Below are 72,089 nucleotides of genomic sequence, written 5' to 3' on the forward strand. Positions count from 1 at the left end.
GCTGAAAAAAAAAGTACTTGAAATCTTTTGGAAGCTATTTCTCTTTTTTTATCTTTTTCTATGTTTCTTAACTAAAGTTGGGTATTATTTAGATGGATATTGATGCAAATAAAACTCTTTGTTCTATATAAAGCGTTCTGAAATTCGTTTTATTTTCTGGAAATCTGATTAAATTTTATAAATGTATCAATGCAGAAAAATGGCGTAACTGAGGATCTAAGATAAGATACGGTTTTTTTTTTTACTAAAACAAAGTTTCAAAAAGAAGTATTTCACTTTGTTAAAGTTTTTTTACGCATCCGATGTAACTTTTTTTTATCTTTAGTAAAGACTCTCTAAAACAATCTTCTGATTTAATAATCAGCATTTCCTTCCACTTTGCTAGCTTTTAAAATGTAAACAAATACCATGGAGATTGTTGCTTCAAGAAAAGCCATTACCTTTTGCAAAAAAAAAAAAAAAAGAAAAAAAGAAACTGCTGCAAATAAAACAATGTTTTGATCGTAAACATTTTAAAATATTGTGTTTCTTTAAACTTAATTTGACTGAAATTGTTCATTCGTAACATCAAAGATAACAGTATTTTTTATCAGTTGTTAGTTAAATATTAAGTAGTGGCGGAACCCCATGTGGACAGATATTCCTTTAACCTTCCTACGGTGTTCGGGTATTTTTTGACCAATTTCAAATTTGTTTCTTCTGTACCTAATGTATTTCTCGGAATTTTTCAAAAATATTTTGTGACTTTGTTTCTAAAGTCATTGTAAATATTCAGTTTTGTGCAGTTTTTTTTTAAATATATAATATTTTTTCTCAGCAAAAATTGTAGCACATAAGTTGTTCGGATAGTTTTTCCCCATGTCAAATTTAATGAGTATGAAAATAAAGTAGCATAATTTTCAATATATTTCTCAATTATTATTCCTCTGGCAACACATTTTTATTTGTGTTTTAGTTTTTTGTGCAGTTTTAGTAACCCTAAAACCACACTAAATGGCGCTAAAGGTACATTGCTGTTCTGGTCTCTTTCATTTATGTAACTGAATTGAACTGACTTCTTGGTATTTTTACGTGTTCAGTTAGAAACTCTTCAAAGTTTACAATATGATCTTCGTAGTCGCGGACTTACTAAAGATGAAATCGAAGAATTGTTGCTTACAGTGTCGGACGAAGAATTAGTGTCAAAAATCGAGGATTTCTTATTAGCAGCGAACTATTATCCGATGACGACCCAGATGACGGATGTGACTAATTAACGAGTCAGGCGGTAAGTCTTATTAGCAAATATGATACAATTGAGTGGAATTCAGAACCACCGGTGTCACGTGGAAGGCGTGAAGTAGAAAAGATTGTGAACATGACTCCAACGCCAACAAGGTTCGCCACATCAAAAATTGACGACGACTATTCAGCGTTTATGTAGTTTTTCCTCCAACTGCTGTAAATATTATACTTCGAAATAGCAACAAAGAATGAAATAAAATTTTTTGTGATAGTTGGAAAAATTTGAATCGCACTGACTTGGACGCATTTCTTGGCTTCTTTCTGGTGTAAAACCAGCTAAAAAAATAAATGTATGCAAAAAATGAACTTCATATTGTATTGACTGAACTTTTATTGTAAGTTTCAAGACTGAATGTTTTTAACAAGAGCATTTTTATTTCATAAATACAGTAGGGATAATTAAATTCATACTCCGTTATGGTTATGAAAACTTATCTGTGAAGCAAATTTTTAACGATATAAATGCATTGAAATGTTTTGAAAATATAAATATATTATTATGTCCCAAATATAGATAAAATGTGATTATAAGTTGATAATACAAGAAATTACAACATGGGTCTTTTTTGACCCGAGCATCTTAGGTGTATGCAACATTTTAACACCCTAAGAAGGTTAATAATTCAAGTATTTAAATATTATCTCCAGTTATCCACAGGCAATTTAAATTCAAATTCATTGATTATGTATGTGTAATTAGTCTGTTTGACGATTAAAAAAAAAGCCTCTACACGGATTAAGATGCGTTATCACATAAATGTTATTTGTAAACGGTAGTTGATCCAAGAAAAGTTAGTTACCCAAAAGTGGTTATAAAGTGAAAAGATTACATTAAAATATTACAGATTTAATGCGAAGTCACCAGTAAACCCGTTGCTCCTTCAGTTACTTGAAAAGTAGAAATTGCTTTATTTAAAATTTACGAATTAGTAACAACGACAACAAAAACCAAAATGGAGCATTTCCCGAATAAAACTGTTGCACTTGTATGCTAAATTTTTATCTTGACGGAATAATAGATGCTTTTCAAGAAATTGATTATCCCTGCAGTCTATAGGCACAACCTAAATCAAGTTACTTAATAAGAGGCAGCAATAAAAACGTTTAGTTTATACTGAGAAAAATCATCAATTTATCAGTATTTTTGCTGAAATCTCATTCAACGCTGAAAAGAGATTTTCACAAAGGAAATAAAGCATAGATTAATTTCGCTCAAGTGGATAAAGGCTACGTTGTAAATTATAAGAAGGACAACTATATTGAATTGTTTTAGACCGATTACAAAATGCAGTAAAATAAGCAGCAGGATGTCTTTCATAGTATTCAAGATAATTTGTCTTTTATATCCACATGTCTAGTTTAAGGAGTAAAGAATAACTTTAATCAGGACATGCAACACCTTTAGGCGGTATTACCGAATACCATACAATGAGTATATAATGGTGAAATATATTAGGCTCTTTGGTAAGTGATATGAAATTCACTCTCGAATATTTCCAAACCTGCATGATTATAAATTTCTTGGCATACTTTTTTCGAATTTGAGTTTAACTATGCTAACTCTGTGAAATATAATGCTTTGCTTTGTTGTTTGAATGAAGGGAGCCCCGATTTTTTCCCGTTATTTTCTCTAAAAAAATATTATGTTGCATCTATATGACGTTTATTAATACGGCAAGTACTTTGCAAGTTTATATTGATTAATCCGATAAAAAAAATGAGTGTTACACTGCTATTCATCAAACTTTTTTCTCTTCTGTTGAAGTATGCTTTTTAAAACTAAGTGCATTCATGTGTTCAGTTCCGGGCCAAATCGCTCACAGAGAGTGCAAAAAAAAAAAAAAAAAAACGACTCCAAACATCACACATTAAATTTAACATAGAAGCTGTTTAAAACATAATTATTTCAATGTTTACAGCAGGGGTTCTTAAACTTTCTCAACCCGCGGACCTTTCAAGATTTAATATTTTCTCACGGCACCCTAGTCCATCTTTTTTATTTAAAAACTAATAAGTGGTTATTTTCAGGGGGGGGGGCATTCACCACACCTGCTCACTGTTCGTGTGCATATGTGTAACGTATGCAGCACAGGATCATATTCTCCTCCCGAATACTCCGTTGTTATATTATAAGGACGGCGGAGTGTTAATAAGACGAACGAACCTTAGCCCTTTTACTACAATCTACTTTTCTAGGTTATCAAATCTGAGGAATAAATGACGGCACACACAATTTTTCATTTTAAATTAGTCAACAACAAAATCTAGGTTTCAAAAACAGTATACAACATTTTTACTTCCTTTCACAAAATCGAAAGTATTGTATTCGGGAAAAAATTTTCACTCAAAAACGGCCTTAATTTCCATTTTGCTCACCCCCGAATGAATGTTGAGATTTTTTTTCGACCCGACCACACGTGGATATATGCCTAAGAACGCACAGACACCCGAAATATAAATTTTGACGATCCCCGAGTTAATTACGAGTTTTCTCGTGACGTCCGCATGTACGTATGTATATGCGTATGTATCTCGCATAACTCAAAAACGGTATGTCCTAGAAAGAAATTTGGTGCGTAGACTCCTAGTGGGGTCTAGTTGTGCACCTTCTCTTTTGGTTGCATTCAGATGTTCCAAAGAGGGTCATTTATACCTTTTTGGGGCAAAAATATTGCTAATTTCAATGCAAACTCAAGTGCTGATATCATTTGGCAAACACTTGGCAACATATTGCCAAGCTTTTGGTCGCCAAGTTTAGATGCCAACTTGGCGACACATTGGGCGTTTTTTTTTTTTTTAAATCAGGTTTCAATTTTGAAAGTTAACCATTGAATCACATTAAAACTGCCAACATTGGGAAAAATTATCTGCATAAAACGTTTACTTTGCTTCGATTCGCAACAAACTTGGTATGAAAACATTTAAAGTGTTTCTTTGTTTACTCCGAGGATCAGCTCGTTTATTCTAGTTGCACTTCAGGGAACGATGTAGAAACAAGATATGCCGTCAAATAAGATCAGTTGGTTTTGACATCACTCTTCTGCAACAATTTTCGCTACAATGTTGAACTGTTTCCTGGTAGTTAACGAGCTGCATCACATGACTTCCTTTTACTCCAATTTAATGTTATTTCCTCATTATTGGCAATTTTAATGTGATTCAATTGTTTACTCTCTAAATATCACCAACAGTGGCCATATTGAAAAAAAAAAAAAAAAATATTTTAAAAAAAACATCGCACATTTTGTCGCTAAGTTGGCGACAAAATTTGCCGGGCAAAAGACAAAGTGTCCGACAAATTATAACACCACTTGAGTTTAAATCGAAATTAATAATGATTTCCCCCCAAAAAGGGACAAAAGACCCCCTTAAGAGCATCCGAATTCAACCAAAATTGAAGGTGCACAACTACACCTCACTAGGAATCTACGTACCAAATTTCAACGTTCTAGGGTATACCGTTTTTGAGTTATGCGAGATACATACACACATACACACATACGCACATACATACGTACATACAGACGTCACGAGAAAATTCGTTGTAATTAACTCGGGGGTCATCAAAATGGATATTTTGGGTGTCTGTAGGTTCCTAGGCATATATCCACGTGTGGTCGGGTCGAAAAAAAAAACTCAACATTCATTCGGGGGTGAGAAAAATGGAAATGAAGGCCGATTTTTGAGTGAAAATTTTTTCGCGAATACAATACTTCCTTTTTTGTAAAAGGAAGTAAAAATGGCTTGTTGATAATTCTTTATCATCACTTAGACATTTTGATGACAATGCGAGAGGATCTAGTGATTTTTTTCCGATACTGTATCAAACGAGCTGATGTGTGTATCACATGACTTCAATTTACTGCAATTTAATGTCATTTCCCCATTATTGGCATTTTTAATGTGATTCAATAGTTTACTCTCTAAATATCACCAACAGTGGCTAAAATAAAACCAGATTTAAAAAAAATAAACAAAATTTCCTCTAAGTTGGCGACTAAACTTGGCGACCAAAATACTGGCGATACATCGCCAAGTGTCCGCCAAATTATAACACCAAGTTTGCATCGACATTAACAATGATTTCTCCATAGAAAGGGGCAAAAGACCATTTTAAAAACACTCGAATGCAACCAAAAAGGAAGGTGCATAACTAGACCCCACTAGGAGTCTACGTACAAAAGTTCAACTTCCTAGGACAAACCGTTCTTTATTGATGCGACATACATACGCATATACGCACATACATACATACGTACATACAGACGTCACGAGAAACCTCGTTGTAATTAACTCGGGAATCGTCAAAATGGATTTTTCGCGTGTCTATACGTTTTTAGGCACTTATCCCCGTGTGGTCGAGTCGAAAAAAAAAAAAAAAAAAAAACTCAGTCTTCCTGCGGGAGTGTGCAAAATGGAAATTAAGGTCGAATTTGAGTGAAAATTTTTTCGCGAATACAATACTTCCTTTTTTGTAAAAGGAAGTAAAAATGGAGGATTTCCTTACTGGTCAACCGGGCCTTATTTAACGCACTCACCTTACATATATATCGATACCCCGGTGACTTCGCGGCACCCCTCACCTCTTCCTACGGCACCCCAAGGTGCCGCGGAACCCAGTTCTAGATCCCCTGGTTTACGGGGTTTTCTCGCATACTTGCCAAAATATCAAAACTTATTACATGCATTTTGCATTAGAATTTAAAAAAAAAATACATATTATACACAGCAGCTTTGTATGAAGGAACGTTACTTGTGATTTTTCTCTATGAGGCACACTTTGCAACTGATGAAATCGCATTGGGCGCTTTTGCACTGACGACAACGTTCACTTAAACCTTGATTTTTTAAAATTTAGTGTTTGAACTATTTGTTGTACTTACGACGAATATTCCTTTTTATGTTACATCTTTTAAAACAACAATGTCCTATAAACTTATTCTATTCCCAGAAAACAGGAGTAAGAGATCTCAAGATTTAAAAACACGTATTTATTTTTTACTCAAAAGCTGAATTCAACAGAACATAATCAATAAAGACACATCCATTAATAAGTTTAGAAAGAACAGTTTCACTTTGAATTGAAACTTTAAATACTAACCAATACACACAGCATCATAAATAATTTGCATGTAATGTAGTATTTCAGAATAAATTTGTTAAAAGTAGTATTGAGTAAAGCCCCCTTTTTTTTAACCGCACTTATGTTGCTAAACTGTTTAAGTTGTGTTATTTCTGCTGCCAGCTTCGATGAAACTGTTCTAAAAGGGATTGGGCAAAAAATGTACGGCATATTTTTCTCAGCTGCGACTATAGCACTTTTGCAAGATTTCTTTTGTATGTGCTAAATTAGTAGTTATTATACTTCTATATGCGCAAATACGCTATTATTGAAGATTTAAGCAAAGTTAGCTCAATCTGTAAGTTTTTGAAAGTTTTAAATTTTCTTTTTTCCATAATTAACTCGCAAGAACGCGCGCTACTCGGACGAACACAAGAACGCGCAACGGGTGTCCTGCACCCCAGGGAAGAATTTCTATAATTTTCTAAGCAGAAGTTTATTTTTCACGGTGTTTCTTAAAACTTCCTTATGTCAAACATAATTATTAATTTAAACTTTGCAAATCAACCTATTTCATGAGTGATTTTCGCCAAATTAAGACCAAAATTTAAAATTTATTTCATATAAATGCACATTTTAAATTAGTTGATGCATTCGGTACACATGACATCAGAATAATTTTTGCAAAAAATATTTAAGCACTTTAAACAACAAGACTCGTTCTTACTACCACAGATATAACAGCACTTGTATGACACCTTTTTTGTTTTTGGAGTTGGCTCCGTTGAAAAATTACCTCTCAAATTTCAGTTTTGTTTGATGCTTGACATCGCTCTCTGATCCGCATGGTTTTTGACAAGTTGAACTGCCAAATCCAAGCTTTTTTGCCAAAAAAGGCCAAATTGGCTTTTTGTTTTTTTGGTAATCCATGCCGTAGAATAAGCAGCTAACCAATAAATGTCTTCAGTTCATCTTTTCTGACAGCATTGGCATTTCTTTATCAAGAAAAATTATATCCAACTCTTTCAATAGTTATTAGTATACTTCATTATAAAAACCAGAATGCTTTCGAAATAAAAGTGAAAATGTTTCTGAAGGTGTTGAAATATTACTCGAATGCTTCCTATTTCCCAGAAGTTAATAAATAATGATCTTTTCTGGTGTTTTTACGTTGGAACGGTATTTTTCTTTCAGCCCTTTTGTTCGACAACCATTTCCAATGGAAAAAGTTTCTCTTTTACGACCAATTATTTCATCACCTTCAGATAAATCCTCACGTTCACTATCAGAATTATAGCGACTATAATTTAACACTATTATATCAGGCTCCTCATCAGATTCATATATCTATTGATCATCAGTGGAAACTTCATCCAACAGCTTTCGCAAATGTCTCATACCCTCATCATACGTCACGTAGCGTGACATTTTCGACGACGAATCACAAGGACGCGCAAGGGGTGTTTGACACCCCATAAAAGGAATTCAAGGAAAACTGCTGCAGGAATGCACAAAGCAAACATATCCTCCGTTACCAAGTGACCTTCAAACCAGCTACACCGAGTTTGATCCATTTTCAATTAAGGGGTCTAAGGACCCTTAACCTTCAAAATTTTCGACTTTCTGGAAAAAATATATGTTATGCATATTTTAATTTTGAACAATTTGATACCTTATTTATTACCATACGCCAAAAACTTTTCTAGTTATTGTAAAAATGCTTAAACTTTCCCCGTAGAGATTTATGTTAAAAGCAGCTGTTTAAGCCTCTTTTTCTCAGGTGCCGGTTTCTTCGGTTTTCTCGTTTTGCGCGCATAATATCTCACAAAGTTTCTTATATATTTCCGTAAAACTTTTCATACTTGTTTGTCTGGTTTATATTTATGACCTAAACCTAAATTTGTTTAATTTTTTTAAAATTATTTATTTATTTTTTTTTTTGAAATTTTATGAGTCATAATCAAAATTTTCCAAAATTTTGGACAAAAATATATATATTTTTTAATATTACCTTTCATTTTTAGTTAAAATTTAGGTTCAGATCAATAATATATACCAGACAAACATGTATAAAAAGTTTTACGGAAATATATAAGAAACTTTCTGAGATATCATGCGCGCAAAACGAGAAAACCGAAGATACCGGTACCTGAGAAAAAGAGGCTTAAACAGCTACTATTAACATAAATCTCTATGGGGAAAGTTTACGCATTTTTACGATAACTTGAAAAGTTTTTGGCGTATGGTAAAAAATAAGGTATCAAATTGTTCAGAATCAAATTATGCATAACATATATTTTTTACAGAAAGTCGAAAATTTTGAAGGTTAAGGGTCCTTAGACCCCTTAAGGGAACTTAAAAATTTCGGATAATAAAGTTTTGTGGGGTGTCAAAGAAGTCCTTGCGCGTCTTCGCGGGTTAAATCTTCTAGTATGTTAAGGCATTAAGGTACTTGGAATAAAATTCTTCTGAACCTTGATTTACTTTAGATCCGAGCTCCATTTTTACTTCTTTTTACAAAACAGGAAGTATTGTATTCGCGAAAAAAATTTCACTCAAAAATCGACCTTAATTTCCATTTTGCTCACCCCCGAATGAATGTTGAGTTTTTTTTTTTTTTTTTCGACTCGACCACACGTGGATAAGTGCTTAAGAACGTATAGACACGCGAAATATCCAGTTTGACGATTCCCGAGTTAGTTACAACGAGTTTTCTCGCTCCATCTGTATGTAGGTATGTGCGTATGTATGTCGCATAACTCAAGAACGGTATGTCTTAGAAAGTTGAAATTTGGTACGTAGACTCCTAGTGGTGTCTAGTTGTGCACCTTCCCTTTTGGTTGCATTCGGGTGTTTCTAAGGAGGTATTTCGCCCATGTTTGGGTGGAAATCACTGCTAATTTCGGTGTAAACTCAGGTGGTGTTACAATTTGGCGGCACTTGGCGATATATCACCAGTCTTTTGGTCACCAAGTTGTTGCAAACTTGGCGACAAATTTGGTGATTTTTTTTTTTTTAATCTGGTTTTAATTTGGCCGCTGTTGGTGATATTTGAAAAGCGAACTATTGAATCGCATTAAAATTACCAATAATGGGAAAATGAGATTAAATTGGGGGTAAAAGGAAGTCACGTGAGGCACACATCCGCTCGTTGCTTTTACTATACCGGGCACTGTAAAAACTTTCGGTTAACAAATCAACGTCACCTAAATAAGCAGTTTAATAAGCTCGTTATTTCGATTTTACATGTTAGTGCATGACATAATATTCAGATATTAATTGAATTAAACTGAAATTTTGGAAGGAGAATGAACAAAAAACAAAGCGCTGTTTTATTTGAAAACAAGCTCAAATCTACTAATTTAAAAAATAAATAAAATAAAGTCGCACACCAATGGCTGTTTTGGCAAAAACAAAATGGAAAAAAAAAGTAGGTAAAGTGTGAAATGTTATTATTATTACTTCCTTATACGAAGCAAAGGAAGTATTGTATTCGAAAAAAAATTTTCACTCAAAAATCGGCCATAATCTCCATTTTTCTCACCCCCGAATGAATGTTGAGTTTTTTTTTTTCGAACCGACCACACATGCACATAATCTAGGAACCTACAGACACCCGAAATATCCATTTTGATGACCCCCGAGTTAATTACAGCGAATTTTCTCGTGACTTCCGTATGTGCGTATGTATGTGTGTATATATCTCGCATAACTCAAAAACGGTATGTCCTAGAAAGTTGAAATTAGGTACGTAGACTGCTAGTGGGGACTTTTCTCCGCACGCACCCCACCTCTTAGCCGTAGGCCTTAGGTTCCACCGCCCGGGGGGTCCGCGTAGCGGGCCCCCCGCACGGCTGAGTGCGGCGACTGCTAGTGGGGACTAGTTTTGCATCTTTCCTTCTGGTTGCATTCAGATGCTCCGAATGAGGGCTTTTGCCCCTTTTTTGGGGGAAATCATTGTTAATTTCGATGTAAACTCAAGTGGTGGTATAATTTGGCGGATACAGCGATATATCGCCATTTTGGTCGCCAACTTGGTGACAAATTTGGCGATTTTTTTAAAAATTTTATTTTAAATTTGGTTTCAATTTGGACACTGCTGGTGAAATTTAGAGAGTAAACAGTTAAATCGCATTAAAATTGCCAATAATGGGGAAATGACATTAAATTGGAGTAAAAGGAAGTCATGTGATGCACACATCAGCTCGTTTTTTTAAAGAAAAAGTATTTCTCTTTACGATGAATAAATAATTCTGAAATGCTGCGGCTCGCCTCAAAATAATTCTCACTATACAAATCCCCCTTTTCTAACATTAATTTCCATACATTCTTAATCGCTTTGCTGTTAACTTCTCATCCCGTTTAATAAAATAGCAACTATGCTAACTTAAAGTTTAAATCATGGTAAATAAAGCTTATACCCTCAACGACTTACCCTCTAAATTGCACACGAGGAGGACGGAATTTTTGAAAGGGGCCGCCATAGATGCTTAGTCCTCATGAATATTTCATAAAGCAGACAAAGCAGCGTTTTATACGGATATCAGACCAATCAATAACGTTCTATAAACCCTGGAGATATCATTAAGAGTATTGGAAGCGCACGGTTTTCCCTATTCTCAACTCGCATTAAAGTAGAAGTGAAGGATTGCTTTTATCGAAATATTGCAGCGGAACGTGGAAAAAGTATGTTATCCCTGAATGGATTTTGACTTGTGAAGAAATGATGTTCGAACAGTATCTTTGAGTTATTCTAATGAAATATGTTTGGTTCTGTGATTTGTCGAATTGTACTGCGTTTTTGTTCCAGCTGTGACTAGTGGTTTTGAGTTTATTTCTTTTGTAAGTGAAAATATCTCATAGATATGATCTTGTGTGCGGAATTATGTTATAATAATAGCTTAAATAATGTCTGCATACATGGATGCCTCTTTTTTTTTCTTTGAGCAATCACGATTGCTTATTGTTCTCATTTGACGCTTTTGAATTCCTATAATTTTCTTTTCCCACCGCCTCCCTATGCAGCACCACCATCGGCCGGCCTCACGATGCTGCTCCTCTAGCGAAAACCGTCTCCAGGTTACGTCCATATCCTACACTTACATGCATACATGCACGCACCTACACACATACACCTACACACACACAAATACACACGCATACATACAGACACCTACACATACACACAAACACATACACACAATTACCCAAACACTCATGCCTGCACACAGACACAAACATACATGCCAACAGACACATATCCCCCCCACACACACATACACACAACTACCCACACACAAACACACATGCCTACATGCACATACCCCCCCCCACACACACAAACAAACAAACACACACGCCTACACACACTCGTGATTGAGAAAAACATAATTTGAATTCGAGAAAAGTCAAATTCAAACTTTTTTTTTTTGAGTTAATCGATATGGCAAGTGAAGCATCCATATATAAAGAAGAAAATCACAGATCGAGTAACGCTCTCACGTCACCAACTATAAAACTCGCTCCATAGCATGCGTGATTACATTATTTCATTGTTGAAGCATGAAAAATCAGTAGCTATTTATAATTTGATAATATTTTTGTCACAGTTTGACATGCATTAAAATGCTTTATTTCAAAAAGGCTGAACTGGATGGGGTAACTTAACTGTTTTAAGAGTAAGACTAATTTTTAGAGAATAAAGAAACGAAAAAGTGGTAAAAACTAACGTTATCTACTGGAAACTATAAATAATAGCCGATGATCGAGTAACCGGCGTGTTTCAACAATGAAACTCGCGCCACGGCATGATAATTTGATAATATGTATCAGTAATATTTAACATGCAGGGAAAGGCTTTATTGTGACAAGGCTGAACTCGATCTGGTAACATTACTGTTTTACTGGTAAGACTGTGTCGTTTCAGGGGAATGAAGACACGAAAAAACGGTTATTAATGAACGATACCTTACTGGAGTTTAGGATTAATCCACTTTAGTTAAGGTTAAAATTAAAACTATCAAAATATCACTATACAGGCAATGGCTTCGTTCAATTATAGAAGCAATTTTCACCCGTCATACCTTGACGAGCGTTTTTTTTTTTTTTTTTTTGTTCTCCACGAAAAACCGTTCTTTCTTTTTTGCAAAAGTTCATTGTTGCACTAGATATTAGTGATGATATTAGTATTGCGTATCATTTTAATACTGGAAAAGGAAGTAAACGTTGCTTAATGTGATCACTATAGAAAACAATGATTTTGATTAAAAAATTAAAAAAAATAATTTGAACTTTGACATCTTGAATTCAAATTATGTTTTTCGCAATCACGAGTGTGTGTGTATGTAGGCGTGCGTGTTTGTGTGTTGGGGGGGGGGTTGTTTCTGTGTGGGGTGTATATGTGTGTAGGCATGAGTGTTTTTTTGTGGGGTGTATGTGCGTGTAGGCATGTGTGTTTGTGTGTCTGTGTGGATAGTTGTGTGTGTAGGCATGTGAGTTTGTGTGTGTGGGTAGTTGTGTGTATGTGTAGGTGTTTTTGTTTTTTGTGCGTATGTGTGTCTAGGTGTGTGTGCGTATATATGTGTGTGTAGGTGTGTGTATGTATGCGTGTGTGTGTAGGATATGGACGCAACCTGGAGACTTTGCTCACTAGAGGAGCAGTATCGGGAGGGGACGGTGGACGGTGGTGCTGCAGAGGGAGGCGGGGGGGGGATAAAATCATAGGACATCAAAACAGTCAAGTGAGAACAATAAGCAATCCTGATTGTACGAAAAAAAACAGTGATAATAATAAGCAATGCAAGAAATTAGATAAACTTGCCAATTAATGTTAAACTATAGTTTCAAAAAGAACAATTTAAAAAATCCCTTTTTTAAAGACTATGCATGTCCTAAATAAACCTCCAACAAATGTCTCTCAAAGGGTCGATTGAATGACTGCAGGACCAGTGTAACTGCACAAATTCCGAATTATTGTTTTTTTTTATTATTATTGTTAGTACATTCCATTACGTTCCTCATTTTCCTAATAAGAATATGGAAAATTCTTTGATTTTCAAACAATAGCGTAGCTGCCATATAAAATGTTCCTTCTGACAAACCAAAAGTGTTAATAATTCAGACGAGAGCTTTAATATTGTTTGAAAAACTATCCGGTTACTGCACTATATGACCAAAAGTATTGGGACACTTTCAAAAATTCACATTTTTAAGGATTTTTCAAGAAATAAAAGACCAATTACCTTTGTAACTCTTGTCATGTAAAAGGTATGCTCCACCTGTCATTTTCCACAAAAAAGTACATTCTTCTCTTATTTAGGGGATCAGTAATACATTGAGGAAAACAAAAGTGAATTTTGATCATCATTCATCGTAAAGAGCGGAGAATAAGCTGTAAATCACAGAAATTAGTTAACTGACTATGAACAATAATTTTACGTATTTTTCAGTAAGTATCACTGATATTCAAGAAGATATGATCATTTCTTTCAAAACTACGAATTTGTTTTGAAGGTTTTTGGCTCATAAAACGCAAAGTTTTTCATTAAAGCTTACCAAACCTTCAGTAAACTTGACAGCGTACAAGAGAAGCATAATACTAAAATTTGAAGTTGAAATGTTCAAAATTTGATGAAATATGGACATTTAAAGCAATTATTTTTTCACTGCTCATGCGCGAAAGGTAACAATTTACAACCTCCACAATCTAAAACTGAACTAGATTCTTCTACTCATAATAAATTTTCAGTCGAATATTTGAAAAAATTCAGAAAGTTATCAGCGATCTAATGAGTCGAATTTCAACAATTCTTGGATCGGCGACGAGTCGTAAGGGCTCGTTTGCAAATAATCTGTTTTTATCATGAACTACACAAAACAAGCAAATGTTGCATACTTGTGAACGAGTCCTTAAGATACCTCGCCTATCCGAGAATTATTGAAATTCTTGCAAATAATCTGTTTTTATCATGAACTACACAGAACAATTGCAAGCAAATGTTGCATACTTGTGAACGAGCCCTTACGATACCTCGCCTATCCGAGAATTATTGAAATTCTTGCAAATAATCTGTTTTTATCATGAACTACACAGAACGATTGCAAGCAAATGTTGCATACTTACGAACGAGACCTTTCGATACCTCGCCTATCCGAGAGTTATTGAAATTCTGCTCATTAGATCGCTGTTAACTTTTCTGAATTTTTAAAATATTGAACTGAAATTTTATTATGATTTGAGGAATCTAGTTGGGTTTTAGATTGTGAAAGTTGTAATTTGCTATCTTTCGCGTATGCGCAGTGGAAAATTTAATTGCTTTAAATGTCCATATTTCATCAAATTTTCAATATTTCAACTTCAAATTTACGTATTATGCTTCTCTTGTATGCTGTCAAGTTTACTGGAAGTTTGGTAAACTTTGATGAAAAACTTTGCGTATTAGGAGCCAAAAACCTTTTAAAAAAAATCGTAGTTTTGAAACAACTGCTCATATCTTTATCGTGAATATCCGTGATACTTGTTCAAAAATATGTAAAATAATTCTACATGCTCAGCTAACTAATTTCTGTAATTTACAGCTTATTCTCAGCTCTTTACGGTGAATGATGATCAAAAACCATTTTTGCTTTCTTCAATTTGTTACTGATCCCCAAAACGCGCATGTGATGTAATTTTTATTGGAAAATGACAGTGGGGAGCATTTTTGTGACAAAAGCTACAAAGCAATTGGTCTTTTATATTTCTTGAGAAATCCTTAAAAAGGTGAAGTTTTAAAAGTGGCCCAATATTTTTGATCAAATAATGTATCAATTGACCCTATGGGGAAACTATAACATCACAGAACCTAAAAGACTGAAATCACAGGAAGTTTTTTTTGAGCAATCACGATTGCTTATTGCTTTCATTTGACTGTTTTTGGCGTCCTATCATTTTATTTTCCCACCGCCACCCTCCGCACCATCACCGTCGACCGGCTCCTCACGATGCTGCTCTTCTAGCGAAAGCCGTCTCCAGGTTGCGTATATGTCCTTACACACACAACTACACACACACACACACACACACACACACATATACACACACGCATACATACAGACACCTACACATACACACACAAAAAAACATACACACACATACACAGAACTACCCACACATTCATGCCTGCACATAGATACAAACACATATGCCTACACACACATACACATACCCCCTACACACAAACACACATACCCCCCACAGAGAAACACATACGTCTACATACACACACTCGTGATCGCGAAAAACATAATTTGAATTCAAGGTGTCAAAATTCATTTTTTTTTAAAGAAGGCCTATAAAGTGAAATTAGACCCCTTCTTCTGAATATATCTAAAGAAACTGTATTAAAACCTTCTAACCATATTTAACTTGCATCTATCAGAATTGAACAAAATTTGATGCATAACATTACTAAGTCATCATCAGTAGATGATGAACTTAAAGCAGTTGCATTGGAGAGTAAGTGTAGATATCCCGAAAAAAAATAATGGCTCTATTTTTTACACAGATGAATCGCAGTCGATTGATGGGGTTGGCGCTAGTCAGGGGTGCCCACAAAGGGAGGGGGGATGTTATGGCGCAAATTGCGACATCAGAATTTTTGGGGGGATTTTTAAAATTTATATATTGATTCATAAAATTAATTTAAATTATTTATTTTATTTTTTATAATGTTTATGCTTCATTTAATTTATTTATTTTGTGTGTGTGTCTGTCTGTCATTGGCGTACCACAGAAATTTTCAAATAAAACATTAATAATAGTAATAATAATAAAAAAACTAAATTAAAAAATATATTTAAAAAAGGTAAATAAAATAAAAAAGAGAGCTAAAAAATAATATTATTAAATAACTAACATTTGCAAAAAGTAAAAAATATAAAAAATGAGTTAAAAATAAAAAAAAAAAATAAAAAAATAGGGAAAAGTATTTTTTTGGGGGGGGGGGGAGAATTTCGCGCCACTGAACGTGCGGAGGGGGGATAGGCACCCCTGGTGCTAGTATGCATTTAGAGTTATTCTCACTCCATACCTAACTCTGCAAATTAAAAAGCCATTTAGATTGAGAAACAGATGCAACTATAATTGCAACTGAAGAAATGCTGAATAGAGAGCTTCGACTCAGAGATAGCTATATTCTCTGACTCATTTTCAGCGTTTCAAGGTATTGCAGCCAACAATATAGCAGATTCAGAAAGTATTTAACAAGTCAAAAGCAAAATCTTTAACTCTGAGCTTTAAAAAAGGGATGAATGTCATCTAACAATGGATTTCATTCCATGCTGGAATCTCTGGAAATGAAGGCACATATAAATTTTCAAGAAATGAAAAAATAAACAAAATTGTCACAGTCAAGCAACTGCAAGATACTAGTGTAATTTGCATGTACTGTCTGACCACGGATTGTATGGAAAGACAAACATCCGTTTTACAGCCGGAAATGGATGAATCTATTATTTTTTAGCGATGTCAGCTTTTGCAGAAGCAGAGTCTCATTCAAATGAGCGGAATACGCGCATCAAATTTTTACTTTTCCCCCTTATTCACATAGATTTGTCTTATCTGGACGTTTGAAAATTCCATGCAATCCGTGGTTGGACAGTAGTTGTCAATTTAGTGAAAGTTTCTGCAAGTACCACTTAATTTCACAGGAAATAAATACAGGAAAAAAAAATGGAAATATTTCTGCGTGTAAAAAAAACTATTAGGATCAACGATTGCTTGTCAATGTTTGTGTTTTAGTTACTATTTTTCAAATTGTTTTCAATAGTAGTTAAAGAGGGGGGCCTGTAAACAACCACTCACCTCCAGTAGTTGACAACTTTTTAAAACACAATAAAAACTAAAATAGTTTCCTAAAGAAAACCCGACTGTATGTATGTCTATATCTAATGTTAACCTAAAGGTTACCTCTGATTGTTTGTGTGAATGACGTCATCACAAATGTCACCTGACCTTCATCATCGCCAAATTTGGCGAAATTTAACAATTTCTCCCCAAATTTGTCCCTAAAATAAGTCACCTACAAGGATGCCAACTTAGCAATACCTCTTTAATTTCTCGCCAAACCCATCGACTACGAACAGATATGACATAATTACTACGTGAGCCACCGAAAGACACGAGACTATACATGTTACAATATTAACTAAATACTAGTCGACCCGTGCGGGACTCCGCACTGTACTTCAAATCGTTTCATAAGGCATTTCGCTCTTTAAAAATTTCAAAGAAAAAAATATTATGAAGAAAAACCGAAAAAAGTAAACGGAAAAATGTAAGCGCACACGAGAAGGCATGTAATTTGAAGACATCAGTAACAAAACCTCGTTAAATACAACGTTGTGATAATTTGATCATCGCTCCCCTTTTGGTTGTACGTATTTTCAATGCAAATATAAATATCATTAAAAGTGAGGCTGAGTGACACGTGAAAAATCAGTAATTTTGCATGTGAAAAAACAGGTTGTGGCAAATACAGTCCTGCCCATGTGAGCACCTGACGGAAAAAAAAGAAACATTAAAGAGATATTTAATGGCACCGATTCGAACTGGCGCCATTCTGATTAACAGTACGACGCTCCAACAAACCTAGCAACTGTGCCTTCCTTTTCGAATGCTATTCATTGAAGGAATGCGTAATAAAAAACAGTAAAAAAGTTTTTCGCCGAAAAAAATATAATAAGATCATGCGTCTATGTTTTGTCATTAGCCAGCATGATACGATTTAAAATTATTCGTAAAACATGGAATTTGATTAAAGAATGAGGAAGATCTCACGTAGCAATTGAAACAAACATTCTAGAGAAGTAATAAATTCGGTTGAAAAAATAAGTGTTTTTATTTTTGAATATTCAACAATTTCCCATAGCAGGCTTCTTTGACCTGTACGGCTTAAAAGCCCGCACTTGTTTTTCTTTTAATCGAACACTTAAAATTCAAAACCAAAACCAGTTGAACTGAGTCCGTTTTTTAAGTGTTAATTTTTCGAACGTAGACAAAATGTTTTTTTTTTTTTTTCAGCCGAAAGCAGAGGAGCAGAAAATGATTTCTTACTAATGAAGTTGATAATAATTTTGATGTTTTATATCGTATTCGAATAAATAATTAAAGATTTACTGGTTGAAACTCGTAGTTTTAATTTGGCGTAGTATTTTTTCATTTGTACAGAAGTTCGAACACTGCTATTAGAAAAATCTACATTTCAGCATACAATGAAAATGTTTTTCTGCACAAAAAGGATTCCCTTTGAGGTATATCTACTACTTTTTTATGCTTACATTATGCTCAGTGGTCTGGACGGAGTCAAAGCTTAAAAAAAAGGGAAGAACACCCTTCGGTTAGCAGTCAACTTACCTGAATTAAAACTGTAGCCTGCATAAAGGAATCGAAACACCAAATAGCATTCCCACTGCATTTATTTTATTACGTGTGTTATCTGCTGTATGTTATGAGTACATGTAATGCGTAATATTACTGTAAATTTGCTATTATGTCGGACAGCCCCAAACTGGCCCGAAGTTCAGACAGTTTATCCGAACGCTCTACCAAAAAATAAATAAAAACAGGTAATTTTAAATTTTTTTTCTTGCCGAGAAGTGTTTTTTATTTTTGAAAATTTTTACAATTTGTTATCACAGGCTGTTTGAACCGTTATGACTTAGATGGCAGCACGTGTTCATCATTTAACAGCACGGTTAAAATACAAAATAATTTGAACTAAGTTCTCTTTTAAGCGTAGCTTTTCAAATGTAGTAAAAATGTGATACGCTATTTGTTTTTTTGCAAAAAGAAGAAATATATATATTACTCTTTAAATTGAGGTCGTATTTTTTTATTTGTACAAAGAGTCAAAAACTCATTAGAAGAATCTATATTTCAACATACGATTTATTATATTTTACTGAACAAAAAACAATTCCAATGTAGTCTGAAATCTTAAACCTGATACTTATATTTTCTCTTACATTATGCTTTAATTTTCTTCCCGGAGCCAAAGCTTAAAAAAAAAACCTTACAATTGAGTATCAATTTAGCTCCCTGTTGCATCAAGTTTTCATAACGGCTAGGAGCGTTTCTACCTCATGTATTCCCTCATATTTGTTATTCATTGTTCATGTAATGCGCGATATTTTTCTAATTTTTTGATGCAGAATGTCCGGACGTGGGCCCGAACACGCATTCTCCTGGTTACCAGTCGAACGCTCAGCCGATCAAGCTATTCAGCTCTGTCAGTAACAGTGCAAGTTAAAGTTATAAATTTAACCGAAAACCTCATTCTGGTTCTTTAAAACAGGTTTTTTTGCCCGAAAAAACAATTTTTGGACCGTGGGTCTATTTTTCCTCAGTAGCCTGCACGATAAGCTTTAAAATAAGGTGTAAATCAAAGAAATCGATCAAGAATTGAGGAAAATCTCGCGTAGAAACCAAAAACAGGCTACAGAAATAATATATAAGGATTTAAAAAACACTATTTAATACGATTTTTAAAAATAAAATTTATTAATCTAACTAAAGGAGTCAATAAATAACTTTTCCTATGGTACCTACGATGTCGGAACGTATGCACGTTCCATCTTTGAAGCGTGAATTTTTATCCTTAAAATTTCTTCGAAAACAGTTATTTTCCAAATGTAGCAGATACATTTTTCCGTGTTGAAAGAGCGAGCTAGTCAAAATGTAAAAATGTATGGATTTTATGAATACATTTAGCTTTTCTCAGACATATTGATACATTTTCAGTTCAATAAAAAAAAATTTCTACATTTTTCATACTATGTAGAAATAACTATTTCACCTCTCATGACTGTATTTTCTTCTCATATAACTCAATTCTCACTAATATAGGAAAACTGTTTACCAAATAAAAAGACTTATGAGAAAAAGCAATGTCTCATTCAAACAATTTCTAAACTTGTACATCCTTTTTTTTGGCTTCTTGTATGCAAACAACTGGTCTCTTAGTTTTCATATTAGCTGAAATATATAAAATTGAAAAATATGCTGTAATATCGAGAACCAACAAAACAACCGTTGTTTACCATGATAAAACTTCTTACTACGAAAGGCAATACGATACTATAAGAATATTATGTTTGCTTCGAAGATGAAAAATGTAAAAAATTGAAATATATTGTAAACGCAGATTTTGCAATACTTTGAAAATATTTATTTTGGGATTTTATGAATTCCCCATTTCAATACAGAAAAGTGCAAGATTGTGAAAGAAAAGTAATCCGACAAAAGCAATACGATGTTACAACGAACAGCTTACTTAGTAGTTTTTGTACACCTAGTAATTGTACACCTAGAAAAAAAAATATTACATAACTCCCGTCCAAATAAACCCAAATGGCAATAAATTTCTCACAAAACCTATGGGCAAATATACTTTGGCTGTTGTAAAGGAAATGGGTTAACTCGATTGTGTTCGATTATATTTAGTTCCATCGATTGAATATGGCAGTAATACAACGAGAAATATGATGTGGGTGGGACAAGGGAAATTTCTGGCTGCGCTAGAATTGCTGGTAGCTTGAATTCAATCGAATAAAATACGGTCGATTGTAATATCCCTAAATTAACAAAAAAAAAAAAAATGTTCAAAAATGTTTGCAATGAAACAATTGGTACATTCATCAGAAAATACAGATAGAGAAGAAAATAAAAGAAAAAGAAAACGTTTTAGCTGCCGAATTAAAAAAATAAAAATAATAATTTATGGAAAATATAAAGACATAAAACGTTTAAAAACGATGGAAGGACACCTGTTACATCAATAAAAACACGCACAAAAGGGAACAAGAAAAAAAATAAAGCAAATGAAACCATATTTGCGCAAATGTCCTTATTCGTTTCAAAATATACATGTTTATCTTTATTATTACTAACTAGTGATACCCGCACGGCTTTGCCCGTAATAGAAAAATCAAAAGGTCTTTTGGTTCGCCTGTATATTTACAAATAATGTATGGTGAATTCTCTCGCCAGTTGGCTTGTGCCAATGTTACGGTTCCACGTCATGATAATTTCGTAATGTACTCGTCCATCTTATGATATTTTTTTTTCTCTTAAAATTGGAATAGAAAAAGAACCACATCGAATTTTCGAAAAATCGCTTCAAGGTGCACACCCCCATGCTACATACTAATTTTGTGCCAAATTTCATGAAAATCGGCCGAACGGTCTAGGCGCTATGCGCGTCACAGACATCCTACAGACATCCTACAAACATTCAGACATCCTCCGGACAGAGAGACTTTCAGCTTTATTATTAGTAAAGAAGAAAAGAAAAGAAGAAAGATAAAGAAGTAAATAAAATAAAGTTAATTTTCAGAACAAATTCTTTCCCGTATTATTAAATTTCTGTGAAAAATGGGCTTAAAATTGAAATAGAAAAAGAACAAAATCGAATTTTCGAAAAATCGCTTCGAGGTGCACACCCCCATGCTACATACTAACTTTGTGCCAAATTTCCTGAAAATCGGCCGAACGGTCTAGGCGCTATGTGCGTCACAGACATCCTACAGACATCCAGACATCCTCCGGACAGAGAGACTTTCAGCTTTATTATTAGTAACTAGTGGCACCCGCACGGCTTCGCCCGTAATAGAAAAATTAAAGGTCTTTTGGTTCGCTTGTATATTTACAAATAATGTATGGTTGAATTTTCTCGCCAATTGGCTTGTGCCCATGTTACGGTTCCACGTTATGATAATTTCGTAATTTATGATAGTTTTTTTTTCTTAAAATTGGAATAAAAAAAGAACCACATTGAATTTTCGAAAAATCACTTCGAGGTGCACACCCCCATGTTACAAACTAACTTTGTGCCAAATTTCATAAAAATCGGCCGAACGGTTTAGGCGCTATGCGCGTCAGAGAATCCAGACATCCTACAAACATCCTACAGTAGGGTGGGCCGAAAAACCCCGATTTTCGAAATCGGTTTGCGGATAGGGCGGAATTTCGGCCAAATGGCTTCAACATGACGTAAAAAAAATTTCAGCTCGATCACTTAACTCCTTCTGCTGCCGCCGGAGCCCTAAAATTTGGTAAAAATGACCAAAAACTATGATTTTTTGACAATTTTTAAAATTAATTGGTTTCCTTAAATTGGTTTGCGGATAGGGCGGAATTTTGGCCAAATGGCTTCAGCATGACGTAAAAAAAATTTCAGCTCGATCACTTAACTCCTTCTGCTGCCGCCGGAGCCCTAAAATTTGGTAAAAATGACCAAAAACTAGGATTTTTTGACAATTTTTAAAATTAATTGGTTTCCTTAAATTGGTTTGCGGATAGGGCGGAATTTTGGCCAAATGGCTTCAGCATGACGTAAAAAAAATTTCAGCTCGATCACTTAACTCCTTCTGCTGCCGCCAGAGCTGTAAAAAACAACTTCCCCTCCGCAGACTTGGACTCGCCCAGCGCCAGCAGCGCAAATAACCGACGCATCTAATCTACTTCTCCTTTCCCGCGAAACAACTTTGGGCTCGTCTACGGAGCGCCAGTTAGACTTTCAAACTGCCATTGTTAGTTTCCTGAGGCGTTTGTTCCCTAGTGCTAGTATTAGGGTTTTTAACGTGCTCGCTCGTTAATTTTCTTTCCTGAAGTGGCGAACTACCGATGTTATCTGTGAAATAGCATACAGTTTTAGTGCATATTTTTAACTACCTTGAACAGAACATATGGCATCTTTAAATGTATTACGTTCACATGTGTTTCATGACATTATTGGGTCGCCCAAGGAACTTTCTATTTTAAAACTACCGACTGTAGAAGACGTTTTAAGGCATTACTTGTGGGAAAGAAATAAAAAAATGAGAGAGTTAGAATCTCGAAAGGAACCTTCTGCCAAAGAAATATCTTATGTTGTAGGTAGGAAAGTTGTGGATATTTGGACTATTGCTTCATTCGGTGACAAAGCAATCGTCAGTGAAAGGCGCATAGTTGCTATGATTTCGAAATACCTTGAACAGCTTCGTAAATTGCAAAAGTCTTCAAAAAAAAATTCTTCTTTTTCTAATGAACAGATTGCATCTTTTCAACGCTATGCAAAAAATAAGCTGTTTGACATAGCTGCGTGTAAATGCATCGATCCCGTTCTTCAATGCTCGTGCAAAAATGAAAATAAAGTACCTAAATTGGAATTGCCCTTTCTCCTTGATCAACGATCTGAGAGGAAAATGGTTGTTGAAAAAATTGACCATAAAGAAACCAATCGGCTCCGCAAAAGGCATAAACGTGATACAAAAAGAGAAGAGAGAGAATCAAAAAATAAAGAAACTAGTCAGCGAGATATAATTGTTCCCGATTTGAGTGAGCTTGAGGACGAGGAGCATGTTGTGCATAATCAAAGTGAAACGGACTCGGACACAGATTTTCAGCCATCGAGAAAGGTACAGCGATCAGTTTATGTTCCCGTGACACAACAGAGGTTTAAATTGCCCAATTTTTCTAGTGCAGTCTTCAGGACACAAACATCTAAAAGAGACGCTGCTCTTCTGGCTTCTTCTCTTCTTGAAGACATCGGGGTGGTGACCCCTGAAAATAAAGAAAAGGTTATTGACCCAAACAAAATTCAAAGGGAAAAACAAAGTCTCTCTAAACATATTTTAAAGGAGACTTCCACAACACTTCAGCAAAAGAAATTGAAGGCAATATATTTTGATGGAAGAATTGACAGCACGTTGGTGATTGAAAGGAAACAGGACGATACATATTATCGGACCACACAGAAAGAAGAACATATTGTCCTTGTTGAAGAACCTGAATCAAGGTACCTTGGACATGTAACTCCTTCTGCGGGTACGGGGAAATCTATCAGTAAAGCGATGCTCAGTTTCATTCGTGAACACAAAATGGACTTATCCGATATTGCTGTCATAGGATCTGATGGTACAGTAACAAACACTGGCCACACAAATGGGGTTATGTCGCTTATTGAGAAAGCCATTCAGAAACCTCTTCAAAGAATTATCTGCATTCTTCACACTAACGAATTGCCTCTTCGTCATCTATTTGAAACTCTTGATGGCAGAACAACAGGGCCAGAGACTTATCAAGGACCAATTGGAAAATTGTTATCAAATTGTGAAACCATGCCTGTTGCGAAATTTTCTCCAGTCTCAGTGCGCTGGATCCAGGATTTGAAATTAGAACAGGTACAAGATTTAAGTAGTGATCAGCAGTATTTTTTGGAAATCTGCAAAGCAGTGTCTTCAGGAAGGTGTCCCCAGCGTTTGGCCGAACTGAATCCGGGAAAATTGCATCACGCTAGGTGGTTAACAGCAGCAAGCAGAATTTTGCGTGTCTATCTAGCAACTAGCACTCCTACTGAGTCTTTAGTGACAATCGTAGCCTACATTATGAAAGTTTATGCATTAGTGTGGTTTTCAGTCAAGTGCAAACCATCGATTTCGGACGGAGCAAGACACCTTTGGAAGATGCTTTCTTTTTCTCGTTTCTTGGACGAAAAGGCTAGAATGGTGATAGATCCAGTCATCAGGAGAAACGCGTGGTTTAGCCACCCCGAAAATTTGCTCATAAGTTTCATTACGGACATTCACCCGAATATAAGACAACTGGGATGGCGAAGAATACTTAAAGCACGAACAAATTCGACTATGAAGTCTCCCAGAAGGTTTTGTGTTCCACAAAACCTCAAATTGGATGCGTCTTCATACACTGATATGATTGACTGGTCTGAATGCATTCTGACAGAACCTCCTCTCACGAAACATCTGAGCATAGAAGAGATCAAACACAACATACAGATGTCTGCTTTTCCTGAAGAAACCAGTAACATCATGTGTTATCCATCTCATACTCAGAGTGTAGAAAGGATGGTGAAGTTAGTAACAGAAGCTGCGTCTTTTGTGTGTGGATCAGACGCAAGGCACGGATTTGTGCTCGCCACTTTAAAATCGCGAAAGAAAATGCCACAATTTATATCAAAGAGTTCATACGTCACTTCACCGGAGTAAAAAGCTCGCCTCAGCTGTTAACTCAAGCCTCCTTGCAGACGTATAAATATAAATGGTATGTAAACACTAATTGAAAATAAATATTAAATAAGTTTCGCACTGCGAACTGTAATGTTACTTTTTGCCTATTTTAGTAATTTTTCAAAATTTTTTTGAGGATTTTATGACAAAATATATTTATAAATACTATTTATACTAACTTTACCATATTTTCTTCTTTTTTAAGCACTATAATTATTTTAGCAACATTCTTAGCAACTTTTTTTAAATTGTCAAAAAAATTCCCGTTTTCAGTCATTTTTACCAAATTTTAGGGCTCTGGCGGCAGCAGAAGGAGTTAAGTGATCGAGCTGAAATTTTTTTTACGTCATGCTGAAGCCATTTGGCCAAAATTCCGCCCTATCCGCAAACCAATTTAAGGAAACCAATTAATTTTAAAACTTGTCAAAAAATCCTAGTTTTTGGTCATTTTTACCAAATTTTAGGGCTCCGGCGGCAGCAGAAGGAGTTAAGTGATCGAGCTGAAATTTTTTTTACGTCATGTTGAAGCCATTTGGCCAAAATTCCGCCCTATCCGCAAACCGATTTCGAAAATCGGGGTTTTTCGGCCCACCCTATCCTACAGACATCCAGACATCCTCCGGACAGAGAGACTTTCTGCTTTATTATTAGTAAAGAAGATAATAAAGCTGAAAGTCTCTCTGTCCGGAGGATGTCTGTAGGATGTCTGTGACGCGCATAGCGCCTAGACCGTTCGGTCGATTTTCATGAAATTTGGCACAAAGTTTGTTTGTAGCATGGAAGTGTGCACCTCGAAGCGATTTTTCGAAAATTCGATGTGGTTCATTTTCTATTCCAATTTTAAGAAAAAAAATATCATAAGATGGACGCGTAAATTGCGAAATGATCATAACGTGGAACCGTAACATGGGTACAAGCCGATTGGCGAGAAAATTCACCATACATGATTTGTAAATATACAGACGAACCAAAAGACCTTTTAATTTTTCTATTACGGGCAAAGCCGTGCGGGTACCACTAGTTTTTAATAAAAGAATTAAAAAATATATATATTACAGGTGTCCCTCGTATAACAAGGTTTACTCGTTCCGTGTAGTATCGAAACCGTGCTATACATTTTTTAAGAATACCCTTTTTACTTATTTTTAATACAAATTATGTATAAGCATCGGGAAAACCAGGTTAATATATATCGTGTTATATCGAAATCGTGTTATACGAGACTTAGAAATAATGTAAATCATAGGATGCGTACCGTGTTATATCGAAACCGTGTTATACGGGACTTAGAAATAATGTAAATCAATAGATGTATACCGTGTTATATCGAAACCAAGTTTCATAAAAACAAAGTGAAAACTTATTAGAGTTGTCAACCAAGAACAGAACATATTAGACAAAAATGAAAGTCAATTTTTTATATGTATAACATTCGAGCAGTGGCGTAGTTACAGTGTTTACTTCCCGGGGCGGTTTCTCAATTTGCCGCCTTTTTGTTGTGAATAGCTAAAAGTTTAAACTGTCAATAGAGTTGTAAATTAAAACCAGAAACTTAAAGAAAAATAGGCGTAATTATTTTCTACATACTTACAAAAGAAAAAAAAAGAAAGAGGAAGGGGGTCACACTTGGAGAAAATTGCTAAATTTACGTAAAAAATTCGAATATTGAGGCAGTTTTTGGGAAAATGGAGGGAAGGGCGAGTTGGGTTTGCTTTCGATTTTTTTCAAAACTGAAGTCTCTTTAGTGTTTCTTTGTTGACATTAGGTGTTCGGTGGGCACAACATGGAAATATTCCGAAATCAATGTTTTAAAATGCAACTTAGGCTACTTTGTGGAGAGGTTAAGAAAATCGGGAATGGTCGGATACTCAATTCGAAAACTTTCAGCTCTGAAATATACAATTTTACGCTTTCTTTGGCAACACAATTGCATGTGTATTTTAAGACAGTTGTAAGCGTTAGGGGAGGGAGAGGCTCCTTACTAAAATATGTTTTTAAATTGAAATCATTTTTGACGGCATCTTTGGTGATTTACTGGATTGTGGGAGGTTCGGCTTCTTTCCTTGAAATTTGTTCATCACCAAAGTTTCAAAAACGCAATTTTAGGCCATCTTTCGTGACGTTAAAGGGTTCCCTAATATATAATGACATTAAAAATGCTGTGAAGCCAGGCGGCTCTCTAATGGAAACTTTCTGTAATTGACGTCCGACTTTTGGCTTTGTTTGATATTGATAATGTTAGGAGCAAATGGGGGCAGAGAGGCTTCCCTCCCAAAAGCTTTCTTCTAGCTGAAGTTCATTTTAGGCTATCTTTGTAAAGGAAGAATTAGCAAGCTCTCCCAATCACGAACATTTTTATGAGCGAAATTATAGGCTATCTTTGGGGGACGTTAGGAAAAGTTCTGCGGAGTTCGTGTTTCCTTTCTCGGAAAATATTCAAAATTGAAGTTTCCAACACGCAGTTTTAATCTTTGGAGACGTTAGGTAAGGAAGTGGGGGGGGGGGGAGGTGATTAAGGTATCTTTCTCGGAAAAATTCCGAAACTGAAGACTTAAAAACGTGTTTTAAGCTACTTTTGATCACGTTAGGAGATAAAGCATAGTCAAGGTTCAAATGCTGTTTTTAAAAATTGATATTGAAGAATGAAAGTTTTAAAAACTTAATTTTAGGCTATATGTTGAGACCTTAGAAGAGAGAGGAGTTTTCTCCACTAAAATTTCCAGAATTAAAGTCCTAAACATGCACTCTTTTGCTGTAATTGCTACGTTAGAGGAAAAGACAGGACTCGGGGTTCTACCCAGAAAATTTTTAAACATTGAGGTCCAAAACCGTATTTCTAAGCTATCTTTGGTGACATCAGGAAAAGAGATGAAAGATTAGAGAGCTCTCTCTCTTAAAAACATTTTGAAGCTATCTTTCAAGAAGTTAGACCACAGAGTGGAGCTGGGAGAGGTTCCCAACCGGAATTATTTGAAACTGACTACGCTAAAATCTAATTTTTGACTACTGTCTGACCACGGATTGTATGGAAAGACAAACATCCGTTTTACAGCCGGAAATGGACAAATCTATTATTTTTTAGCGATGGCAGCTTTTGCAGAAGCAGAGTCTCATTCAAATGAGCGGAACACGCGCATCAAATTTTTACTTTTCCCCCTTATTCACATATATTCGTCTTATCTGGACGTTTGGAAATTCCATTCAATCCGTGGTTGGACAGTATGCTTGGCCAAGTTGAGGGACCACACCAAATGTTAAAAAATGAAATTCGCTCACCTTCCATAAGGAATAGACTAATATGTGATCCAAAGTTGTCGGATAGATTTTCTACTCTCAAAAGCGAAAAACAGAAATCCCTTTTACTTCTTTCGAAATAGAGAACTCTTGTAATGAATGAGAAATCTAAGTAAACCATACAACATATAAAGCCACCCGCGTGATAAGCAATACATTGTTTCGTGTACCATTCGCCCCCCCCCCACCTCCCTTTCTTACTCTTGTCACTATTTTCTTAAAGTTAAAAAAAAAAAGGTTATGTTCCACTAGGAGGTTTTTAAGAATCTCTCTTAAATTCAGTGTTAACTCTTTCTTACAGTGAAAAGTGGAAAACTTCATTGATTTCTTCTTCCTGGAGTTAACTTCTACAGTCTAAAAAAACATTAGTCCCATAACTGTCCACTGCTGCCCCCTCAGGAACAAAACAAGGAAGTGTACTGATATGCTATCAAGGAAGACTTTTCAAAGTTTTTTAAAGAAATCACAAAGTATTGTATGTAAGTAATTTTAATCTGGTAGTGACACAAAAGACTTACAATTTGAAGATTTTATTTTTGCCTGCAGGAACAGATTAAAACCATAATTTATTTGAAAAATACGCTTTTTTCCCACATCAAATGGTTTAATTTGCCGCCACTCGAAATGTGCCGCCCTGGGCGGACCGCCCCCTCCGCCCCTCCCTAGTTACGCCAGTGCATTCGAGTTGTATCAAAACCATGAAGTATTGAATTCACGTTTCGTACCGTGTAATATCGAAACCGTGTTGTATAAGAACCGTGTTATATGAGGGACGCCTGTATATGTATTCGTCTTAGAGAAGGAATTAGTAAATAGAGGGAGCAAGTTCAATCATTGGCTTAGCAAAAGCTGAGTCAAAGACCCCAAGTTCAGTGACTTAACAACGACAAATGGTTGGTACGTTTTGCGTGAAACTTGCGAAAGAAACACGATTTCTTCCAATATTTTGCTTTAAAATCTATCACGTGTCTTGTGAACTTTTCTTCACGAATGTGTCTTGAATTGCTTCATTTTATCCCTTCTCAATGGTATTCATCTGTAGGTATACTACGTTGCCCGATGTTACACAGTTTACCTCGCAAATAAAAGTTGTATAAGGTGACTCAAGTGTATAAGGAAGACCTCCTATTCTTGTTTTCTCCCATAGGGACGACCTCCTCCCCCAAAGTGAATTCCTGATTATCAAAGGACATCTGTGCAAAATTTTACAAAGTTTCAACGTAAATCGTGAATTTGCATACACACACACACATACATACAGCAATTTTTATTTTTAAAAATATATACATTTTTTTTTTTTCAATATCTTTCTGGCTGAACTTTCTTTGTACTTGTTGAAATGCATGTTCCTTTTTATAATATTAGTTTTCAACACAAAGATACGGCAATTATAACTGATTGTTCTCTAAACTATGTGTAACTTAAGAATTCTTATATTAAAGAAATCGAATCAATTCATTTAGAATAAATTTTTCGTTTTCATTTTACACAAAACCGTTTTGACCGTTTTATTATTTGCACCAATGTAAGTAAAGTATCTTTTCGTTCTGATTTTCTGCCCATTTGGTAAATCTTTTTTTTTTCCCCTATCTCGGTCCATTTTCGAGATAGAAATTTTTCCATCATTTATCCCAGCAGGGCACTTCACCAGGTGGCGCCATAGGTGGTTTTATTTAGTAGTGCAAGGCTCTTTTTTGTATACTCGGATAATAGTTTTATGAAAATAGCAGCGGTCATGTATGAACTGCATTTATATCAATATTCATTCCTTCCATCATTGATAACTAGGAATGTTGAGGAAAACTAACTCAATATTGTGTGCACTAGAGGTCAAACTTTAACTCCTGGTTATAAAAATGAATAATAAATTTTAAAAAATGTAAACATACTTCGTTCTGCGTAGAACACGGGCTTTCCAATGCGATATAAGTTTCCTACAAAATTTGAGATTGAGAGGTTGGGTATAAAAGCAGCACAACCGAGTTTGAAATGTATAACAAGAGAGATTAAAAAAATCTCGCTTTGTCCACTCAATTATTCGATGAAAATTTACTTTTCGTCGCCAAAGATTGTGTTCTTAGATGACGGGGGGCAATAAACAATCGGTCGCACGGAATACGAGATGAAAAGCTCTGGATTTTCTTCATTCGATTCAAAACAATAAGCTAAGTGACTCTCCAAATATGATGCTACGGTTAGAAGGGGGGTTGTTTAACTGACAGATTGTGCCAAGAGTGGCGGTTTTTATTCCAGGTGAGCAAAAGCAAATGAAGAAATGACATGCAAGCAGCATTTTACAAAAAAAAAAAGAGGAAAATGATCTGTTCCAAATATAATGTTCCGACGCGATGTTCCCTATTGGCTTTACATTGATCAAAATATGAATATTTTTCTACATTATAATATAATCCTTAAAAGATAATAAAACGCGAGTTAACCTTAAAACGGAACGGTGTCTACCAACATGAAATGTCATGCACATTTCTTACAACCAAACGGCACGACCTTGAGAGTCAAAAATCTGAATGAAATTCTGGATTCAGACCAGTTCACACTACATATAAGCCCAGGTAAAACGGTGTGTTTGCATATGCCCTAGTTTGGCTGCAACGGGGTCCAAAGTTGATGTTTGAGTTCAGAAAAGCAATGGTTTTCCTTTGAAATTAAACTGTCCTTACCCTTTTCTTGAATTGCATTGCCATATTTGTCAATGAAACGTATTCACAATATAACCGACCTCCTCGTTGTACTGACAAGAGACGTCGAATGTCTTCGGAGGGTAGATATTGTCCCAAAGTTTCAAATTCCAATAAAAACGCCAATGCAATTTTGGAGTCCTGCAAATCCGTGTAGTTCAGACGGCAAAAAACTTGAAGGTCATGAATTTGGATAAATGTCTGGATTTAGGTCAATTTTTTCTAGATATGAACCCAGGTAAAATAGTTTTAGTACATATAAGATTTAGTTCAGCTGCAAGGAGGATCTAATTTGGCTGTTTTCCCCGGAACTGCAATAACGTTTTCTTTGAAATTGAAATTTTGCCACAACGTTCGCTTTCCTAACATATGTCGCGTCTCTTGTTAGTATAACGTAAGGGGTGGTGGAATTTATTCTATACTGTGAATGCATTTTCGGTTGGGTGATACCGTCATACAATATTAAGAAAAGATTAAAAAAATGTTATTTTCAAAGGAAAAACCATTGCATTCTGGAGCTAAACCCCCTTTGGGGCCCCTTTTTAGGGCGAACTCGGACGTATGCAGTCAAACCGCTTAATCTGGGCTCATATCTAGTGGGAATAGACCTAAATCCAGAGTTTCGTCCTGATCCGTGACCTTCAAGGTCGCGCAGTTTGGTAGTTAGATACATAACCTATTAAGGTAAAACATATTTTTTCATGGATTAAATTTCAAAATTATGTTGTAATATGTTATTATGTGTACTTTAAATAAGAACTAATAAGTAAAAGAAAAACTGTGTTTAAAAAAACAGAAAAAAATCTGCCATAAAACAGAATCACAGTAAAAAATGTCAAATGCATTTTCAAAAATACGCGAAAATAAAATTACTCAACTCATTTTTACTCAACTATTTTCATATGAAATACAATGAAGTTAAAATTAAAGTTTTAAAAAAAGTAAATTAAAATTATAAAAACTAAATTGGGCACTGGAGCGTATACCTCAGGTAAACAGTAGATGTGCAGCCTGCTACTAACCCTAGAAAAGTTCCAATGATGACTAAAAGTCGGCCTTGGGGAGGGGGAAAGATTGTTTCACGTCAGTAGCGCCATCTGGTGAAAAGCTATGAAACGAAATCGCCTCTCAGTGCACAAATCATATACTCGTGCCCACTGGAAAGCTAAAAATGATTTCAAGCAATATGTGTCAACTGAAACGGTTAAGAATTTAAGAAACAATGGCAAGGAAAAAGAGAAAATCCCTACAATTAATGTGTGTGCATTGTTTTAGCGAACTACTTTGTATTGCATCTTTTCAATTGTTAACTAAGATTTGAATCATATTTCCGAGTATATTCTTAAAGGTATGTACTTTTATAGCAATAAAAAGTGATTTAGCTACACATACACTTCACTTTAACTGATATGCATAATGCAAAGATATATTTGCAATAATAATTTTGAAAAGTCGATTTTTAAATCTTAAAATGCTTCTACAACGCTGATCAATGCAAGTATGTATATTTTCTTAAAAAACTAGATTCATTGAAACTGAAATAATCTAAAATTCATTTTACAACAGAAAAAAAAAACAATATTTTGTTGAAAATGTTTGTCTTATATATGAAGCAGAAAAACTAAATTATGTAGTTGAAATATTCATCAAGTTGAACTGCGTAACAGGCTAAACGAAGCGTGTGCAAAAGAGGCTTAAACTCAGAGGATTAAACGATTTTAACGCGAAAACGATAAATTCAATTTTCTTCTTCAGGAAACATTCACAAATTAACGGAATTAAATAGACAGTAAGGTACTGTTAGAGACTGAGATTTTTCAGTTCACTAAACATTTCTTCTAATTCCGAAACTTTTAAATATTTATTAGAATAAGTAAATACACGCAACGAAGAAAACAATAAAATCAGCCAGCCAATTAGAGTTTATTATAGTCACGAAGCGGAACGGAAGAATACGTATTATATGCCTTGCAATTGCTTAAACGAAATACAAAACTATTTTAAAATACAGTCAGCTGCACTCACAAGTGAATTTTCTTAATTTTGAAATTTCTTTTACCTACTTTGATTCGGAAGTTTATTTTTAGGATTAAATCATTATTATGGAAAATGGAAAAAAATGCTTAGGGTAATTTGCGGCAAATGGAAGTAGTAAGACAAATTCAAATATATAGAGATATATACTATGCTTTAAGATCATCCTATCTGGAAATATTTTAACTGTGTAGCAACACATGTACAACACATTACTCCAGTCAGGAAAATCTTATCTCTGAAAATCAAAGACCATGATAATACAAGCAATTTTTTAAAAAATGATACTCATACTGTAACATTAACAGAACTTTTTTTTATTATTACGGGAACTTATTATTTTTGTTATTAACATTTTAAATATTAGTGACTTCAAATTTTTTTATAGAGGGGTGGAGGCGTACATTTTCAATGCAAGCTGTAGAAGCAAATGCAAAATTTCAAGCCTTTATATGCATAAATACATTAATTTCTTAAGTCCAGAGGAAGATTTGACCTTAATTGCGACCCCTCCCCTTCCTTCCCGCAAATAACGTTCCTGATAAGTGAAGAATTTAAAACACTGCATTTATTATTTATTATTTTCTACGGTATATAGTGAATAAATGTGTGGAAATATATAAGTGTGGTATATATGTGCGTAAACCATATTTATAATGAATTAAAAATTAGAGATATACATTTTAATATAAGCATTGTGCAGCAATAATCACGGTTAACATTGGATTTTTCATTTAAAGGCTTACTTACATTTTAGCATGAATTTAGTTTAAAACTTGTATACTTCACGTTCTAATAACCTTAGAACATTAGAACAAACTTTATATGATGCAAAAAATAAATATGTATAATAATAATAATAATAATAATTTGAATTTTGACATTTTGAATTCAAATTATGTTTTTCGCAATCACAAGTATGTATATGTAGGCGTGTGTGTTTGTGTCTGTGTACAGGCATGAGTGCGTGGGCGTGGGTGTGTGTATGTGTGTATATGTAGGCGTGTGTGTTTGTGTAGGTATGTGTGTGTCTAGGTGTGTGTGTGTGTGTGTTGGGGTGTGTGTGTAAGTGTATGTTTGCATGCGCGTGTGGGTGTAGGATATGGACGCAACGTGGAGACGATTTTCGCTAGAGGAGCAGCATCGACAGGAGTCGGTCGACGGTGGTGCTGCAGAGGGAGGCGGGGGAAAATAAAATCCGCGTAACGCCAAGGACAGTCAAGTGAGAAAAAATAAGCAATATGATTGTCCAAAAAACAAAATCTATGTTTCATTGTAATTTGTGCAAGCCTTTTTTCGTCCTCATATTAGAGGACTTATACGAAAATATTGATAAAAATTGGAATTAATTAACACTTAATGTCGTATTAAATATTTTGATTATAGAATATTGCATTGCAACCGAGTCTGACATAGCATACCAAATTTTTACGGAATTCAATTACTGGAAGTGGATGGAAATTTACTTGCAAAATGTTCCGTTACACAGACACAAACATACATACATGTAAAGCTAATAAAAAAGTGTTTGAAAATATACTATTATTTTTTACTCCAAAACCTTTTTTAATAGTTCACTAAGAAACCACACCATCAAAGAAATTTTTAAAAAATGGTAAAAATAGGTAGCATTTGAAAGACAAAATTTTATGTAAAGTGGTCAAAGTTAGTGAGTTTTGTTGAGAAGTTTAAGGTGCTCATTCTCATTTTTTGGTAATCACCAAAGAAATATGTTTGTAAGGGGTTGTTTTCAAAGGTTTATTTTTCATTTATGTGGTTTTTCGGGGTTTCCGTTCCTGCGTGGCCTTGTGGTAGGATCTTGTGCGGGCACTCTTGGAGGAGATAGGTACCCCTGCATTAATTGTGTGCGTTTATGTTTAAAATATTTATAAAAACTATGAACTGGAAAGCAGATCACTTTTTTTAGAACACCCACAACTTAAAAACGAGATAAAACTTAAGTTTTAACTCATTATAGGTGATAAAATCAGGACCACCACTTAAGGGACGCAGGAGGTGACCTTTTTTTAAATTACCTCCATGTAATTAAAAAAAAAATGTTTACATGTACGTGCAGTGGTGTAGTTTGGTAGGGAAGAAAGCCGACACTTGGTATTTTTGGTTTTTTATTGTTAAACCAATGCAAATATTATGTAAATTGCTTTCAAGCTACCTTTTTGTTTTTGCTGCTTTTCGATATAAGCATTAACTATAACTTTGCCCTGGGAAGATAAAGCAAAGCAACAGCAATTTTCCATGTTTTTTTCATACGGTCACTTTCGACATACTTTAGCTTAAGTGTACAAGCTTGCGGGTTTCCGCTGAAAATTAAGCAAGAAACAAACGTCATATTCCAACGTTTCCCTGATGTTGGTATATATATGAGAGTTTCTGAACTCTTGGGCAAAACTTTAAGAGGTTATAGTACACATCAGGACAAACAATACAATAGCAAAAGTAAGGGTCCCAAACGTCTTCCGAAGGAGATAGGCGCCATTTAGGGCCCAAAATTTTAAATGATCATAATAAACGGAAAACACTATTCGATTCCTGTGCGGTTTTCTCTAAAATTTGTTTTTTTATCAGTATTATCTTGAAGATAAATTTTGAAGACGTAGTTTAAAAAATGCCGATGAAGGGTGCTTTAGACTTTGGAGTAACGCACAACATTTTTCACCGCTATATTTTAATCTAGTTAAATGTTGTCTAATGCTTAGACTTAAACATAAGTTTTTAGCCAGAAATCTGAATTTTTGGGAGTGATTAAGTAGCGAAAAAAGAACTGTCTTTAAAAGTTGAAATATTTCATTACAAAAAAAAAAAAAAAAAAAAATGTATTCATCAAGAATAAATTGAGTTGCAACCAACAAACTCTTCAGGAACGTAGTTTGGTAAGAGATGATTTAAATTTCGACGCCAGTGACGAAAGGGTAAGTGCGCTATGCACATACAAGATGCGCATATAACTACGACTGAAAGTGTGAAAGCTTGTGTCAAAGGGCACTTCAAACGGAACTGTAGAGTTGTAGGGACACTATTGTGACTAGGACGATCTTTTAGAGGTATATGAACAATAGTTGTTTTTTTTTAAAGAAACGTACAGTAGGTCTCAGAGAAGCAGGTTGGTTGTACGCGCGTGTCTGCCGCCACCTCGGTTGGAGCGATATGGTAGTAGCTTAGTGTAGGTAAAAATAAATGAATCACTCTATTGCGGTCGGTTAAGACATTCTAGAAACAGAAATGAGCGCGACAATCGTACATCATAAGAGCGACCACTACCGTACCAACAAGGTCGCTAGCACTAGTTTCATGCCGTTTAACACCTTCCAAGAAACTGATGGTATCATGAAAAACAATCTTGAGTAGGCTGAAAGACGCTGGTATCTCGAACCGGCGTTTCATTGCGATGGATTGGATTTTTGTCGATTGAATTTTCGCTGTACTAGATTACCTTGGGTGTGACAGAAAAGAGGCATGTTATATTTAACGATGAATCCCGATTTAGTCCCAGTGGGTTAGGTAACCTATTTTGCTCAATTCCACGCCGTTTTTTACTTCCTTTTACAAAAAAGGAAGTATTGTATCGCGAAAAAAGTTTCACCCAAAAATCGGACTTAATTTCCATTTTGCTCACCCCTAAATGAATGTTGAGTTTTTTTTCAACCCGACCACACGTGGATATGTGCCTAGAAACGTACAGACACCCGAACAATCCATTTTGACAATCCCCGAGTTAATTACAACGAGTTTTCTCGTGACGTCTGTATGCACGTATGTATGTGCGTATGTGTGTATTTTTGTCGCATAACTCAAGAACGGAAATTCCTGGAAAGTTGAAATTCGGTACGTAGACTCCTAGTGGGGTCTAGTTTTGCACCTTACTTTTTGGTTGCATTCGTATGCTCCAACGGGGGTCTTTTGCCCCTTTTTGGTTGGAAATCATTGTCAATTTCGATGTAAACTCAAGTGGTGTTATAATTTGGCGGATACTTGGCAATATATCACCAGTCTTTTGGTCGCCAAGTTTTGTCGCCAACTTGGCGAAAAATTTGGCGATTAAAAAAATAAATCTGGTTTCAATTTGGCCACTGTTGGTGATATTTAGAGAGTAAACTATTGAATTATATTAAAACTGCCAATAATGAGAAAATGACATTAAATTGGAGTAAAAGGAAGTCATGTGATGCACACATCAGCTCGTTTTTTCTTGTATAGCTGCTAGAGGAGGTTAGACAATTTTCGGTTTTGCAGCCTTTATTGTGTCATAACTTCTTTATAAAATAATCTTGTGTTCTGAATTTCTAATCATTTCCTTATCTTCTCATAGGCCACATCTATTTTAAATTATCGTGATGATTGCTCGTTTCTTTCTGGGTTAATGGATTTTTTATGAGTGTATTTCAGCTTCTGAACACAGTTCTTTTTGCGCAACTTAATCACGCCCAATAATTTTGGTTTTGAGCTGAAAATTTAAGTTTAAGTCCAAGCCTTAGAAAACACTTAATGAGATTCAAAAATAGCGGCAAAAAATATTTGTTCGTTACTCCAAATTCTAAAGCCCCCTTTTTTGGCATTTCTTAAACTTCATCTTCAAAATTTATTTTCAAGAAAGTACTGATAAAAAGAAAAAAATTAGCGAAAACTGCCAACGAATCGAGTAGTGTTTCCGTTTTTTATGATCATTTGAAATTTTGGATGCTAAACCTATCTCCTTCGGAAGACGTTTGGGACCCTTACTTTTGCTATTATATTGTTTGTCCTTATGTGTACTATCATCCCTTAAAGTTTTGGCCAAGAGTTCAGAAACACCCTGTATACAGTTATGTATAGAGATAGAGAGAGACACAGAGCAAATACAGAGGCATTTAATTTCTAAGAATGTAACTTAAATAATTATTTCGTTAGTAGCATTTATATTGAACTTATCCATACTGAACTTAAGCCTCAGTAACAATGATAAATGTTTTTTAAAACAGTATGAACGGATAAAAACTAAAATCTTTCAAACACTTTTGCCTCAGGCACGGGAAATACTTGAAAACTATCTTTACGTTGAATAAAACATTAACTGAGGCAGTGGAATCGAAGGTGTGTAGCGTTTTTTTTTTTTTTTTTTTTTTTTAACCAAAGGTGGGTTTTCTTTTATTGAAATATTGTCTAAATTATGTTGTATAGCAGCAACTGATAGAGTTCAAGTTCTTTGTCTTGACTCAAAACAAAAATTTCCATAACTATTAGTAGGGGAGAGTGTTGTACCTTGGGACACTGCTAATTTCTAAGAATCTATTTTTAGCAGCCATGTTTTTGTAATCTCTAATAGTAACCTTCACCACTGAATGGTGCCATAGTAAGAATCAGCATCAAGTGAGTAAAACTGACGATTTTGTGAGAGAAAGAAAATTTCATGACTCCAAAGTAAATATTTTCTTCATTTTTATTTCATTTTCTGTCTTTGTATTTGTAAATTTAATCAACTGAAATTTATTTTGTTCAAATAATTTGCTTATGAGAAAATAATGACAGTGCCTCTAGATTGACCATTATTTTGGTTTTTCTTCAACCACGTGGTGTTTGTACCTTGGGACAGACAAACATTTAGTACCTTAGGACACGTCCCAAGGTACGAGATATGCATGGTTATGCACAATGAGGATATGTTTAGGGACATGGAACAATGTCCTAATCTTATGTAGTCTTTTAAACACATTTAATGTTAGATAATAATTCATAGTTCTTTATTCATAATCATTATTAAATATTCATGAGTTAATACCCTACCATAAAAAAAAAGTTCTGGTGCAAAATTGATTTAAGTATATGGCTGTTTGCCGAATCATGAAGACTTTCCCATATTACAACAGGATGTGTCCCAAGTTACAATAGGATGTTATACCTTGGGACAGCTTGCGACTTTTACTTTAAATGGCTGGCAACATTTTATTTTCAAACCGTCTGAATTTTAAAAATATATTGCATAGAAATATGTTGGGGTATTTTAATGCGACTTTTAGATTTTAAATTTGATCCAAATTATTGACGTTAAAAATTTAAATATGAAAATTGTCCCAAGGTGCAACACTCTCCCATACTAATTTACCTTTAATTTTAAAATGTTTTGCACTTAGACACGTATGCTTCTAACTGCTTAGTTGAAATTAGGCTCAGAATGAAGTTAGAGCTATCTAAAAACTTGTATTACATTCATTACTTCAACTTCTGCAAGAAAATACATCTAATCATGTCACAATATGTGTTTGCCCTTAGTCTGTCAAAAACGCGTTTTGCCTTCTGTATGCACAACGCACGTTCAACTCATGGACACTAACATAAAATTATCTTTAAAATGATAACATAATACATTTTATGTATTCATTCTGCTAAGCGTAAACACATAGCTCCCGTCCGATGCAAAGTACTGTAAACACAGTACACAATCTCTTCAGAATTACTCTCAAAAGCATCAGGTTTAATACTAATGCCCCAGCTTGCTAATGTACCCCATGGAAAAGTTCGCCATGCATGCGCAATGGCATAATATTGAGCTGCATTATAAAACTTAATAGGAAGTTTCACCCTTCTCAATTTGCATACGAAATACCATTTACGCTTGCGTTGCTCCGAATCATTTGTCATTTGAGCAAACAGTACATCATGTTTACCAACTACTTCTAAGACTGTTATTTAGTGAGATTTCCCCGTTTGAAGAGAAGCTCAAAATGTCTGAGTATATTGCTCCGCTGTCTTGGAATTGTAGTTTCAATTTTCTTATGTTTAATTCGCATTTATATGTTTGCTAAATGCTTTGAGGTGGAATACTTCAAAACATGCTTTTAGGTATAGCAATGCTATACATTGCATTCTTGGTCACCATTGATTTATGTTTTATTAGAGGATATATTTAAGTACAAAATTTAAACATCACTTTGTATAAATATGTACTTAAGTTATAATGCTGCATTTTGTATAGGAATTTCAAATTTAGTTAAGACATGGAATAATATAAATTTTCCTCTAAATATGTGTTTGGTTATACAAAAGGGAAAAATGAGTATGCTTGAAAGTGCAAAACAAATTAAAGTAGAAAGTAAGATATGATATTTTAAATTTATCTAAAGCAATGCAAATTTTTGTTTTGTCTTTTTAGTCTTAAACGTAATGAGTATACCAGTTAATCAGTGCCAGAAAACGTAATGGAAAAACAATTTTTTACCGAATAAAAAAATAAATAAATACATAAATAAATAAACATAATTACAATAGCAAAAAATAAATAAATAAATAAATATCTAAAACTTAATCTTTACTTTAATTTTTTAGCAAATTAGTTTCCATTTAAAGCTTGATGTTTTTCCATATGCAAGTAATGAAAAATATTAATAGAAGGAAAATCTGTTAAAGCCATATTTTGAACAAGTGTATGTTTAAAAAGTCAGTAATCCAACGTTATTAAGCACAAAACTTGCAAATGATTGCAGACACGTGTTTCGGTGTTACAAGGAACACCTTTTTCAGAGAAGACTGTCTGAATTTCATTTTACCTCTAAGGAAATTGAGGATTTAGTTTTCCTTACTCATACTTGTCTAAGGCAAAGTTCCTTTGTTTTTAATGGTAAATTTTATACTATGTCGGATGGTTTGGCAATGGGAAACCCACTTAGCCCCATCCTTAGTGATATTTACATGCATTACTTTGAGGTCAAGTTGTTTCAGAAACTACAGTTTCAATTCTATGTTCGCTATGTTGATGATTGTTTTGTTCTTATGAACCACGATCAACTAAGCATTGATGATGCTTTATCCATTTTAAATTCCATTGATCCTCATATTCAATTCTCTTGTGAAAAAGAACAGAATAATTGCCTTCCATTTCTGGATGTTCTCGTTTCTCGAACTGAGTCCGGTTTTGAAACTACGGTTTATCGTAAACCTTTTGCTGTTTCCTTACCCCCACATAGATTATCGTCTCACCCTCCCAATCAAAAATATTCAGCTTTCAACACATATGTGTATCGTGCAATGAATATTTGTTCTTCACCTGAGCTTCTTAATGCGGAACTTAACTATATAAGAGCTGTGGCTGTTGATAGAGACTATCCACCCACCTTAGTTGATTCCATTTACAAAAAACTTTGCAAAAAATCTCAAAATGTTGTTCTTAATAGAACTTTTAACACTAAGAATTTAGTTGTTCTGCCTTTCTTCCCTGGTATCAGTTTTCAGGTTGCTAAGATTCTGAAGCGATTCCAATTCCAAGTGGTATTTTCTCCTATTAATAAACTTTCTTTCTCTTCTCTTAAAGATTCTATTCACCCTCTTAATTGCTGTGGGATCTATAAAATTGTTTGCAATTGCGGACTCGGATACATCGGACAGACCCGCCGTTCTTTGAAATTTCGGTTAAAAGAACATCAAAGCTATGTGAGGAAACAACAGCTGAATAAATCCAGTATTGCTCAACACTGTTGGGAATCGAATCACTCTTTTGATTTTAACTCTTATCAAATTATCCAAAAATGCCCCAATTCGTTGGATCTTGATTTTTGGGAATCTTTCCACATCCTGAAGAACCGTTCTAATTTAGTTAACGATCTTACTGCAATTCCCTATTTTTCCTCTGTGTGGACTCCTTTGTTAAAATTGGTTTAGATTTTCTATTATTTTTATATAAACGTCGTACATTTCTTACTTTTATTTTTTCATTTTTTGCTTTCTTATTTCGTTTTGTGATTAACTAATTCCAATATGTTTATCCTTCACTCTGTTTTTTCTGCATTTCTCCATTTGATACATTGCTTCCATTCATAGTTTTTCCCGCTGGTAAATTTATTGCTAATTTATTCAGAGTGGTTTCATTTTTGGACTTTTTGCATTGTTTATGGGTTTTCTTTTAAAATTTATTACTTAACGGTTTTTTTTCCTTGATGGAATTATATAATAAATTTTGTCTCCATGTGTCATTTTATCTTTTTTGTTTTGTTCAATTTCTATTTTTTGAAATTTATACTATCTCCTGTTCCACCGTGTTGCTTTTCTCGGATGACTTTTCATCCAAAAAGCTCACACTTCTTTGCACTGAAAAAGGTGTTCCTTGTAACACCGAAACACGTGTCTGCAATCATTTGCAAGTTTTGTGCTTAATAACGTTGGATTACTGACTTTTTAATTTTTCAGCACAAAGGTATTTATTTCTTTATTAAGTGTATGTTTATTTGGAAAACTGTTACGCTATTTCTCAGAAAAAGCGAAAGTTCAGGGGTCGAGAAAGGTAACGCAAAATTCGGAATTGTTCTTGGAGCCTGTTTGGTACAGTTTTATCTTTGAAGGACTGGCGACTTTATATTTATTTTCTGCTGTATACTAATTTCAGAAAATATTTATTTTGACTTTGATTAGTAGTTAGAGCAGCCGACTCGGCAACACATAATCACTGATTCGATTCTTAACGCTATTAAGACTCGCCGAAAACGAGCTCGTTTAGTTTGTGTCCTTGGCCACTGACTTTCGTCATGTGATCGGTAGAGAGGAAGTTGATATCGGGACAGAATACTAGAGAAACATTCCGTCCTCTGCAGCCTAATGTCGTAAATTGTGGAGGTGGCGACATTTCTCAATGGTTGAGGAATGATGTAATGGGGCTATGGTAATTATGTGTAGTGAGTGCTACTTCACAAAATAGTCGCCATTCTCGTATCATTAATATAGAATGGGGCTTCTTTATAAAATCACTAGGAGTCAATGTTAGTATATAAGCCTTAAACAATTTTAAATAAATATGCTCTTACTTCAATAGGGATTTTTAAGGAGTTTTTGCTTCTATCGTTATGAGTCAGAATTTTAATTCTTGACGGAATTTTGGTATTTTTTTCAGAATTTTAGTTTCTTCTAAATACGTTTCTTAGGACTGATGTTTTTAAAGGAAACATTGACGTTACTTTAAAACTTATTTTACCGTTTATTCTCTTATTTTGATGGGGATGCTATGCAATACATTAGGGATAATATTTCATTTTGTTTCCCAACAATTTATATATTTTTTAAAAGTAATATATATTTTATTACTGCTGGTATGCACATTCTTTAAGAAACTATTTTTGGTGGTTTATTAATGTATCATGGGGAAATTTTCAAAGTGGTCTGATTTAGTTTTATTGTTCTTTTCGTAGGGTGCTATTGTAAATAGAAAATCTAAAATAAAATATCATGGTTATACTTTTTCTCACTATGAATATAATATGTTTTAAAGTCTTTATTGATGGAATCAAAATCATACTACATGGAATTCATGCTTTGCTTTTCTTCTTGTTCCTTTGTACTTTTTCATATCAGTATTATATAAGTTAAAACACTTATATTTCCAACAGTTTTTTAATTTAGCTAAATCAACAAACTTCTAAATAAATCAAACATACAATAAGCTTACCGTTTGATTTTTCTCCAAGTTTTCAATGACATCTTTAGATTACTTTTACATTTTTTTTTTGCAAGATGCTGTTAATTTTCATACAAACTAGTACATTCCAAAAGTTGAGTTTCAGATTTCTTCCGGAAGAGTTGCATAATCTATTAAAGCAGCAAGCCCATCCATGCAAACACTCATTTTTTAACAATAATGTTTTTGCCATAGAGTTACAGCAGTAAAGTCATTCCATTCTGCTCAAGCATCGTAAGATATTTTTCACCTTATCAAAGAGTAAGATTAATTAAATTCCCTTCATTTACATTAAACGGAACCCACCTCATCTTCTATTGCTTACAGAAAGAAGGTCCCATGTTCATCTAAAAGCTTCATTAAAGAATTGCAGCATTTTATGTGGTTTTAATTACTTCGCAAGTGTTGATAAGGAAATAACGCTTTTCATAAAACTCGGCAAAAGCAAAATTTACCGAACAGTGTTTAACAACATCGACGAGATACGACTGGGGCTATACAGCAATTCCTAAAGATCAGATTTCTTGGGACTGCTTTTGACACGATAAAGCGAAGCTTTTATTTGTTGAGCCTCTTGTAGTGATTTTGCGTTATTGCTGAAACTGTCCAAAAGTTGTTAAAATGATAACATTCCGTTACCTTTGCTTTTGTAACCAATGGAGAAATAAGCGAGAGTCGTTAGCGTAACGGCATGTAGTTTCAAAGAATTACTTTTGATTAATGATTCAAGTTTCTAAATTTCTGTATGAAATTGCTTTTACTGGGTGCTTTAAGTTATTTGGATTTTTTCTCATTTAGTTATTCATTAGGCGGTTCCAGAAACTTTGTTAAATGGTGTTGGTAATAAATTTTAATGTTTGAAAAGATAAATTGACTGACTTGAGTGAATAGTTTTCTCAAGTTGCATAAAAATTTAATGAGCTAAAGTGAAGAGACGCTTAGTAATTTTAATTTACTTTTTGTGGGGCAAAACATTTGTTATTGCATCATTCATTATAGATTTTATCATAATGTATCAGTAAGTTATATCGGAAATGGCGAAGAAAACTTAAACTTTGTTATAGTAAGTTAAACCTGAACTAACAATACACGAAATAAATTTGAAATGTAAAAATACCTTTGTGCAACAAACAGGTGTGTGTATATATATATATATATATATATATACATACATATATATACACATACATATACATGTATACACCCATACATATATACACATACACACATACATACATACATTTATATATAGCAAAAGTATATGCTACTATGGCCAATAATTTTACTGACTTAGCTCTCCAAAAACATTGCTAAATTATTTTTTACATGTATTGATAAAACTAAAAATTTAAGAGCGTGCCTCCTTTTTATTACAGTCATATCTCGTAATGAGATCATTCCTGGGACCTTCGCAAAATTGACCTTATATGCGAGGAGCCCTTATAACAGAATATAATGCATTTGCCAAAGCATAAGCATGTATGGTAGTGTAATTCTTAGTTGAATTTAAAGCTTTTAAAAATATCAGTTTACTGATTTATTAGGTTTTATATTGAGTTAAACCAATGATAATTAATAGATTTAAAAAGAAACAATAATATTTTTCTGATATGGACAGTGGATACTCCTATGTTTCCTGCCATGAGCAGTGAAATTGTCTGCCATGCAACGACCATTCTATTTTTTGAGTGTCTATCAAATTGCTTTAAAGTTTTCTATCAGTCCTTTCTCCGTAAATTCTTGAACGAAAATTAGCATATCACTGAACTCAGTAGATGAAAATTGAACATAAATGACCTTATGAGCCATCACAGTGTTTGAGACCTGACCATGTTTCCGACATTCTATCGAAAATATTTCATATTCAATGAGTCTGGGTTTTAAAATGTGACCTTGTAAGCAGGGCGTACTTTTATGTGGGTGACTTTATATCGTGGTCTGACTGCATTTATTTGAAATATTGACACCACCTCTCGATTAGGTAAGAGTTGAAAAGAAAAAAAAAACAGTAAAGAGTCCCTTATTTATATGATATTTACATTTTGTAGTAAGTTACTACCCTAAGCCAGGGCCCCTATGGCAAAAATTCATAAAATACTCCGACATTCCATCTGAGCTAGAATAACTGAGCTGGCGGTGTATTTTATGTATGATACGAGTAACTGTATGATACTCGTATTTATTTCTTTGTTTTAAAAAAAAATCACGTTCTCCATTCTTTTACCATAAATATCAATATAATTAGTAAAACGGTTATTCTGGGTTTTTTAAAAGGTTCAGTTTAATTTTTAGAGTGTAACCTATCAATGAATGATAGGAACTTGTATTTTATTTACTTTAAAGCGTTTTGTCTCACATTCAAGATATATCTAATACCATAGTTGAAGAAACCTAAGATTTAAGAATTGGATATGTGCTCTCGCGAGGTCCTACGGAAATAAAGCCCCGGTTTCGACCAAAATTAAGGTCAGAATCGTCATAAAAAGGTTTCTATGTAAAGATCAGCTGTATTTTCATAACTATTAAGAAATGATATGGTAAATCTGTTTTTTTCTCTTTTTTTTTTTTTTTTTTTTTTTGCAGGAACAACGTTTTTCCAAAACTCATGATCACAAGCTTTTGCAATGGGTTTATTAAAAAAGAAAAGCATTTAGATCTATGTATTTTTGATGTGGTTTTACGTCAAGTTTGCTGTTTGGGAAATCATTTAATAGCATTTCTTTGGAAGAAAGAGAACTTATCCCAAAATATTTCAGAGATTTATGGGTAGGCAGCGGTGATATTTCATTATCTGCCATGGTGGAACATTAATCACAAGGAACAGAAAGCTTGTTTGGGCGTAATTAATTCTTTTCCTTTCTTTAAGGATTTGGGGCATAATTTATTCTTCTGCAAAATACTTTCAAAAATATATAGATAAGATAAATAATGATGATAATATGATTTAAATCAGGTTTTTAACGCAGTATGAAATACGTTCACTAATTTGTATTTTAAATGTATATTGCCTTGGTGCTATTCAACTTTTTTTTTGTTGTTCCCAATTTTTTTTTTTTAAGTTTTTTTTTACCTCTTCCTTGTGCCTTGCTGTTATGGGTTTTTTAAATAATTGCTTCTCTGGTGTTGATAAGACATACTGGTAGTCATTTATCGGATGTATAATTGTAATATTCAAATTCTAATTTTTTAAATTTAACTTGAGATTATGTTAATTAATTTAAATTTTGATAATTATAATACATGTATTTAAAGGAAACGACGTATCTATGTCTATATTTTTATTTGCTTGTCTGTGATTACCAGGAGGTCCACCAGGACCTATAAAAATTTTAATACAAAAAAGGTATTTTCAAGTGCAATAGGAAGAAAAATAGTACAATAACTCCATCTTTAACCTTTTAATGCTAGGTTGTAGTTTTCTGTTATACTGAATCTCAACAAGTGTCCTTCCACTTTTTTTTTACATCTAAAGAACCGATGTGTAATACAGTTTCAAAACATAAGAGTGCATTTTATTTTAAATTTAGTCAAGCACAATTACCAATAGAATAAGTGAAATTAATTTAATCTAATGAAAAAAACAACAACTGAAAGTTTACGCAGCAGAATTGTAGTATCCGTCTCGTTTTTACTTTCTTCTATATCTAATATATAGAAGAAAGTATTGGATTCGTGCAAATTTTCGAATTTCGAATTTTGACGGATTCGAACGTTTTGAGGTGTGCTGAGTTCATTTCGACTATTTTTGGAAAATGTCTGTCTGTCTGTGTGTGTGTGTGTATGTATGTGTGTGTGTGTGTGTGTGTGTGTGTGTATGTATGTGTGTCACGTCTGTGTGTGACCAGTTTTTTGTGGCCGCTCTACAGCAAAAACTACCGCATGAAATCGAACGAAATTTGGTACACATATGTGCCCGTATGTGAACTTGTGCCCATTGGTTTTTGGCGCGAATTCCTCCAAGGGGGGTGGAGCAATCGGACGTTTTTTGAGTTACGCGTCCTTGCTATTCCTCAGGAAGTAACTGGCGGAATCAAACAAAATTTGGTCCATATGTTGCCAATACTAGGAACAGGTGCTGATTCAATTTTGGTGTCAATAACTCAAACGGGGGTTGAGCTATAGAACGTTTTTTGTCGTCAATTGTGACTGCTGTATCTCAAGAAATAATGAACGGAATGAAAGAAAAATTTATCGGCAAGTAGCCCTTAGTGGGTATAAGAGCTGATTTTATTTTGGTGTCAACAGCTAACTAGTATGTTGTGGCCATCACGAAACTTTCTTCTATATTTTTCTTTTTTTCTGATCCCTCCCCATGCTTGACGAGGAAGCAATATTCCCAACAAAAACAAAATGACACATGCAAAAACTTGACGACCATCCCAATGTCTGAATTATTGCAAAAGCAAAGCAAAGAGCGAAAATTGAAAGTTATTTTAAAAGCCTTGCTTGAATTAATTACAAATATTTTATTTATTAACAAACGCAAGATGGCAACAGTTAAAAATTTTAAATCATTGAGATAATATTTCCGATCATTTCCATACAATTAAAATCACGAGAAATACGCAGACGACAATCTATTACGATTTATCTTTCTTATTGTTGCATTAATAAAGCTATTTTTATTCGCAAAAAAAAAAAAAAAAATCAACACCTCTTGGAGCGATCGGCGTCAAAATAGAACCAAAGCCTGTTTACATATGGATTCACATATATTCCAAATTTCAACCAGAACGTAGCATTACTTCTTGAGATAGGGCACTCAAAATGGAAAAAAAGAACGGGTGATTGCGCTACCCCCCTTTTAGCTGTTGACACAAAAATAAAATCAGTTCTTATACCCACTAAGGGCTACTTGCCGATAAATTTTTCTTTCATTCCGTTCATTATTTCTTGAGATACAGCAGTCACAATTGACGACAAAAAACGTTCTACAGCTCAACCCCCGTTTGAGTTATTGACACCAAAATTGAATCAGCACCTGTTCCTGTTAATGGCAACATATGGTCCAAATTTTGTTTGATTCCGCCAGTTACTTCCTGAGGAATAGCAAGCACGCGTAACTCAAAAAACGTCCCATTGCTCCACCCCCCTTGGAGGAATTCGCGCCAAAAACCAATGGGCACAAGTTCACATAGGGGCACATATGTGTACCAAATTTCGTTCGATTTCGTGCGGTAGTTTTTGCTGTAGAGCGGCCACAAAAAACTGGTCACACACAGACGTGACACACACACATACACACATACATACACACACACATACATACACACACACAGACAGACAGACATTTTCCAAAAATAGTCGAAATGAACTCAGCACACCTCAAAACGTTCGAATCCGTCAAAATTCGAAATTCGAAAATTTGCACGAATCCAATCTCAGCAAGTGTCTTACTTTTTTTACACTCCAGGAATGGATATGTAATACAGTTTTAGAAAATAAAAGTGCACATAATATTTTCGCATTCAATCACGGACAATTACCAATAGAAGAAGTATAGATAATTTTAATGCAATGTAAAACGAGCTGATGTGTGCATCACATGACTTCCTTTTACTCCAATTTCATGTCATTTCCTCATTATTGGCAATTTTAATGTGATTCAATTGTTTACTCTCTAAATATCACCAACAGTGGCCATATTGAAACCAAATTAAAAAAAAGACATTGCTTGGCGACCAAAAGACTGGCGATGTATCGCCAAGTGTCCGACAAATTATAACAATACTTGAGTTTACATCGAAATTAATAATGACTTCCCCCCAAAAATGGGCAAAAGACCCCCTTAGGAACATCCGAATGCAACCAATATTAAAGGTGCACAACTAGGCCCCACTAGGAGTCTACGTAACAAATTTCAACTTTCTAGGGCATACCGTTTTTTAGTTATATGAGATACATACACACATATACGCATATACATACGTGCATACAGACGTCACGAGAAAATTCGTTGTAATTAACTCGGGGGTCGTCAAAATGGATATTTCGGATGTCTGTAGGTTCCTAGGCATGTATCCACGTGTGGTCGGGTCGAAAAAAAACTCTTAATTCATTCGGGGGTGAGAAAAATGGAAATTAAGGCCGATTTTTGAGTGAAATTTTTTTTCGCGATTACACTACTTCCTTTTTTGTAAAAGGAAGTAAAAATAGCTCCAAATTGACGCAAAACTTCAGCGTTCGTATACTTTTACGAAGCGTATTATATAAGTGAGTGATTGCATTTGGGTTTCTGAATGTGGTTAATTATAAAAAAAACTAACTTTCATCATCATTATTTTTTCCTCAGAAAGTGAAGATGAACTCATCAGCAGAACCGAAAGAAGTTTCCACAGCAGTTTTGTACAAGAGCTCCCCCTCAGACAAAAAAGCGAGAGACTGGAACAGAGACAAGCACCCTACTTTGATATGAACACCGACAGAAATATTACTTTTCCTTATTTAAAGACAGTTCATCTACATTGCAAAGTGTGCAACATTGCTGACAGATCGGTAATTAAAAATTTAAATCTTCATTGTTGTGAGTTTTTCATGAAATGAACACAGTTATCATAGGTACATTTAACTCTAAGCAAAGGGAAAATGAACCGAGTAGTTTGAAAGATCAATGTTATAAACAATTAATCTGAATGTATCACAATTAGGGATTCCAATGCCGGACCAAAAATCCAATACCGGTATTCGGTATTTTATAAAAGTAATACCGGAATACCCGTACTAGTACCAATATTTGAAATTTCTCAAACAATGTTGAAAAACATTGTTTCGTTGCCACATTTCATAATTTGTACAACATTTTCATTATTTATGAAAACGCACTGTGAACAAATATAAAACGAAGGAACAAATGTCATAATGAAAAATCATCATAAAAACTATTATGTCATAATAAATATTAGTAAAGAACATCTATTGAATTGTCTCCAAGCCTGGAACTCATTTTGTGCTCAACTTTTCTACAGTTGAAAACACTCTGAATTCACGCAGGTCGGTCGTACTGTTATACCTCCTCCAATTGTCTAGAATTCCTTTATCTTAAAAGAATTTGGTCTCTTGCGTGTTATTTTTGAAAAAATCCTTCTGTGTGTGAGTTTCTTTTGTATTGTATGTATTATATTTTTTAAAGATTTATAGTTAGTTGTAATTTCTTTCCGAGAGACATTTTTCCAATATTAATATCATTTTCTAGCAGGGAAGGTTAGTGTTTGATTTTTATTATTATCCCTTCGGTTTGATATTTACGATAAACTTGACTAAATTTGATCTTGTTAGTTTCTCTTATTCGCTGTCGCGTTCTTTTCAAAATTCTTTAGAATAATAATTATGTAAATATCTGAAAATATGTTTCAAATGATTATGCTTGATGTCTACGCAAATTTTCAAGGCACTATATAGTTTCTAAATATTATCTTGCCAAGTATAAAGCGATACATGACAACAAACCAACATCGGTGACAACAAATTACCATTTGCTTTACTAACAAGAAAAAAAAAATGCCGAAATTCAGTACATTTGAAACAAATATTTAAAGAAAATATCATTAATTATTACTGTAATTGATGATGTTAATAAATTATTCATAGAACATTCGAAATTACACTCGAATTTTACTTTCCCAAAAGGAAAGTGAGTGATCAGGAAATTAGAAAAAAATAAAAACATGGTGCACCAAAATGCGATTTAACTCACCATCTAGTTATGAAAATATCATTTTGTATTCTTTCTGCTACTTTTGCTTAATGATATTCTATTAGTTCGTGCTTTTGAAGTCACATTTTTACATCAATAGATTGATTTTGGTTCTGTATAATGGAAAAAGAAATGTACTTTAAAAATATAAGTAGTTATTTAAAAAGTTAAATTGAAAATTCCCTCTTTATTGGAAGTATTCATTATTTTTAGCTAATACCGAAAATACCGGTATTTCACCTCAGGAACGGAATTTCAAAAATGCTCGAAATACCGGTATTCGGTATACTGGTACTGCAATTACTAATTACAATCTTCAGTACTTCTAGTGAACCACAGAATGTAACACATTGTTCAGCAGCCTACAGCTTAAAAGTCGTATTACAGCCCTAATGCACCTTTTAATATTCTTGACGTAAAGTTAATAAATGATTCTTTTTCATATAAGTTATTAACTCTGAATGCTATTTTAGCCATTGAACAAATATCTTCTCATTTATATTTTGTTTATTTTCCAAAACTGAATTTATTTAAATGAAAAAAAAAAAAACGGCTCTTGCTGTTTTCATTCAAACTAATATATTTTTTTCTGGTTTAATTTTGGTTTGCAGAATTTTTCGAGTTTTTTCTAAGAAGTTTGTTTTTCTGTATATATTTATTTACATATATATTTATTAAAACACATATATATTTGTTAAAAAAATAGACGAAAAGTTGAAGCTCAGAATATCAAGTGTCAAAACCTTTATCATACAAGTCATATTTTTGGATCTACTATTGAAGTGAAATCTAAGTTTAGTATTAACATCATAAGGAGTCTGATTGCAATTATCTTGGGAATCCACTTCACAGAGTTTGTAACTATTAAACGTCTATGAAGTTATAGCTTTAATAATTGCACCATAGTCTAATCAGTTTCCTTTGATAGGTCTCTTGGATTCGCCAGAGGGACCTCCATATCCTCACAGTCGACGACTACACCTACTCCACTGATCAGAGATTCACATCCATCCATTTACCGGGCACAAATGTCTGGACTCTTGAGATAAAGTATCCTCATAAAACAGACGCTGGAGTTTACGAGTGTCAAATAAACACTGAACCTAAAATGAGCTTAGGCATTCGATTAAATATCCTAGGTAAGACGGCCTGAGTCTTATTTCTCTCTTTTTGCTTTATGTGCATGAATATTGTTTTTGTTGACACAGGCTTAATTGAATTGACAATGTCACTCTTCGTTGGTATTTTGAATAAATGAATGTTTTCAACATGACGGAGTGACATAAATACGCAGCGTAATAAAGCTCAAATAACTTATTGAAGACTTAATTTAATTGGCTAAATTGAATCGGCAATACCACGCTTCGCTGGTATTTTGAATAAATGAATGTTTTCAACATGACGGAGTGACATAAATACGCAGCGTAATAAAGCTCAAATAACTTATTGAAGACTTAATTTAATTGGCTAAATTGAATCGGCAATACCACTCTTCGCTGGTATTTTGAACAAATGAATGTTTTCAACATGACAGAGTGACATAAATACGCAGCGTAATAAAGCTCAAATAACTTATTGAAGACTTAATTTAATTGGCTAAATTGAATCGGCAATACCACTCTTCGCTGGTATTTTGAATAAATGAATGTTTTCAACATGACGGAGTGACATAAATACGCAGCGTAATAAAGCTCAAATAATTTATTGAAGACTTAATTTAATTGGCTAAACTGAATCGGCAATACCACTCTTCACTGGTATTTTAAATAGGTGAATATTTTGAACATGACGAAGTGATAATAATAAGCAACGTTTCCAAGTTCAGATAACCAAACTGATTGATGACTTAATTTAACTGGCTTAATTTAATCACCAATATTACTCTTCGTTGGTATTTTGAATAAATGAATGTTTCGAACACGATGGAGTGACAAACGTAAGCAACGTAATTAAGTAAAAATAAGTGATTCAAATAAGCATTGACGACGTAATTTAATTGCCTTAATTGAATCACCAGTTTTTGTTTTCTTTGGTATTTTAAATAAATAAATGTTTCCAACATGATGGAGTGACAAACGTAAACAACGTAATTAAGTATAAATAAGTGAATATTTTGAACATGACGGAGCGATAAAAATAAGCAACCTTTTCAAGTTCACAAATAACGAAACTGATTGAAGACTAAATTTAATTGGCTTAATTTAATCACCAATATTACTCTTCGTTGATATTTTGAAAAAATGAATGAATAATCATGATGGAGTGGCAAACGTAAACAACGTAATTAAGTATGAATAAGTGAATATTTTGAACATATGACGGAGTAATAAAAAAAGCAACGTTTCCAAGTTAAAACAAGCAAACTGATTGACGACTAAATTTAATTGGCTTGATTGAATCACCAATATCACTATTCGTTGGTATTTTGAATAAATGAATGTTTTCGACATGACGGAGTGACATAAATACGCAGCGTAATAAAGCTCTAATAACTTATTGAAGACTTAATTTAATTGGCTTGATTGAATCGCCAACATCACTCTTTGTTGGTATTTTGAATAAACGAATGTTTCCAACATGATGGAATGACAAACGTAAACAACGTAATTAAGAATAAATAAGTGAATATTTTGAACATGACGGAGTAATAAAAAAATGCAACGTTTTCAAGTTAAAATAAGCAAACTCATTGACGACTTAATTTAATTGGCTTATTTGAATCACCAATATTACTCTTCGTTGGTATTTTGAATGAATAAATGTTTTGAACATGGTGGAGTGACAAACCTAAAGAACGTAATTAAGAACAAATTGAATAGCGAACTGATTGATTCGTGTTTTTGGGTTTCAAGGATCCTTTTTTTTTTTTTTCAATGCAACTAAGTGTAAGCTTTTTGGATGAAAAGTATCTTGATGACTTTGCATCCATAAGCTCACACTTCGGTTCAGTGAAAAATAGATTCCTCGAAACACCGAAACATGTTTCTTCAATCAGTTTGCTTATTTGTGCTTGATATGACGTTGTTTACTATTGTTACTTTGATGCACAAAGGTATTTATTAATTTCATGTTAATTAATTTGTGCTGTTAATTAATTTCATTAACGTCATGAGTAAGGGAGGTATTTATACTAACGGGTTTCATTTTAAAAGCACAAAACAACTATGAGGCAAAATGTTATAGGTAATTTTTTTAAGTTAGTTTGTTGTACGCTATGAAGCGTTTCTCACGAATATTTACAAATAATCTGCAGTTAAATATCGTATTACCCTGCATTATTCGGCCTGTTGTAAAAAAGCTAAGTTGACCAACATGCCGGGAAATTCGAATTTTCCGGCATGCCGAAAAAATCGAGGTTTATTGTGCAACAAAACAAAAGTAAATTTGCCCATTCAGTTGCAATCAGAAAGCAAACCACCGTAAGGAAAAAAATAAATTCCAAAAGTAACCTTCTTTCAAAAAAAGATAAGCATTGCATATAATATGTGTTTGTTGTTTATGGTGGATCATTGTTAATGGATTTAATAATATGCCAATAAAGTAATCAATTCAGAAGCAAAAACTGCGTTTTGTTCATATTTTTTTTAAATAAATTATTTTAGGCTCCTTTAAGCGAGATAAGCTTAATTTTTATTTATTGAATAGCTATGGCAAATTCTTAAGCACTGGTTTAGGGGTGGTAACTTACCTTTTAAATGTTTGCTTACTTAGTTTTAATTCAATTTTTATAAAATTATTCGTTATTAAACAATATTTTTCTTGTTAAAATAGCAAATGACATTGTTTGTTTAATTCTTTAAAATTATTTACTAACTAATTATCAATATTAATAAAATTTGTATGTATAAAACTTATATTCATTTTTAAGCTGAACATATAGTACTTTTTTTTCCTAACCTCGAACTTTCCGGCATGCCGGAAAAAACCAAGCAAGTGTTATTGAAAATCTTGTGAACGCCGAATTTTGCGGCATGCCGGATAATGCGGGGTAATACGATACTATAACTCCTTAATTAATGTTGGGAAAATTGATGTTGATGAAAATTTTATGATTTTATGATCTCATTCAGTAAACTTTCAAACTGCTGTAATGAAGAAATCTTTCTTACATACTTTCGAGTAAATGAAGGTTTAGTAACATTATCTGCTAACAATCAAGATTGTGTATCTTTTAACTTTTAGAACAGAGTTTGTACTTAAAATAGGTCATTTTCGTATTATGAATCACCTTTTATCGAAAATTAGCTATTATTTGTTTTAATGGAACTTGAAATGACTAACACTGCTGTCATTCTACATTTATGAATAGTTTACCGGTTACTGTCGAGCTAACTTAATGGAGTAGCAAATTTGCCACAAAACATTCTAGAAAGCAGGGTATGCCAATATGTGGGATAAAAATGACGAACTGCAATTGTTTGGAACATTGAAAATTTCTCACATTAATACATGTAATCCACGATCCGCCTTTAAAGATAAAGCTAATAAATATAATATCGCATTTATTTTAACAGACTTTTTTTTTGAACACCGCATTTATTTAGTTTTGAAAATAATTTTTTAAGCCTCACGATGATATAATCAAATAGAATGAGTCTCAAACTCTCTTGATTATAAAGAAAGCATTTTGAGCAGGGATATTTTTTTTCTTGGAAGACACTAGGCTCGTTTATTTCTGAACGAGCTTTTCTCCACCCGTTTCTTTGGTTGATTCTAAAGCAAAGATAGAAACTTCAGGATTATATTTATGTAGACACACAAAAAAAACATCTTGTTTCTAGCACACTATAATAATATCGATGCTTATATCCATTTGAAGTATAAACAAATACATTTATGACACTTATCAAGAAAGTAAATATGTTTCAATTTTATGGAAACCAAAACAATGAATCATGTCTTGTATATCTTAAATGTTAGGCTTTCTGTATAAGTAGTGCGGATTTTTTTTTTCATTAAAAGAAGTAATAATTTTACAGACAGTCTCTTTTTTAGGGTTTTGGTATGTAAAATTTTATAATTATACCTGAAATAAATTACGTCATTTAAAATAAATAAATCCATGCTTGTTACGCACGAGATTTATAAAAAGTTTATTTTAACAGGCAGCACGAGATTTATAAAAAGTTTTCAAAAATAATAATTAAGTCAAAATATCCAAGCTTGTTTTCAAAACCCTTTATATCCCTATGAAGGGTAATATTAATTAGAAGTGACTCAAAAAAGCCTATTTTAATGCATTAAACTTAGATTTACCTTATTGTTAAGTACTGAATAATCAACTTAACCAGAACCTATGTACAAGTTGATACAAGAGTCTGAACGTTGACAGTATATAATGTAATTCTTACTCTAGTATTTCTTCAGGGAATTTATGACTCAAATAATATTGCTAGATAATTAATGCAAAAGTATATATATTGAGTGCATATTTTGAGTGCTACGTGCACTGTGCATTATGCCATTTGTAGTGTTACTGTGCTGACGGTATTAATAAGTAACTAAATTTCTTTATAGTGTACATCAGAAGGTACGCAAGAACATATTAGTATGAGAAAAATAGCACTTGTAGAAATAACGGTGTCCTGTCAAAAGAAATACATTATGTAAACTTCCGAAAAAACAGAAGCACTCCCAAAAAATGCAAACATTTTATTTAGTTATCTGTCCTCAGATAACTAAATGAGTAAAAGCATCATGAGTAAAAGCAAGATGAGTCTCATGATGAGTAAAAGCATCTGTTTCAAGATTAATGTGCTTTTTTTTCTATCGTTTACTCTTTGGAGTTTATTAATCTCAGTTTTGTTTACTGACTACTCTTGCTTCTGGGTGCCGATTATGATGGAAATTACTACTAACTAAGCGACTTCATCTTCTATGTGGTGTTCTCATATGAATTTAAGGCAAAATTGGTGCAGCGAGAAACAAAGAGATATACATGTCATTAGTAATACATTAAGTAAATTGCACATGAAGTCGAATCACTCTCTGACATATAAAGTTTAATTGACTTATCTGTATAATTCATGATGAGTAAAAGCATCTGCGTCAATACGATTTTTTTATATTTTAAAAGTTCACAGCCTTTTTAAATTTTATGCATAAGTGAATTGGTTTCATCAAGCTTATTAATTTGTTTTTGTAGTTGCAGAAGCATCAATAACTGAGGGACCAGTTCTTTACGTACAAGATGGCAGCCATTTAAATTTAACATGCGTTGCAACGCAGTATGTTACTCCTCCTCCGTATGTCTTCTGGTATCACGATGGTGAATCCATAAACTATGACTCCCACAGAGGTATTACGGTTACAACGGAAAGGGGAAATAATACGACGATAAGCAGGCTGCATATCCATTCAGCAAGACCTGCTGATTCAGGAAATTATTCCTGCCAGCCATCGTTTGCTGATCCTGCCAATACAACAGTTCACATATTGAACGGTGAGTGGTTTATTCTGAAGTTGGTTATGTAACTTCAAACAACATTAGCAATTTATTTAAAATAAATTGCTGAGGTAGGGAGATAAAAGCATAACGAAAAAAGAACATAATTCCGGTATTTTCAGACATGAAAATACCGGAAATACGTCCGAAAATACCGGAAATTCGGTATTTATAAGTAATGTCGTACATAGTAATGTCGTAACACCCAGTTTGCAGTTAACCGTGGGGAATAACTGAGGGGCCTGGGATTCTCGTCAGCTAATTTTGAACGACTTGTTGAACTTTTTCTGTGCTCTGGGTATGGAAATGTTAACGATAAGGTGAACCGTACCATATTTAGTCAGTAGACAAATGTGTAAAAGTTGTGACAAACACTGGTGGAAAATTTGCGGGAATGAAAACACAGATGGTTTTAAGAAGTCGACAGCTTTAAGATCAAGCTGAAATTTTTTTTACTAAGTCAGAGTTTAAAGAACTTCAACAGAAAAGTCACACACAAATTGGGTAGAGTGTGTGTGAGGGGGGAGAGAACTCGACTTGCTGCTACCTCCACGTGTGAGTCCTGAGTCATTTTAACAAAATGGAAAAATAAATAAAGCCTTAAAACGGATGTTTAATATTCATTGAAAGCCAAAGGCCTGCCGTAATTTGAATATTTGATAGCACACTCAATTGGTAGAGTGATGAGCAAAACTTGTGACAGAGGCGGAGGGAAAATGTCGCAAGCGTGAAAACTGAGAACTTTTTCACAGTAAATAACAATCAGATGAAGAACATTTGATACGAATTCAGAGTTTAAAGAACTTCAGCATAATGAATCACATCCAAATGGATTGGTTGATTGGGTAGGGTGGTGAGTGGGACTCGACTTGCTTCTACCGGCAAGTGTTTAGGCCCGTCATTTAAGGGGTCAGGGGCTGGTTAATTACCCCCCCCCCCCCTCACCACGACTTTGAGAAATAAATGTATTTACATTTGGGTGGGCGTGATTTTTGCTGTTTTCAATTGAAAACTCCATTGAACTTGCACCTTTCGACCCCCCCCCCCGAAAAAATGTTAAATGACGGTCCAGCGCGTGGTTAGTCCTAAGTCATTGCAGCATAAGATAAATGAATGTAAAACATTAAAACGGATGTTTCATAGCATGTTTTTATAGTTTTATGTCAGCTGAAGAATTTTTGAAATAATATCTTTTACTTTAAAAATGGTATTTTAAGGCCTACTGTGCGAATTAAGCTATCGACAAAAAAGGTTTTTCGATCCACCCTAATATGCACGTAATTAAAATAGCTTTATTTTTTAATCAAAAAATTATTTCTGAAAAAATTAAGTGGATTATTATAAGGAAGGTTTAGAGTTTAGTTTTAAAACGCTTTTGTTGCTGTATTGTTTACTGAAGTTTATCTCTTAATGGAAATAAACATTTGAAATTTGAAAAGTTATTCCGGTGCTTTTATCCTACTTGTTGCTTGGTAGTCCCACTAATTAAAGTTGAAGTATTCATATATTAAAACCTTGATCCTAATAGCTTCATATAGTCGTGGGTATTTAAAATTTTTATATTAATTACTTTTTAAATTGTCGAGTATAATGAAAAAACAATTATAAAATATTCAAAACAATGTAACGAATCAAAACTATTTTCATTCATGAAACGATAGTTATAAAGTAGTTCTTAAACCCAAATGATGGACAAATAATTATTTAAGATATCTGTCGATAGTATACTTGTTTAGTTAAAAAAGGATAAATCATCACACAGTTGTTTACTTTACAATATTATTTGTCAAGATACCTATTCTGATTTTGCAGAATAAACTTACTGATGTGTACTTATGTACCATCATGCTTAGTGTACCAAGTATTTTCACTCAGAGTTGGAAAGTAAAATTAAATGTTATACAGATGTCACAATCCTTTTGCATTTCTATAGCACTGATAGTATATATTTACTAGAAAGGTTAACATAATGAAGTGTTATTTCACAGCGCTGTTAAGCGAGTGCTTAACTACGAGATTAAGAGCAGATAAGCAAAATGCCTGAAAAAAAATATTTAAGATTTTACTCAGAGTCATGGTATATTCAATGCTTTAAACGAAACTATATTGTGTAGTGATCTGCTTAATTGAAGTGTCTCTAAAACAAAAGAAAATATAGGTGTATTTCTACATATTTCGTCCCCCTATATTACATACATGGAAAATTACTTGGACACTGTTTTCAAAATGGTGAGCAACTGTCATTCCTTCTTGGCTATACACTGAGTTACCAGATTTCCAAAAAGTTTCGGTCCACTCTTTCTATCATACTGTCTGTTTTCCTTAGCCGAGACCTAGCGACAATTTACGCATGCGTCAGGTCTGTTCTGATTTTATCAAAATAGGGAGGGAAACCCGGAAGTAAAAGGTGACATATTACGCGTTCAGCAGTTCTTATGAAGTCGCGTCGAAAAAGTTAGAGATAACAAGTGCGAACAGAAAGTGCACATTCTCAACCTATCGCCCCTTTTTAAAATGGAATCTATCCTGAGTGGTAGTCTTTGCTTTCGAGAACGAACAGTAGCGAAGTGTGTATCCGCGATATCTCGCCTAATTTTTTTCTTAGTCCTCCGGAATGTGAATACCTTCGTCACAATTGATTGTGTATCAGAGAGAGAAAATCGGGGGGAGGGCAATCTAAGGGGATCGCTGTGTCGCTACTATCCAGTGAACATTTGAAAAGTAAGCTAATTCGTCCAACGCACGCTTCTCAGTAATAATTGGAGGTTAGAATACACTTCCCAAACCATTCGTTTGCAAGGATCAACCGCGCCCTCATGCAGCCATTTTTCGCTTCACAGCGGCGATTGCAAATAAGAAAATTATGCTACTGAACCCTGTATATATGTGTTAAAAATGTACTAGTTTTAAAATTATTTTTGTAACATTTGTCTATCTACTAGATCAGGGTTTCTCAAACTTTTTCTACTCGTGACCCCACCCTTTGAAAAATTATAACTTTCTCACGGCACCACAGTCCATCTCAATTACATAAGGTAGGTCCATCAAACAAGATCACACTGAAGTTCATAACCTAGTACCTCGCTCATTTATGATGTAATTGGCTCCAGCTTTTGCATGGTCACCAGATGATTCATTAAAACTGCGAAAGAAATTAAACAAGTGAAAATTCAAGTTTTTACTTTGTTTTTCAGCAGTTCTAACAAAGAAAGACGGTTTAGCCTTGTTAGGAACATAAATTACGTTTCAAGAACAATAAATAAACTTTTTCATACTAGTGTCCTATCCACGTAGAAATGAAACTTACAGTAAAATAAGGTCAGCTAGTTTTGACATCACTCTTCTGTGATAGCTTTGTTTTTACCTGATTTCTGTTTGTTTGTATTGCCTGGTAATTAGAAACTGCTTGTTGGTAACACTTTATCGTCAGTTAGTTTCTGATGACGATGAAGTCACGATCTAGCAAATTTTTATTATGCTACAGCAATGAGGGGATGACCGTATTGGTGTATATGACCTTATTCTGCACACCACCTTAAATATATAATGATGACATGGACACTTCGCGGCACCCCTCGTCTCTTCCTATGGCACCCCAGGGTGCCGCGGCACGCAGTTTAAAAATCCCAGTACTAGATATTTCTTTAAGAGGTTTAATACCTTCTTCTTCTTCATCAGCACAACAGCCTGGTGCAGGCCAAGGCTTTCTCCGTCTGCTTCCTCCAGGCGGTACGACATGTTGCCAGGTTTCTCCACCTGTTCACTCCCAAAATTTTAAGGTCCTTCTCAACACTATCCAGCCACCTTGTTGCTGGTCTTCCCCTTCTCCTTGTACCCTCAATCCTTGAAAAAGTTAGCTTTTTAACCGGGTCCAGATCTGCACGCCTAAATACATGCCCCAGCCATCTGATTCTATTGGCTTTAATTACTCTTAAGATGTTGGGTTGTCTGTATTTACTGTATACTTCAAAGTTAAATAAACTTCTCCAAGTGTCATTTTCTTTTACTGCTCCAAAAATTGCCCGAAGGATCTTTCTTTCAAAAATGAGAAGTCTATTTTCCTCTGTTTTATTAATTGCCCATGTCTCACTACCGTATAAAATGATCGGTCTTATGAGGATTTTGTATAGGTTTATTTTTGTATTAATGGAAAGGAGCTTAGATTTTAATTGGCTCTTTAAGCCAAAGTAGCATCAATTTGCCATCAAAATTCGATTTCCGATTTCAACTCGAAACTCATTCTTACTGGTAATAAGTGCACCCAAGTATTTAAACTGGGTGACTCCTTCAAAAGTATAGTTTCTAATATTAAGCGGCTGCACATCTTGTATTCTAGTGCTCGCAACCAAAAACTTAGTTTTTTCCTCGTTTACAGTCAAGCCCAATTCCTTGGCAGCGCTCTCAAGGGCAACAAATGCCTCGATCACATCCTGTTTTCTTCGCCCAACGATGTCGATATCGTCCGCGTATGCCAATATCTGTATAGTTCTCTGCAGGATTGTGCCTCTAGTGTTGATACCTGAGTCTCGTATAACCTTTTCAAGGGCTAAATTGAACAAGTCTCCTTGTCTGAGGCCTCTCTCTGTATAGAAGACCTCCGATACTTCGGACATGGTCTTAATTCTGCATTTTACGCTTCGCAAAGTCATTTTGACAAGATTGATAAGCTTAGGAGGGATTCCGAATTCGTACATCGCCTCGAACAATTTATTCCTGTTGATACAATGGTTTGATACCTACAATGATGATAAATAAAAATTAGTTCAAGATAAATGCCAATTCTTATATTAACCTTTTTCTTTTCTAATTCCAGGAGAAAAACCGGCAGCCATGCAGCACGGCCGACAAAACCTCTCAACTACGTCTCCTTCTACTTGTTTTCTTCTTAATATATTTTCACTGATTTTCCTCTACATATTCCTATAATGAACCACAAAAGTTCATTACAGATTTTCTGCTCGAAAATCTGCGCTCAACGTTTCCCATTTAGTGGGACGAAAGGTATTCATGAAATCTGAATTGTGTTTCTCATCAATCTGTGTTGAAATTCCCTACTTTTGATATGTCTCGTCATGTTATAAACTCTTCGTGATAAAGGAATTGTGCACTTCTCTTGTCATTAAAAGTGCATTGAACTTTAAGTTATAAAAAAGACATTGAACCCTGCATCTGAGCTTTATAATTGAATAATACTGCTGGTCAGTTGTGAAATTATTAATTTTCTACTAATCATTGGTGGTGAACCGAATTTTGGAAGTGCTTTTAATTAGTATTGGTAATGTACATAGAACATAAAAAATATCGTGTGAACATAGAGGATTAATGTTTTCCTACAATTTTTGAGTTTTCTTACTGCGCAAGTACTATCTTATTATCCTTATATATTGTGATTAAAAATATTGTCTATCTTTTATTTGAAAATTGTTCTCAAAAACTGTGCGGGAGTTAGCAGATGACAAGACATCTCATTCCTTGCTTGAAATCCTATATATACTGTCGGAGTACATTTGCACATAGCATGTGAAAATACCATGATTTCGAATGGTTCTTTTTTGTCTCATAATATATTTTTAAAAGCTGCATTTGGAAACGCAATTATTTCAGAAAATGATTTTTAGTTATGCCATTTGCTATAACACGTATTATCTTCTTCGCGTGATTTTACTTAGCATAATTGAAGTTATGTTTATGTTATTTTAAATCATTAAAGTAATAACGCTGTTCTAGTGCATCCGCTATATAGAATGCACATCTTTCAATTTTCCGTTAAAGTCTTAATCACTTTTGATCATTATAGTTTGAAATCTGCTCCATGAAAATTAAACATTTATGGTTAATTATTTCGTACAATATATGGACCATATTTCTTTCGTTGAAACTACTATTGAAGCAAAATACAATTCCTTTGTCTCCGTAGATGGAAATTAGAGGTTCCTCATTATTAGGCTTTAAATGTTGCACCCCTATCTTGAAAACCTGACACAGAATAGTAGGGGACTGTGGGGCAAAGTAAAATGGTTAAAATAACTATTTTTTTTTCAAAATGAACAAATCGGAAATTTGTTTTGAAAATTACAGTACATTAAGAAAGAACATTGTATTTTGTGATAAAATTTGCGTGGAACCAGTACTTTTTATTTTTGGCAGTAAAAAAATTAGATTCTTCAAAAAAAAGAAAATTTTCACTTTTTTTTTATGGGGCAAAGTGAAAAGTAAAATATGTTTCTAATTAAATATTTTCTATTCGATTGTAAATTACATTTTTGATCAAAAGAATCAGTAAATAAAAAGTTGAATGTATAAAGGGAAAGATAATGAAACAATAAACGAATAATTAAATCAATAAATTAACTAATATATGAAGGAAAAAAATGAGCGAGTAAAACAATGAATGAATAAGAAAATAAGTGAATGAATGAATAAATAAGTGAATTACTTAATGAAGGAATGAAAATTAATTAATAAATAAAAACGCAAGTGATTTGTAATAAATGATTGAGTAGAGCAAGGGAAACAAAATAATTCACAATGCCCCAACCACTTTGCCCCGTATGTACTTGACTAATTGTACAATTTATTTAAAATTCAAATAAGCTTAATATTAACTAAATTAATACTGCGTTAAATATTACGCGGTCTCATTTAATATTTAAAATGTAAAAAATGTGAACTTTATCATTTTATAGTAACAAAAATAATTTTTGACTTACAACAAAGTTATTCGGAGTATCATTTTTTTTTTTAATTGACTTTATAACCAAATGCTTTAATCTTCGGCGGTATTTTTTTCGTGACTGGAATAGATTACATACGGCACTATATAGTTAAAATAATACCAGATAGGTGGATAAATACCAGATAGGGTGGATAGGATAATAAAAGCATAGTAAATATTTCACCATTTAACTTTGCCCCGCTAGTTCACTTTGCTTCATGTTCCCCTACTTTTCTAACTACACATTGTGCCTGTTTTTTACAAATACATCAAAAACTATGGTTAAGACTTTTGAGTATCATTCGAGCTTCGGTCTAGGGTTCAGAAAGAATTATCTGTTTTCTACCGAGACGAGTAAGTTTTGAGTTGAACGTTTTGAAGCTTATTATGAGTAAATAATACATAGTTAATAAAGAACAAATATATAACAATTAGCAGAATTTTATCCTTTTTTGAGAATTGCATTTGTATGAACTGAAATGTTATTAATTTTTTTACACGTCAAAAATAAATCCAAATTTGGCGGCGGGGCAAGTTTACGCGTTGACGTCGGAGTACATTTACGCACGTTCTTACTGTATCTTAAGCCTTGGTTTCTTAGGAGCGAATCGCCGATCTTCGACGTCGCTCCTCGCCGTAACGCTAAAATCAAAGTCAAGTGGATTCCGGCGTGGCCATTCACGATGTCGATTTAGCTCGGGCGCGCATGAGCAGAAGAATCAAGTTTTCGCCTCGGCGAGGAGCGACGCCAGGCGTGTTCGCTCCTTGGAAACCAAGCCTTTACTTCTAAACGTGCACTGCCGCTTTTTTCGCTCCGAACTGTCTGAAACCTTTTTATTCTTTTCCAACTATTAAATTTTGAAAATTACCATTTTTTTAAAAATTGAGTTAAAAATTCGTATCTTATAGATTACAATCATGAAATGTTGCCGTTCAGCTTCAACTTTATACACTATTCAGTCTGTAATAATTTTTCTTTATTTTAAAGATGGTAAGGCATTATGTTCAAAACACTAACAACTACGTTAGGTGTCCAAATAAATATGCGTAAACGTGCCCCGTGTCAGGGGCAAGTTTTACGCATCAGACTTGGACTCAAAAATATTTCTTTTAGCGATTAAAAACACAAACTGAGCAACTACTGAATTTAACAATTTTCACTCCATTAAGTGCTTTATAAAACCGCAATGTCTAAACTTTCTTAATTTAAAACATAAAAAAAAGAAAATTCATTGAAAAAAATCCGCGTAAACGTGTCCCGGTCATTATATTATTAAGTGACTTTAAGAAAACTCGAAATGCAATTAGGAAATGCATGTGTTGTCTTTATCTTGCATGAATATCTCTCTTGTATGTCTCAAATAATGTATTGAGCTTTTGATAAAAACATAAGTATACATTTCATGTCAATTTTTGTAAAAATCATTTTTGCTTTCTTTTTCTTCTTCTTCTTTTTTTTTGAAATGCGTTTAAGTTTCAAACTGGTTCAAGAGCCAAAAATCATGACGCTAACTATATATGTTTGAAGATCTACTGTAAGAACGCATGCGTGTTTGCATACAGTGCGGGCCAAATTATTAGACTAAAGAGTTTTTTTTTTTTTTTTTGTTTTTTGTACACTATTTGTACAAAATACTATTTATTTTACTGTTAAAGTACGGTACATACTGTACACTGTTTATTACGTTATTTTAGCATAATTTAATGTTTGCAGGTGGCAGCACTGTCTGCTTTGTTTATGTTCTTTGTTTATCTACCGACCAGGAACATAACCTCAATCAGCTTAAACAGATCACTAGCTCTTTTTATTAGTGTGTTCTGTTATATTTAAAATTAGTTTTAGGTAATTACTGAGTATGTGTATATAAGTATATATAATAGTGAGTACACACAATTTTTTACCTCTTTTTTTAAAAAGTTAGAAAATGGTGTAAACCTTGTGAAAACTATGCCAGAAAGACTTAAAATGCTCATCAAGAACAAGGACATGCATACTAACTATTAGACAATTATTTCAGTGTTCGTTAATGTGTCTATAGTTATGTAATCAATGAAGAATTTGCTTTTAAAACAGTCTTAGTCTAATAATTTGGCCACCACTGTATGTACAAAGTTTTTATTGGAACGTAAGACATGTACATAAACGTAATAGGATACTCGGAAGATAAAACATGGAGATGTAGTTTGAATGAAAGAAAATAAAATTTTACCAGCAACCTGCGTTTTTCTTTCTTTAAAAAAAAAAAAAGAAATGAGGGCGAAGCAAAGGAATATAAGTGTCAAAAACAAAAACTTGGAGATAACCAGTGGAAATGGTAGGTGAACCTCTTCTCTGTCTTGGGGTAGGAGATGGTAGTAGTAGCCCTGGTAGTTGCTGTTGTACAGGCATGATTTACAAAAACTTTTCAATGAAAGCCCAGCTAGAACCTGAAATTTAAACGCGTTTAGGCAAACCTGAAAATGTGTACTTATATCCCTTTGCTTCTAACTGCCTCAATTACACTATACAGAACAACCCCAAAAATTCAAAAGCACTCCACTGACATTTAAAAAAACTTTTCTTTATGTTCAGTGAAAATTAACAGCTATATCTGTACCTCAGAACCAGACTAACGTAAATCCAAAAATGGCGATTTTCAGTTTATTGCTGCATTGTATGTATAATCTTATTCCGCATTGAGCCATGACAACGAAATTAAAAAAAAAAGTTCCTTTATAGTTTAACCAGTGTTATAACAGCGTAAGTCCCACCTTTGTTTGAGCCAGAAAAACGTAAGTCTACTTAATACGAAATGGCTTTAATTATTGCTTAATAAAAGTTGTGAAAAATATCGTCTGTTATTAACGAAATAATATTGGTTAGAAAAATAAAAATTACTTATAATTATTCAATTGCATAAGTTCTTAATTTATCGTCTGCATAGATTTAAACTTATATTTTGTCAACATGTTTTGGCAAGAGTGAGAGTTGTTATTGTGCTTGGAATATTAAAAAGCGAGGGTCTGTTTTTTAAACAGTTATTGAGAGTTTTATTCTATTATTTTTAAAAGTGAAGTATTAAGAGATATTGCGATGAGTTTTTTGTTGTATGCTGATTCATTTGCAAAAAACGATGATCATTGTCCGGATAGAATGCAGTTGAATGATGATTCAACTTTTTCTTCAAGAACAAGCTTACAAAGTGAATCGTCAAGTACTGATTTTTCTACTTCGATATCAGGTATGCCTTTAAATGACAGAGTAAATGCAGTTTCTCTGGTCCCTTATAGTTCCTCGGATAGTGAGGAGAATGAAAAAATTGAAAATCAAAATAAAGAAAAAGGGAGGAAAAGAGTAAGAAATGAAAAAAAAATGGAAAAAATATGTAAGGAAGAAGAATAGGCTAAACGGAAAAGCTTATGTTAACACAAAAAGTTTTGTCACCAATGAAAAATCAATTAAGTCGCCCTGCAATGATAAATTTCCAAAAAAATGCTCTCAGAGATTTACAGAGGACCAGAGAGTAAAAATGTTTTCTGACTATTGGAACCCTGAAAGGAGCTGAGATTCTAAAAGACAATTTGTACTTTCATGCATAAAAACTAAGCCTGTTGCGAGAAAACGTAAAAGAGATGGCACGAAGGAAAGCAAAACCAAAAGTCATACATTTGTTTTCAATTTTAACAACAGGGAAGAAGTAGTGTGCAAAGCATTCTTTCTCAATACACTATCTATTTCTGAAACCTTTATGAGAGTCGCATTAAAAAAAGCCAGCGAATCTACGTTGATGATACCAGACCAGAGAGGTAAGCGTATTCCTGTAAATAAAATAACAAATGATAGGTTAGAAATAATCAAAGCACATAGTATTTTAAAGTTTCCAGTGTATGAAAGCCACTACAGCAGGGAAAGATCCAAACGTAAATACCTGGGCAACCACCTAAACATTTCCGACATGTACTCACTATACGTCAATGAATGCGAGAAAGAAAAAAATAAGCCAGACAAAAAGTGGGTCTATTCAAAAGTTTTCAATGAAGGCTTCAATTTGTCTTTCCACTTGCCAGACAACGACACTTGTGATACTTGTGACTAGTTAGATTGTGAATTAAAAAATAAAAGAGCTGCAGAAAAATGCAACGAAATTAAAGTTAAAAAAGAAAAGCACTTGGAAGAAGCTTCACTCAAATATGAGTTAAAAAGAGAAGATAAACAAAAAGGCCGTACTAATAATGGCTGGAGAGTCGTCATGTCTGATCTCCAAAAATGCCTTCCTACTCCAGACTTGAAGAACTCTCAAAGTTTTTACTAAAGAAAACTCTAGACATTAAATCGTACTATTCTTGATACAACCACCGACAAAACTTGGTGTATGATTTGGGATGAAGTGACAGCAGGCCCTGGAGGAAATGAAATTGCATCATGCTTATTCACATGGGTAAATGAAGAACTTCAAAATTCTGAAAATCCTACTGAAAATTTAACGGTATGGACTGATAATTGCAGTGGCCAAAATAGGAATATCAATATGGTGTTCATGTACATATGGATGTTAGAAAAAATGTCTACTTTAAAAGAAATAAGTTGATGGAAAACATAGTGTTATAGAGCGAGCTAAAAAACATATAAAAAACCACACTATTTACACTACAAATGATTGGGCTAATTTTATTCGTTCGTGTTCAAGAAAAAACCCATTTCTTGTAAGAAGGATGGGCCTTGAAGACTTTTTAGATTTTCTTTATTTGAGGAGCAAAGAGGCTCCTTTTGTTTCAAGAAAGACAAACACTAATAAAGAGACATTTTTGATATCGAACGCAGTTTGGTTGAAGCTTCGAAAAGGAGACAGCAAATTGTATTATAAGACCAGCTCTGCAGATAAATCCTTTAAAGCAGTTGAATTAAAAAGAAATAAACGAGAAGAAAGGGTTGTTATGCCAAAGACAATTCCAAAATTAAGACTAACCACAAAAAAGATAAGTAAAGAAAAGTACAGAGACCTTATGAATTTAATGCAGTGGATCCCTATAGAGTACAGACCTTACTTTGAAAATCTTCCACATGGAGAAAACGAAGGAAACTTTCCTGAAGATGATCCAACTGCTCTGGACTAATAAATTTTAAGATCATCTGCAGTTCATAGACGATCTCAGTTTTTTTTTACAAAATTTTAAAATTAAATGCATTCTACTTATATTCTTATTCTAACTGTCGATTACTTTTTGTATTAAAAGTATCATTGAGCTTCTACTATGAACATTTGCAGTTTACTTTTAAAACCGCTTAAAAATTTCTAAAACAGTGTTTGGTGTAAAAATACAATAACGTAAGCTCAGTTCTGATATAATGAGCCATTTAATCTTTAATTACATAAATAATTGTTAAATTGTACGGAAATAGACTAATAAGGAGTATAGCATACATGTTTTTTTTTTTTTTTTTAAGTTAGTATTCATATTTTGCCTATGTAACTAAGAAATTAAATCCTTCCTCTATCAGTTTTTACTAGGGACGCAGATTCGGAGCCTATTTAATTTTGGGGCAAAGGAATCGGATTTGGAGCCGGGATTCGAAGGTTTGAAAGTACAAACGTCGAAATTGGAGTTCGTCATTTTCTCTCTGGGTCCGCTACTCTGCTTGTGCTACGGAGTCAGTCGGATTTTAAATAATTTTGGAGAAATGAGTTGGAGTCAAAGACTCTAAAATTCCCGGAGTCGGAGTTGGTTATTTTCAATCCGAACCCACAGCCCTGGTTTTTATACTCTCATACAAAGTAGATTTATGTGACTTACGTTATTCTGGCACTGAGGTACGGAACTGTTTTTGATGTTAAACCACATTAACGTAAGTCCAGTTCTGATATAGTGAATCATTTATTTTTTAATTTTATAATTAATTTTAAAATTGTGCAAAAATTAACCAACAAGACATGAAGTATACATATTTTTTTAGTATTAACAGTCATATTTTGTAGCGTAATTTAAATAACAGCTTTGCAACAAGGCAACAAAATCAAAATTTTCTGTTTTTTCGCTTTACTGCAAAACTATCATAATGTCACTTACGTTTGTCTATTTCTGAGGTACATATATTTTGTTAAACTGTAAAAAAATGTAATTAATATCTTATTGTAGCATCGTTTATGTTATGTACACACATATTGCATGGCATAACAGTTTCCACTAAGAGTACATAAACAATCCCGTCTGAAAAGAATTGCGTAATTCCGACCCTAAAATTTCGAGAAAAATGAGAAATTAAAACATGGCGGTATGAGAAACGAAATTGTATAATCAGAAATTGCACGACATGTATTCATGCTCATAGTTGAACATATGTACTTTGAACGTCTGCCAATGCAAGCTAAAGCAAAGGTGGATTCATGCTCCCCCCTCCAGCTATGTTTCAAAGTTTGCTCGTTTTTTTTTAAATTTTGCTCTATCTTGAAATGCAGTTCTTGAGGGATTTGTTATATACTTCATTTGAGGAATATTGCAGAGCAGTTTTCCCGCTGTTCAACCGACACTATGTAAAATAGAAATATTTTGATTTTGATGTAAAGTCTTTTCACCTTTCTTTTTTCTTGCTTTGCTTGAAATATTTTCTAAAAGCTAGTTTTTAATCGCAGTAAGTCTTTTTACGCACGACGAGATAAAAACACCAAATTTATACAAGAAAAATATAAATGTTTTTAGAAGGTATTTTTTAATATTGCATAATTTAAATACGCCTATTGGGATGACTTTTTTGTTGTTGTTGTTGCTTTTACTTTAGAAAAATTCAACTGTCGAATCCTTAAACAATTTTGAAAAGGAATTTTCGAAATACAGAAAAAAATAAAATTAAATAAACTTGGCGCTCAATTCTTTTGAGTGCGCTAAAAGTAAACCCAATTTTAAACCGAAATTCGGAAATTAATTAATATTAAAATATGCTTTAGTTTGAATATTTTCAATACATTTCTGCCTCTTTTTATGTATTCCTTTGGAAAGCTTATAATAGTGTTTTTACTAGGGCCGCGGAGGCGGACTCATTTATGGATAAAGGAGTCGGGAGTCAAAGGGTTTAAATTCCAAAGAATAGGATTATATCCTTATCCGTCCTTGTCTTTAATTAAACCAGGGTTGCGGAAAGCTAGTAAGACTGGTTTGGGAGTAAAGGAGACTGAGCCGAAAGTTCTCATAACTCAAAAGTCAGAGTAGTCAAAAGATTAAAATTTGCGAATTTCAGAGTTGTGATCGTTATTTCTATGAGCCGTTAACTCTCTCAAGGCTGCAAAAAAAGAGGCCGAGTCTTAGTCGGATTTTTTTTTTATTTATGAGTCATAGTCGAAGGTTTTAAAATGTCTGGAGTCTGTCCTTTTTCCCGCCAAATCCGTAGCTCTGTCTTTTATAGCAATATATCCTATTAGTG

This window comes from Uloborus diversus, chromosome 6 (assembly GCF_026930045.1).
Source record: "Uloborus diversus isolate 005 chromosome 6, Udiv.v.3.1, whole genome shotgun sequence".
Lineage (NCBI taxonomy): Eukaryota > Metazoa > Arthropoda > Arachnida > Araneae > Uloboridae > Uloborus > Uloborus diversus.